This window comes from Euphorbia lathyris, chromosome 7 (assembly GCF_963576675.1).
Source record: "Euphorbia lathyris chromosome 7, ddEupLath1.1, whole genome shotgun sequence".
Lineage (NCBI taxonomy): Eukaryota > Viridiplantae > Streptophyta > Magnoliopsida > Malpighiales > Euphorbiaceae > Euphorbia > Euphorbia lathyris.
Window position 1 is genome coordinate 53,964,787 of NC_088916.1, and position 72,089 is coordinate 54,036,875.

The window sequence follows — 72,089 nt, forward strand, 5'->3', positions numbered from 1 at the left end:
TCCTGCATGTGGACCAAATCCAGATCTTATTGTCTCAACCACGCCCCGCGTAGACTGGGATGCGCCTCGCGTGGTTGAGTTTCTGAGATTTTATTGCTTGAATTAGGTCTTTTACGCCACGCGTAGCTGAAGTACGCCTCGCGTAAATAAGTCCTTGAGTCTTTTAGGTTGAAGAACTTCCTTACACGCCCCGCGTGTAAGGTGGGACGCCCCGTGTAGGAGCAGTTGACTCTGGGAGACCATGCAGTCTGACTTTCAGGATTAGGCTTATCATTTCTGACATATGTCACACGCTTCGCGTGGTGGTTGATACGCCCCGCGTATCGGTGAGTAGATCCCACGTGGTGCCTGTGGATTGAACAATTATTTCTGACCAAGTGTTCCACGCCCCGCGTGAAGGGTGATACGCCCCGCGTATGTTGGTGGATTTTCGCTCCTTGCTCGTACCTGAAATACAATTCTCGAGAGCTGAGTTAGCTTGACGTTTTATTTTCTAAATTAATCAAAAATAAGGAAAATTAACCGAAAGTACGAAATTTATTTTTATTTCGTTATTTTATTAAAACATTCTATTTTTGCAATTAAACTTATTTATTTCATCTAAAATTAAACCGTAAATCATGCTAAAAGATAGGGACGAAACGCCCCTATCACGAAACAAACGGGGACAAAATTCATCCCGACCCTACGGGTATCCCCGTTTACCCATTTAAAGTTTTAAAAGATATATGAAAAAAGAAATAAATGAAAATAATAGAGAAAATAAGAGAATATGATGAACAAATAGATATAGAGTGAAATAGAGGTAAAACATTTGGATTTGATTAATCATAGGTTCAAGTTTTTCTATGCGTATTTTTTTATTTTCTATGATTAATAATATGTTATCGGGGATTAAATAGGTAATCCGCCGGGAATCCCCATGGGGCACAATACGGGGCGGGGATACCCTTTCCCATCCCCGCTAATGGGGCACATATTAGTCCCCGTCCCCGCCCCATAATAAAACGGGGCGGGACCATGTCGGGGACGGGTAAATTCCGCCCTATTTACATCCCTAGTTAAACCTATATTGGTGTTATTTTATATGTGGTACCTAAAGTGATACTTCTCCAAAAGCCATAGGCCTATTTTTGGTACCTTATCCCTACATATAATTAGACCTCGGCATGGGCCGGGCCTATCGGGCTTGTAATAAAACCTGATAAGCCCAAGCCCAGTCCAAGCCCATACTAATTAGAGTCGGGCTCGGGCTCGGGCGGGCTCGGGCCTAAAAAAGGAATCCCAAGCCCGCCCGCCCAAGCCCATATCTATATTAAAAAAAATTCAATTAAAATAAAATACTCACTTTTTTTTAATAAAAAATAATAAACATAATAGTTAATAAGTCTTAGAAAATTATAATAAACTAATAGTTAAATTCAAAATAAAATTACAACATAACAATAAAAAATAGATAGAGTTAGAAAGTATATATATGAGGCATTTAAATAAATATTAAATTTATAAATGTATATATAGATAACAGGCCGGGTCGAGCCCGACGGGTATTTATATAGTCCAAACCCGCCCATTTTCTAGATGGGCTTATTCGGGCTTGGATTTGCTAGTTAAATTTTGATTATCTAATTATTGTAATAAAATATTATTGTAATAAACATATGAAGTATAATATAATTATCAAATTAAAACAAAATAAAAAAGTTGATATAAAAAAAAATATTTTCAAACTTATTTGAATAAGTCCTATTAATTTTTCACTATAAAGGGGTAAGAAATACCACTTTTATAGAGTTGAAAGGGGTAAATAGGATCATAAGGGGTGAAAAATACCACTTTTATGGAGTTAATGGGGTAAATAGAACGTTCGATGAGTTTAGGAGAGGTAAAATGACCAATTTGGACAAGTTAAGAGGGTTGGAGGAGCATCAGGCCTTAAAATTATTAATTATTGTTATATTTATCAATAGTGAGAGGATAGAGACTCATTAATAATAAATTATTAATAAAAAATAAAATAAGGAGGCATTAAGAGTGGAGAGAGACTCTCTATTAATATAGAGGATGAAGATGCTCTTAGTGATTTGAGGAGCCACTAAGAGATTGTTGGAGCTGATTTTTATTTCTCCTTTCTCAAATTTTAACTTAAGAGCTAAACTAAGAGGTTGTTAGAGATGCTCTGAAATTGCAGAGACAACAACTCTTCATAGTGGTATCATGTGGATTATTTCTCTCAATCTTCATAATGTATGGCTTGAGGTTGATGCTAAGTTTGTGGTTGATAGCATCCACTCTTCTAAGTGTGATATATCCCAGTTTGGAATCATAATCTATGAGTGTAAGGTTTTTTTTTAACTTCAATAAATTTTCAATAATTTTAACTTCAAAAAGTTCTTGGAGTATACGCAACATTTCACTCATATAGTCAGAAAGATTAAAAAATCAGTTGAAATTTTTGGATAATAATCCACTACTTTGACAAACCAAAAAATTTCAAATACGGACATCCACACTTTAGCAAAATCATTTACAACACTTTTATTTATAAAAAAAAACCATCCGCATCAACATCCAAACAATTAGACCTAAGGATTATAATTATTGTCGTTACATCTTTTGATATTTTTTATTTTTATTAAAATGTTACTTTTGGCCCTTAACTCCCTTGGTCCTAGGATTATTGTTGTAACCGTAGCATTTTTAGATTTAGTTTATGTATTTTTTGTAAGGGTTAAGATGCAAAAAAAAAAAAAAAAAAAAAAACCCAAACGTTGACAGACAAAAGTAATATTACCACAATGTTTAAAATAGTGCAATTTGATTATTAATGTTGACAAGTTGGGTCAAGTTCAGACATTATTAAAAAACACAGATATTTTCTTCTTCTATTCTACATCAATTACATATTAGTTGGTTGTAATTTTTCTAATTTTTTTGTAATTTTATAATAAAATTAGAGATTAATATTTTTAAATTAGATAAAATACTTGGATTCTTTGTCCAACTTGTATAAAACACAGTATAATTTTTTAATTTATTTCACGTGCATACATATGTTTATGATCTGTTATTAATAAGTGATAAAATGATGTACATATATGTGGTGGGGACAATATAATTCATGATTGAGAAGACACAATTTGATAAATTATTTCTCAAAGTGATCCAACTTCTTAATGTTAAGCTGTAAAATTGCTCTTAATTACTGTTATCGTAATTCTAGATAAATGCTTCTATGTTGATCTTCCGCTCATTTGAGATCACAATGTCAGAAAAGGGGCGGCCTGCTGTTAATAGTAAAGAATGATAGAAATGTAATTATTAAATTGAAAGATAGTTTGCGTTTGATCAATAATAGAAAATGAGTCACTATGTCATACCCAATAAGTTAGACCAATAAGTCGTGCATTGAATGGAGGGAGGGGCCACTCACCCCTTTTTTTGTATTTTAGTTCATTTGGAAACTTACACTTGTAATTCTTGAAAATCCAAATCAAATTTCATAGATAACACCTCAGCAAATTAAAAATAAATGTAACTAGGATGGAAATACTTGTTGTGCTAAATCTTCCAATGGTGGTTGAGATTATGACCGTACTAAACTAACCCAAAAAATCATTTTTCAAATTGAAACCAAAGGAAAAATATAAATTAACTAAACTCAAATGGGATACGATATCATTTTTCATTTAAAAAACATATAACAACCGATTATATATTGATATTAGGGGCATATAAGCTCATCAATGATACTGAAGAAATTCAACCCAGTAAGAGGAGAATAGGAACATGTGGCACCTCTATAACTAAACTGGACAATACGACTTCGTAATATAGACCTCAACTCGAGAAGTCTCTCAAAAGACCCAGTTTACATCTGTTACAACAATCACGCTCAATCTCGTGAATCTTGAGCCTAGTGGGTTTGAAGAACGTCATGTTTCGATATCTTGGCACATGTTCACCTATCAACAGGTGACATGTACCACACCTCGCTCCTCAACTCATAATCGTCTTCTACAGTCCGGTCACAATATAAATAGAATAAACTCAACTCATAGTACACTACTTCATTCATTCATTAAGCTTACATAACAACTTTGATTTACTGTTATGTTCATTCCCGAGTCATACTTCAAACTAACTTAGGCATTAGAGCGGGTGAGCCGGATAACGGTCCCTCTTTGACTTTATTTCTGTCCAATTGCATGTCTCCAAGATGACTTTTATGATTTAACCACATCATATGTATATATATATATATATAACCATATATTAAACGAATTTCTAAATACAAAGCTTGAACAATAAAATCTAGAGATCTAGAAGACCACACCATAAGTCCTAACCTACAATAAGAAGCTCTAGCAAGATTATGAGCGACTTTATTTGCAAAATGATTAACAAAACTGATATAAACATCATTAAAAGAACCTAACAATTTCCTAAAATCATCTAACACTAGACCATTAGGAGATCATTAGTCACTACGACTTCAGCATCTGTCTCAATAATGCACCCATCAACTCTTTTGTTCTTTAACCAACTAAGCGCTTCTCGGATCCCTAGAACTTCTCCAACACGAGACACATACTTTCCTTTCACAAGCTTATTAACTCAGAAAAGATCCAGTAGAACACGAACTGATCGTGGATTGCCCAACACGCGACAGTTCCAAATAAGGATACTCATGATGATAAGTGGGAATGTCCGACAGAGCCCACCTTTGACCTGTGTTTTAGCACACTTCCATTTTTTTTAATTTCCGAAACTGCTATTCCTTTAATGATTCCCTCATTCTTCTATGATTTGGGGTCCAATATAACCACATCCTCATTTAAAAAAAGTATTAATTGTCTTACCATTTTCAATATTCCCCCACTTATTACGTCAACTATCATTTGAGTAACCCCCCGATCTTCTATTTGATTCAAGATGACAACTCCACTAATTACGTCACTCAACAATGATGAACCAGGAATCATCATTGCCTGAAACCCACCGCCACTCCTAGCATCGATGTTACTCACCATCCACCTTGCATCCTTAAGTGCTTGCTTTCGACCAACATATGTTACCATTCTCTGATTTGTCTTTTTAACTTCATTCTACTCACCATCAACCTTCTAACATCCATTGAAACTCCAACGTGAATGAACTTTCTCCAAATCCCCTGGAAATTATTAGGGCCAGAGACAATACACTTCCCCATATGATTACCAATAGCCTTAGCTACTTTCCAGACATGAATCCACTAGGCAGAATGAACACATATACCCAGATATCAATATGGAATAATGGTACTTTAACCAGTCAATTATTCGTAGATAATCTTTGATTAATTGGGATTTTATTATGAAAACTGCAAGGACCGTTCTCCATAACTCTCCTTATATCAAACTCATGAAAAAACTAGAAAAGGAACAATTTTGGGTTAATTAATCTGATATAAACTCCTTTACCTGGTCTCCATAGAGAAGCCATGAGATCATGCATAACCTGAAAATCCACTAACTTATCTATTAAAAATCTTCCAAATAAACATCAACGAAAATCCAAATGATCAACATTCAAATATGTCCTCCACAATAACACCACCACCATCCTCCTCCTTGAGGCTCAAATTCACGTAGGACAGTTCCAATTTGCTCGATGAAGCCATTAGTGAAAATCAACGAGAAAAAATCGATCCATGTGTCTTGAGAGTTACTCACATTGACCTAGTTTGATCTGAAGGCTTTCTTTGTGACACACTTTCTTGCTTCTCTCAATGAGGCTACGTGTACAACCCTTTACATTTTTCTGACATCATATGTCCCCCTTCGGCTTTCGAAGTTCTTTATAGCTTCGATCACTTGTGGGGCTAAAGAATAGAAAGTTTTGAGGAATGTCCAACAATAGCCGAAGTAGAAATTAGGTCTTACAACTAGTGCAACAACATGTTTCTACATTATATCAAATTCTTTTTTCTTGGTAAGTGAGACGTCTAAACGCACTCCCTGAAAAACTAACATCACTATAAAATGCACAATCCTCTATGAAAGCGTCCCTTCCCACCATTTATTATTTCCATATCAAAGGCACCACATGCCTAACGTCACCCTACTGAGGAGTATATAGGTAAAAAAACTGTCCAAGTTTCTAAGAAGTGCTGTTTGGGGGGGGGGGGGAGATCTCCATTGAATGCGTTGTTTCACCATCCTAACGAGTAGATCCCATAAAAGGAGCCCAAGGTGAAACATTTTCTTCTTTCTATGGTCTATGTTTTTTCACATTTCTTCGCAATTTCCTTTTTTCTCCCAAACTTCAGATTCAGTAAGTTAAACTCTCCCTTATTTTCCTTTTATTGTATGGAAGTGTTGAGAAGAAATAATTTTTGGAACCCATAAATTCTCGTTATCATAGATCAAACCTCCTCTAGAGAATATGAGATAATGACCCCAAAGAAGCAAATCCAGATCTCCACTAGAGCTCCAAAGGAAAACATAAAAAGGTGGCTCCTCCCCAAAAAACCCAGACTTTTATCGTGAAAAGATCAAACCCCAAGGCATGAGATCAAGGCTCATCTTTGTCGACGACACAACTGGTGGAACTAGCTCAAGGGTATAACCTTGTAGCAGTAGGTTCCCCCGAGTGTGATGAAACTAGTTTTTTTTTCATATCGCCCTTACCCATATCTATTTGGTGGTATCTGACCGCTACATCTAATAAAGAGTAAATGGAATAGCCCACTATTGAATCAATCAACATATTTATGTAAGGCAACATTTATGAATCCACTAGACAAGTTTTGTTGAGGTTTGTGAAGTCAAAATGTAACCCCCACTTATCATTGGCCTTTTTTACTAACACCACATTTTCCAACCATGAGGCATAATGTAGTGCTTGGATGTGGCTGCACCTTATCAATTTATCAACTACTACTTTGTTGGCTTTCTTCTGCCTTACTAGTTCTGCATCTGGGTATACATCAAATGAGTGGGTCATAACTTCTGGCGAGACTTTGATACATACTTTGGACACCACACAAAGGCTTTGTCATTTCTTTTTAATATTTCCACCGTGTCCATTTTCACTACTACCGAAAGTACTACTACAAATTTAACCGACTTTCGTTCAACCAACCATACTGATTTTATCTCTCCTATATGTTATGCATGTTCTCTCTCTTCCTCTAGAATTTTAGAGTCCATATGTTTAATTTGAAGTGAGGCCATTTATGTTTCCTTGGAAATCACCTGATTTCCCTGGGAAGTTTTGTTTCCTTCCTCTCTAGGGATCCACCATGCCAGCTGATAAATTGATAAGCTTCGACTGATTCTAACAATAAAGATTGTCCTGTGATGGTGTTATATGGTAGGACCATATCTACAATAAGGAATTATGCTTTGATTTTCAACTTTGAGTGATCGTCCCTCACATTCACCTTAAGTTTAATATTGTCGAGTAGAGGGACTATATGGCCACTAATTTCTACCAGCAGAGCGAAAGTGGGAACCGGCCCATCACATTTAACAAAGTCCTTAACCTGTTGCATGAGTTCTAGGAGGTTTTGGGTTGTCATGTTGTTAGCTCTTGGGACAAAGCCTCACTTCGACAATTTACTTCCATAGCATACATAAGTACATCAACACTAAGGTGCCAGATCTAAATTGTAGTTTTCTAAAAGCTCTCTACCCACTTCTGAAGGGTTTTGCCTGGTTCTTGAACCAAATAGTTGAGGTCTTGTATCTTGTTTCTCTCAGGTATTGAAGTGATAAAGTGTTGAAATAATTTATTTCCCATTTGGTTAAAGCTTCAGATTGATCTGATTGGCAATTGCTCATACTAGTAAGTTGCTACCTCTTTTAAGGTCATAGGGAAGAGGTGACATATGATGCCATCAGTGGTTATTATAATTTCTAATGCCCTCCTGCAGTTCTTTACATGGATGGTTAGGTCTTCGACCCCATTGTATTTTTTCAGAGAAGGATAATTGAATTCCCGAGGAATTAGTTTGCCCAAAATACATGCATAAAGTGGAGAGCTAGTGTATGTTAGCTATGACATTTAAGCATGAATTCCTGCGTCTACCATTTCGCTCCTACGCTCCTTTTGGATGACATCATACATGGAATCTTTATCCACGTGCCTTTTGTAGTCTTGACTGTCCAAAGATGTCCTTCGATACGTTGCCCATCGATCTTTAGGAGATCTTGGTAAAATAGTATTTCTCGAGACTTGGATCCAGTATAGTTTTTCTGTGTTTTTGTCTTACCTTATAAAGGTTCATATTCGTTAGAGTACTTCCATGATTTGCATTTATGTGTGGGAGATTTTGGTCTACCCAAATGTTCATTAGGTGTGTGACAATTTGGTGAAAATTCGGCTTCTTTTATGAATCTCCATCGATATGGTGGATATTTGATCTAATTGTGCTCCATGTAGGATTCTTTCCAACTGCTTTCGTTATGGGGTGAGGAAAGTGACTGGGAGCTATTGCTTCACTGTTTGCGAGGGTTTCACTTCTTTTCCATAGGTTTCGTTTTTAAGCCGTCCAGCCTAGATTCTGGCGATATGTCTCTTTCATGAGGGTAGCCACAGATAGTGTGATGTCTCGTAGAATATGTGATAGAATCTTGAAGTTTCACGATCTTGATGGCATGTTCTACTATATCTAAATTCTCTTGCAATTATGCCATTGTAGATGCATTTATGTTTGTAGCCTCTTAAAAAGTTCCAATGTTGTAGAGGAATTGCTTGGTGTTTCTGTTCATAAATTCTCTGCTCACAGGATCAACTAAGCTCAAACATTCCTCGATACATCTGTCAATGTCAAGGGTGATCTGGAGGATTCCAAAGGGATTTCCATCGACATCTACGGGGATTCTGGGCTCATTGATTTGATGTGAGGATGACAAATTCATCTTGTTCTCTATATGAGCCATGGATGCGTTTTGTTTATTCTATCTTCACTATACCAATTTGATATGAGTAAATATGTGAGTAGTGCTCTGATATTAGTTGAGACTGCTTTAGTGCTTGAGATAAGACATAAAAGAGATTAAGGTGATGGTGACCGCAATCCACTTCGATGCTTAAGTTAGTAGAGTTTAGGAAGACAAGGACTAAACAATTGAGTATAATTGTATAAAAAAAATTGTATGTACCTTAATTGTATGACATCACGTTCTATTTATAGTTGGCAGATGTAATTATGATAGTCTGTTTAGAATGTATGCCTTAACATTTTTAAGGACATGTGTCAACCTCTGAATAGTGGATGTTCGATGTATTGAAGACAATTCGTATTGTGCCAAAACTGTCTTTCCTCGATTATAAACGTAGAAACATTGGCCTATTCCAGAGTGATTTCAAAACTTCCCTCATTGATCCACGTGTCTTAGCAATACTCATCCTTTGTATATCACTTATTAAATTCTTTTTTTGTATGATTTGTATTTGTCACATTCTTTTTCCATTTGTTCATTTTCCAGTTTAGCATTAGGAGAAACGGTTTATCTCGATAACTCATGCCCAGTGCAACGCAAATTATTTACAGCCGGTCCCAAGCTCAGACAAAGGAGGAGGGTTGCGGTAGGTTTATGGCGGCCAGCGTAAAACTTAGCCACATCTTATGACATGAACCATAATATGAATATCGTGGGGGCGTTCCCTACTTAGCGATGCGCTGCACTTCTTAGACCTGGGTGTAGTGAAAAATATGCAAGGGTTGCTAGGTCGTCGCCCCGAAGCGGCGCGCCACCCCAAGACCCGGGGGTGGTGTCAAATATGTAAGGGTTGTGGGTAAATAAGCTAGTCCATGGTAATGGTAGGGGTAATAGGTTACGCTTTGAAACATGGAACATAGGCTCTTTGATAGGAAAATTAGCTGAAATTGTAGATGTTATGAAGAGGAGGAGAATAAATATAATGTGCCTACAAGAAACCAAGTGGGTTGGAGCCAAGGCTAGAGAGATAGCTCCTTAGGGTTATAAACTGTGGTACTCAAGAAAAGATAAGGGTAGAAATGGAGTAGGTATTCTTATTGATAGGGAGTATATTGATGATGTAGTAGCGGTGTCTAGGAAGAGCGATAGGATTATGAGTGTTAAGCTTGTGATAGAAGATGAGGTTGTGAATGTCATAAGTGCATATGCACCACAAATAGGATTAGATGTCTCTATAAGACAAGCTTTTTGGGAGGACTTGGAGGAAGTGGTGCAACAGGTTCCTAGCGATGAAAAGATGGTACTAGGTGGTGATCTCAATGGACACGTAGGTTCTAGGCGAAATGGGTTTGAGAGTGTTCATGGAGGGTATGGTTTTGGAGATAAAAATGAAGCAGGGAATGATATCTTGGAATTCGCATCAGCCTATGACTTGAGTATCATGAACACATGGTTTATAAAAAGAACATCCCACTTAGTGACGTATCGGAGTGGCGGTAATGCGAGCCAAATTGACTTCTTCCTAGTAAGGAGTGCTTGGAGAAAGAGTTATATTGATTGTAAGGTGATCCCTGGTGAGAGTACTACAACCCAACATAGAGTAGTGGTGCTTGATTTTCGAAGTAGGAGATGTATGAGAAAAAGAACACCATAAGTGGAGACTAAGATTAAGTGGTGGAAACTGCAAGGGGAGAATCAACAAAAATTTGTGGATGAGATGACCAAAAAAGATATTTGGACTTGTAATATGGATTTAGATTTAGATATAGATTCGATATGGACTAAGATGGAGCATAGTATAAGGGAAGTAGCGAAGGAAGTTTTAGGGGAATCTAAAGGTAGCATGCCATCGGGTAAGGACACATCTTGGTGGACAGAAGAAGTACGACAAGCAGTAAAGAGTAAGTGAGAATCCTATAAAATATTAGGGAAGTGCAGGAGTGATGAGAACTACGAAAAGTACAAAGAGGCTAAAAGGGAAGTAAAGAAGGTCATACGAGATGCTAGAGCAGTGAATTGGGATCTGTACACAAGATTGGATACGAAGGAAGGGGAAAGAGGCATATATAGAATTGCTTGGATGAGAGATAGGAAGACGCGAGATCTCAGAAAAGTTAAATGTGCGAAGGATGTGGACCAAAAAGTCCTAGTTGGAGATAAGGATATCAAGGAACGATGGATGTCCTATTTTAATAAATTATTTAATGGAGATCGCGGACAAGAGGTTGGAGATATAAGTATCCCTCACGATATGATAAATTGTGAATGCATACGGAGAATTCAAAAGGGTGGAGTCAAAATGGCATTAAATAAGATGAGATTGAAGAAAGCAGTAGGACCTGATGGCACCCCTATTGAGATTTGGAGATGTTTGGGAGAGAGAGGAATCGAATGGTTGACGACGTTCTTCAACAAAATTTGGAGAAACAATAAGATGCCATCCGAATGGAGGAAAAGTATCCTAATCCCGTTGTATAAGAACAAAGGCGATGTCCAAGATTATGCCAACTATCGAGGAATCAAATTAATGAGCCACATTATGAAACTGTGGGAGCGAGTGATCGAACAAAGGCTAAGGAGGACGGTGAAGATCTCGGAAAACCAGTTTGGCTTTATGCCGGGAAGATCAACTATGGAAGCCATCCACCTAATGAGACAATTAATGGAGCACTATCGAAATAAGAAGAAAGACTTGCATATGGTTTTCATTGACTTGGAGAAGACATATGATAAGGTACCAAGGAAAGTACTTTGGTGGGCCCTAATAAGGAAAGGTATTTTGCGGAAATATGTTGACATCATAAAGGACATGTATGAGGGAGCATGCATGAGTGTACGCACCAGTGTTGGGAAGACTGAAGAGTTTCCTATTACGATTGGAGTGCATCAATGTTCTGCACTAAGCCCATTTCTTTTTGCCATTGTTATGGATGAACTAACGAGTTCACTTCAAGATGGTATACCATGGTGCATGTTGTTTGCAGATGACATTGTGTTGGTTGATGAGACGAAAGAAGGCGTGGAGAGGAAGTTGGAACTATGGAGACAAACTTTAGAATCTAGAGGCTTTAAGTTGAGCCGAAGTAAGACATAATATTTGGAGTGTAAGTTTAGCGGCGATATGAATAGGGAGGCATGGACAATCACCCTAGATGGGAGGGTTGTTCAGGCATCGGATTGCTTTCGATATTTAGGATCTATTATCCAAACGGATGGAGAAGTAGATGGAGATGTTGCTCATAGGATTAAATCTGGTTGGGCGAAGTGAAGAGTGCTACGGGTTTCCTTTGTGACCCCGACATGCCAAATAGATTGAAGGAAAAATTCTACCGCACGGCAATCAAACCAGCACTGTTATATGGTACGGAGTGTTGGGCAGTGAAACACTGTCACACTCATAAGATGTCGGTGGCGGAGATGCGTATGTTGAGATGGATGTGTGGTCATACGAGAAATGATCGGGTGAGTAATGAAATAATTAGGACAAAAGTAGGGGTTACATCTATTGAGAATAAAATGAGGGAAAACCGACTAAGGTGGTTTGGCCATGTAAGACGAAGAGCGCTTGATGCGCCGGTTAGGAGGACTGAAGAGTGGCAAATGGATGTAGTGGTGAGGGGTAAGGGAATACCTAAGCAAACTTGGAGGAGGGTGATCGAGAGTGATATGAGTGTATTGGGGATTGAGGAAAATATGGCAGTGGATAGGAAAGAGTGGAGGGAGAGAATTTGTCTCGCTGACACGACTTGATTTTCAAGTTTTTATATGATGGTTCATGTTAGCCGACCCCGAATCATTTCGGGACTAAAGCTTTGTTGTTGTTGTTGTAGTAGTAGAATCAATACAAATCCTTTATTTTAAAAAATTTAAACGATATAGATTAAAATTATCTTTTTTTTTTTTCTGCTCTATATTCCATTCCATTCCTAATTTGTTTTAGGGAATGTTTCTTTTCTTTTGTGGTTAATAATCAACAAAACTTCTTATCCAAAAAAAAAAAAAAAAAAATCAACAAAACCGAGCAATTGGGTTGTGACCAACCCGAATTTCAAACCTTGAATATATTATTACATACCAAAAAGAAAACAAACCTTGTTTGTTTGTTCTTTTGCTACGGAAAGATAACTAACTTTCAAAAGAAAACATCAGCTCTCCTCACCAAAAAAAGACTAAAAACAAAAATTAGCTCATACCACAAATCCACACCTACCTGGAAATTAGCATTCCTTAAACCCTAAATCATATCTCCCTCCATCTTATTATATATTACATTCAGTTCAGACCAAATCTTTCTATAGTGAAACTGAACTGTAAAAGCCATGGCCATAGATACTCCTCTTCTTCTTAATAACCATAGCAATAGCAATAATGGGGATGAAGAAGAAAAGTCAACTAGTTTTGTTACAGAATTCAAAGAAGAATCAAAGAGGCTATGGCATATTGCAGGCCCGGCTATTTTCACAGCCATTTGTCAATACTCATTGGGTGCACTTACTCAGACCTTTGCTGGTCTTGTAGGTGAGCTTGATCTCGCCGCTGTCTCCGTTGAGAACTCTGTCATTGCTGGTCTAGCCTTCGGTGTCATGGTCAGTTCAGTTCTTCTCTTCTTCCTCAACTAACTTTTCTTTTTTGGGTTTATAACACAGAGATTCATTACTAATTAAGATGCTTTATGTTTGGGTAAAAATAGTTGTTAACAATCCCAAATTGGGTAATTAGTGAGCCATTATATCTGCAATCAATTTTACCCTTTGAATGAAGTAAGGTCTATTTGTATAGAGCTGTCTATTTCAATGTTGGGTCATTTGGGGTCAATGGACACAAATTTATTAAGAAAATGTGGTAAATTGATGTTAAATTTGTCATTGAATCTGGAAATAATGCAATATACGAATGTTTATATTTGGGACGGAAGTTTCTGTCCTAAATTTATTTTTTTTTGTTATTTTCTCTTTGGAGTCGGGGTCGATGGACCCTCTATGACCCCTATTGTTCGGCCCTGTTCACGTTCTATATGGCTCTCTACCTTCACATGTGTTCAATTCTCCACTCAATCAAAATTTAACCGTTATTGATAGTCATCCACTAAATTTCATTATAAATTTTCATGGAAGTGTTGTAGTCTCGAGAGTGTAGATACACTTACCTAAACTTTTGTAACAAAATAAATTTTTTTTTTTTTTGTTATAAATAGGGATCAAAAGCAAACAGTTGTATCTTTATTAGTACCGACTAAGATACTTTATGTCTGGTTTGGTAAAAGGAGCATTGCTAGTAATAGTAATAAACCTGAATTTTGTTGTTTTGAGTTACGTTGAGAAATGATAAAGATAGTAAATTTATTTGTAGAGACGTCAAAATGTTATCCAGTCATAGTCGTATTATGTGAATCTATATATTCAACATAATTATATATGATACAAATGACACAAAAATGATAGTCATATCAAATGGGTCGTGTCAAGCGGATTGTCTCTGTAAATCGTATTGTCATGTTAGAAATTGACAAGCTTATTTATGTGCAGTTGGGAATGGGGAGTGCATTGGAAACATTATGTGGGCAAGCATATGGAGCAGGGCAGCTAAGAATGTTGGGCATATATATGCAAAGATCATGGGTCATTTTGTTGACAACTGCTTGCTTCTTGGTTCCTATATATGTTTGGTCTCCTCCTATTTTAGAGCTCATTGGAGAGACTACTGAGATTTCTGAGGCTGCAGGTTACTCCTCTTTTCCCTTGTTTTTCTTTTGTTTGTTAATTAGAAACAAAAAGATTCCTCCTCACTTTCTGCTGCTACTCTGTCAAAAACAGCCGCTAAATATTATCCTTAAAATGCTTACTTTTGAGTGGGGAATTCTGCAGGAAAATTTGCTCTATGGATGCTTCCACAGTTGTTCGCATATGCACTGAATTTTCCTATACAAAAATTCTTGCAATCACAGAGGAAAGTGTATGTAATGGCCTGGATATCAGCAGTAGTGCTGGTGTTGCATGCTTTTTTCAGCTGGTTGTTCATTCTCCATCTCGGTTGGGGCTTAACTGGAGCAGCTATCACTCTTAATACTTCATGGTGGCTCATTGTCATTGGTCAATTGTTGTACATTTTCATTACCAAATCAGATGGTGCTTGGACTGGCTTTTCATGGCTTGCTTTTGCTGATTTGTGGGGTTTTGTCAAGCTTTCTCTCGCTTCTGCTGTTATGTTGTGGTAATTTTTATCTACTTTTTCATCTCCTTCTGGATCTCAATGTCTGTATGTTAATGATGTTATTCGGAAAACTTGAATTGCAGCTTGGAATTTTGGTACTTAATGATTCTCGTTGTTATAACTGGTCGTTTGCCTAACCCTCTCATACCAGTTGATGCCATTTCTATCTGGTAAAGTTTCTTTCTTTTCTAGCTTTAAACTGTAAAAGTATAATGCAATACCATACCATGTAGGTATTGTCCAAAAGATCATTTCTTCAATTAATTTTGTTTGGAAATTTTGCAGCATGAATATTCAAGGATGGGATGCAATGATTGCACTCGGGTTCAATGCTGCGATAAGGTGAGGAATCTACTTATTCTTTATATTCCAGAAAAACAGAATGAAACAAGACATGATCATAAGTAACTAACATGTTTTTATGAAAACAGTGTGAGAGTATCAAATGAACTCGGAGCTGGTAATTCAAAGCTTGCAAAATTATCAGTGAAAGTGGTATCAATAACATCAATCGCAATAGGTGTTGTTTGTATGATCCTTGTTTTCTCAACACGAGAATATTTCCCATACCTCTTTACAACCAGTGATGCCGTGGCGGAAGAAACGACTAAACTAGCTATCTTGCTTGGTGTTACTGTACTTATGAACAGCCTTCAGCCTGTCTTATCTGGTAAGCACTAAAACATTCATTCGTCTTCAGCCTGTTCGTTATATCTCATCTGATCTGATCCGCTGCTGCTTGTGTTAAAGGCGTTGCTGTCGGAGCTGGATGGCAATCTATTGTTGCATACATCAATATTGCTTGTTACTATATTGTTGGATTACCGGCCGGTATTCTCTTGGGATTCACATTTAGTTTTGGCGCTGAGGTAAATAACTTGAATCAGAAAAGATTTTGATGATCATAAACAGTATAATATTGACTACAGAAGACTATAGGATATTTACTAGCTTATTCGGGACCAACAATTACATTTATCAACTCAAATTTCTTCTGTGCTTGCTGATGCATATCTTGAGTCTCCTCTTTCAGGGAATTTGGTCCGGAATGATCGGAGGAATTCTCTTACAGACCATAATCTTGATTATACTCACTTCAGTAACAAACTGGAAAAAGGAGGTCAGCATTTCTCATTCTAGTTAGTTCTTCCACAAAGTGGGTTCAATTTGCTAACAATGTATTGATTTACAGGCCGAAGAAGCTGAGAGCCGTGTTAGGAAATGGGGAGGAGCTGCCATAGATCATTGATCTAAATACAAGTTAATAAAGCTGACAAGGATTACACCAGCTTTTTTCAGACAGAGGAACATCAAGTAGAAGATATGGATTCCTTTTTCCTATACAGTTAGAATCAGAATCTTGATTGAAAAGATGCATTGATTTCAAGCTCAAGTGATGTTTTTTTACCAGAATGAGTGGCACATTGATATTGTTGTATTCAGGAATAGATTGATGATTTTTTTTTTAGGAGAAAACATTTGTATGCCATTTCTACAATGGTTTAGTTTGATAATTTTGTAATCTTATTTGAAATGTCTATGCCAAGGAAATCTGAGTAGTTTGTTCACAAATTAAGTGTTTCTGACTTTACTAATCAACCATGGAGACCAATTTAACGAGACTAATATGATGCAGATCAACTTGGAAATCGGACATGATTCAAATGTAGAATCTGTTCATCAGGGTGTCGGGTCTAATCGGGTTTTGCAACTGTGTGTAAAGTTCTGGTAATTTACTGAGATGACAGTAAGGCAAAAATTGCAGAAGAAAGGAAAAGAATTGTGCAGTAAACACTGCAAAATGCAAATGAAGTAAACTTCTCTCCTCAATATAGTTAATTAAACAGCAAGAGGAAAACACAAAACACATTTCCTCAACAATGACATCTCTTCATCCAATGTAATCATCAATTCTTAAAGCATAAACAAAGTTGCACCAAATGAGAATAACATAATTCTTGCAAAGAAAGACAACTTTATTCCGCGTCAAAAGTTATCACATCAATTTCCATTGAAAACTTTAAACTGTAAATTTTTTGACTAGAGATCAAGGTTGAAGAAAACAAATTACTCAGAAATATCCATCCTTGTGAACAAAGGACAGAGATCCAATATGTTCCACAGGCTAAGTCACCAAGATGCTTTCTTAACACCATTCAACATACCATTGGACGCCAATTCACGGAAAACAATACGAGACATACGGAAAAACGAATAAACACCACGAGAGCGACCAGTGAAAATACACCGATTCCGGAGTCTTGTAAAAGAACTGTTTCTAGGCAGCTGGGAAAGCTTCTGCTGAAATTTCTCACGTACTTCAATAGGTAGTTCTGGATCCCTAACAAGGGATTTGAAAAGATTCCGCTTCAATTCAAATTTTTCAGCAAGTAATCTGTGTTTGTGATCTTTTATGCACCGATTCTCTTCATACACAGACATCTTTCAATCGATCACACTACAAGAATAACACAAAAATCAGAAGAAACGATGAAAAGGGAAGATAAGGAAGGATTAGAAGGAAGAAAGACTAAGGAGTTAGCAGTTTGAAAAAACCGCTAGGGTTTTGGCAGTAACAAGCAAACGGAAATGGAACTATCAGTGGCAGGAAAAAGCAAAAGTAGAGATAACAGGACTAAGTTTTCATTCAGATAAATGGCAAGGGTAGTTTTGTTATGAAAAAGATTTATCTAGGCAATTCGTGTCATCATGTCATGTCAAATTTCGCATTACTGTCAAAAAGCAAGACACGAACACAACAAGTAAACTTATTCCTGTTTAAAACTCAAACACTCACACGACTACAAACAAGAAAGTACAACACGACAGGAGTTACACGCTAAAATAACTAAATGTGTTAACCTGACATGACCCAACCTGCTAACACGAACCCAACCTGTTAGACAGATACCTGTTAACACGACCCAACCTATTAAAATTGCCCAATATGCTAATATAACTTTAAAAATGAACAACATAAACTCATCAAAATTTGCATAGAACATATAAAACCATCAAATACTTTAAATAATCATCAACTAAAAACATTCATCAAATTAAAATATCCATCAAATCTGAAAATATGGATAAGCATGCATCAAACCAAAAAGAGAGAGAAGGTCCTTAAATTTTTAGCTGGTGTATTTCATAAATTAATTCATTCCTTTGCCCTTCTTTTAGAGACAAGTTCTGTCTCTCTGACTTTTCCCTTTGAGACCTAACTGAAGTGACTTGGGCACTTCGCATTCAAGCCAACCTAAATCATACTAAAAATCAGAAGCAATTTACATCTAAATTCAAGTTACTCATAGATAAAGGTCCACAAAATATTTGCTTTGTTTCCAACCATACAAGAAAATGAGATCATATTCATTCCAAGTATTCCAATTCATTCTCATTTCCAGAAAGAACTACATATGACCTTATTGCGTACCAACTTCCCATAAGTTTTTAAGAATTGGTTTTTGACTCAACTCTCTGCAATACTCTGCGAATTTTGGTTTACTAAACTGATAAAACTTGGCATTATAGCACAATAAACTTCCAACAGAAGATTTTATCAAGCCAGAGCAGTCAAATTAGTTCTTTTCTCATAATTTATATATCAGCAAATTAGTAAGACTCGAGCTTCACTGCTCATTATTTAAAAAAGGCATAAAGCTCATTTGGATCCCTGAACTATACAGCCAAAATCAATTAGCCCCTCATTCTCTTCAAATCAACAATTGAGTCCCTAAACTTTAAAAAACCCATCAATTAAACACAAACTAACAGATAAATTTTACTAATATCTTGTAGATCAACCACATTTCCTAATTCTGATGCATTTTCCAGAGCTGGGAACATGCCATTCAATGCTTTTGGTGACTGTTCATTCAACGGCAGCATTGAAACTCATGTGATGAAACAAAGGCTGAACTGTTCTTTGATTTCCCAAACCATCAAAATCAGCTACGAGAATTCCACTTCTTAAAGGCTTAAACACATTCCTGAAGTGGTCGAATTTTGTGGTTATTGAATTGCAGGTCATTGAGAAATTTCATGTCACTGAACCAAGGACATTTGAACCGGAATATGCATTCATATTGATGAGGACGACCAGTGCAAAAATCATGGATTCGAGATGAATTATAGATAAGGGTTGGAATTATGACAACCACATGTAAATTCATAAGTATTGAGTTTAATCTTTTGGACCAGTTACAGAACCGAAGAAGAATGAAAACAAATGTTAATAGAATTCCTGCATATACAACGATTGCCATTTTCTTCCACTAGACAAAAGAAGATGACTGTTTTTTTAAAAGAAAAGATGGCTATATTAATTGTGTTTAATTGATGGATTTTACAAAGTTTAAGGACCCAATTGCTGATTTAAGGAGAATAAGCGGTTAATTGATTTTGACTCTATAGTTTAGGGGCTCAAATGAGCTTTATGCCTTTAAAAAAGAAAGTAAATAGTCTGAAAAAAAAACTGTAAGCAACGCGAAGCATATACAAATTCTATTATGAAATTATGACACAGAAAAAAAGAGAGATAAGTTGCAAGTTTTCCAAATTCAATACAAGGGTTTCAAAAATCGAAGGGAATGTAATGTTAAATCCCACTTCAAACCTACTGGATTCAAATTGGGAGACATTCTGTACAAACATATCCTAGCAAAAGGAACAGAAACTTGATACTGTAACTGAAAATGGAGCGGAGAACTTGCCTTAAGGAGTCTGATACTCCGATCTACAAGACGCCTCTGGGTTTCCTTCAAATTGCGATTGCGATTGCGATTGCGATTCTCTGATGACTGCAGCAGAAAGAATGGTTTGTATATAGTTATTATATACATATGGACCTTTGTTATGAAGCCCACTGGCTTTTCCATCTCATTTAGGGAAGAAAACGGGTCAGGTTAAACTTTTATCGTCTCATTCCCCTACCTGATATAGTTTTTTAATCAATAAAAAAAAAATAGTTTAATGTTATCCCTCAAATAATAATATTTTTTAATATATAAAAGATTTACAACGGATAACAGGTACCAAATACTCTGAGAGTATTCATATACCCATCACGGTATATTACTACGTCTACCGTATATAAGTTTTTTTAAAGAGAAAATCACGTATAAGTTACTCACAAAAAAAAAACTAACAAACTATCTAAAATATTTATTGTATTACCAACACAGTTACAAATAACCTACTAAAATTCACGAAACTACTTTAATTTTTAGTTAAATTTGTTTAAAAGATTCAATTTGACAATCAAATAACAAAATTTGTTCAAATTTTCAATTAGTTTTGAATAAAATTGATCTTACTTGAAAATGTTAGAAATGAATTTTTACCATTTCGTATTTCTCCAAAAACCATTGAGATAAATTTGAACTCTAGTCCATTAATTACATTTTTTTTTTTTTTTGTTACAAATGAAATTAAACAAAACAGCAGCAAATCAGCACAAGAACACTACATGAACTCCCACCCCACCCCCCACCCCCCAAAAAAAAAAAAAAAAACTACAGAAAAATAAATCTTCAAACACATAGGCTGCCATTAGCAGGGTAAGGCTTTACCCCTCAAATCCATTACCAGCACATTTTGCATCTATGCGGGAGCAACCACAAGCTCTATGACTCCACCTGGAAAATCATGGGCTTTCTTAGCTAAAAAATCCGCACTTCGATTATCTTTCCGCAGGACATGAATTAGTCGGGCCTCTCTAAAACCGAATAGCAGCATTTGCGTTTGTCAAATTAAGGATCTTAAGGGATGGTGCAAGGGACAAATTTCTAAAATGAATTTTACTGCTTCCTTACTGTGAAACTCAATAATCAAATTTTTAATACACAGATCTTTGGACATCACGCCTCACCAGTAGGTGAGCCGTGTGGCTATCACGCCCCATCATAGTGGTGAGGCGTGATATCCCCACGCCCGCGTGTTGGGAGAAAAAAAAAATAACTCCATTTCCCACCCCAACACCTGAAAGGGCATTTTTGTCATTTCAGGAGGCAATGGGTGGAAAATTGAGGTTGGGTATAACAACACCCTTAATCAATGGTGGAAACTTGAGAGAGAGCAAACTTAATCGACATCTATGTTATCTAAATTTTAGATAATTTGAAATTCAAATTGAACCGAAACAAAACAAATCGAGATAAGCTAAACAAATGAAGATAAGCTAGAACTCCACCGATGTAGGGAGGAGCGACATATGTGAGGGAAGAGAGAAAGTGACTGAACCAATGAATAGATGTATACGGAACATCGCAAATCAAGAGGAAAGTGGTTATAACTTAGAGCGAAAGATAGATGCACGTACAGTGAAACCTCGATAAATGAATAATCTCACTTAATGAATTTTTTTTCCGGTCCCAATGATATGCATTTATCGAGATTTTACTGTACTTGGCTGTAGATGGTGTCTCTCCTAATAATTTATTGGGAACCACAGAGCAATCTTATCCTTTAACTTGAAATTGAAAAATAAATTCGTTTATTAATAGATACCATAAATAATACTATTGCTGTTTTTTATTCACATTACGTGATATATATGAATTCTAATTTAATTGATTATAAAAATACATTAATTTAGAGAATGACACATAAGAAACTCTTTTAATATGGTGCCACATCAGCATGTTAATGCTTTAATTGCTTGACATGTGGTGGTTTGTTTTCACACTTTACGTATATAATAGAAGATTTTATATTATCGAATATTTTTTTTGGATAAGTATAAAAGTAAAATTTGTGAATTTGTGTATATATTTAAGTAGTTTAATAATTTGCAAATGCTGTAACTCACACTGAAACGAAGGTTTTTACATTTTTAATGACCACGACATGGTTCTTTTATTGCAATGAGATCAGAGATTAGGATCATTATCTAAGATATGATAAGATTAAACCAAATTAAGAAAGTAGATAAATTTGAATAGCTTTAATGAAAAAAAATCTGTTTTGTTTGTTTCATTCTTTATCAATTATTTAGGCCCTTTGGGATGATTCTGTACTAAGAAATGGCATTTTTAGGATCCCTTTTATTTTTTCTATTCGAAAATTTGAAAACTATACTCGAAAAGAAAACTATAGAAAAGTCAAATGTTTTGTCAAATTTCAACTAATCTCACCGTTGAAATGAAATTATATTATAATTAGCGGAAAGAGAGAATATTAAAATGGCATAGATTTAGCTGTGGTTATACGCGTCTCCAAAACCCAGAGAATCTTGTTTTGGTTTGGGGTGTCGTTGTAGACGAATACAGGGTAATATATGCATATATCTTCCTTATAATCCCAATTCCTATTACTTAATTACCCATCAAATTGGGTTTTGATGATCTTTCCTTCATCGTCAAAACCCAATTTGGTATAAATCTCACACCTTTTCACCGTTTTTTGTCCAAATTTGACTTTGAATTTGCGTACAATTCAAGCACTCCTAACCTACATTCTTAGCGTCTTTCTCTTGTTATTTTCTCTCTTACACGTGAACTCTCCTCTTCTTTTCTCAATTTTACACAACTGCTTCTGCTTCTGCGTCTGTACAATAGATGATTGTAAATTGCTGCACAGGAAGATAGAGAAGGAGTTCAAAACTGTTTTATTCTTAGCAAGATTGAGCATTTCCTTCGATTTTTGTGTCTTCTGTGCTGATTGGGATCTCATCTGATCTGGGTTTGTTCTGCTTCGACTATATCTTTTCTAGGTGAGTCATTCCTCTTGCATTATATTCTTTATCTCTCTATTTGGAAACCAATACAAGATGTTCTATGTCGTGAATCTGATGGGCATGTTGAGCGGCAGCAGTGGCAGTTTCTATATCTGCATATTGACTTCAGATGATAAAAAGTTTTGATATTATGCAATATATTTGTAGCTGAAATGTTCTGGGCTCTTCAGTGCTGGTTGATGATTTTGCTTTCTATAGTGTGTTTATAATTTCTGATGATCCTTAAAAGAATGTAAATTTTTAATAGGATTGCAGAGTTAATTATCCTAGCCCTTGTTGAGATTTTATTGAATTGCAAGGATACTTAGGTAGCTACCAGCTAGGCAACCCATTTACATTGTTATTGTATAATCAGTTACTTGTGGATTTGCCTTCAACTACATTTTTCTTTGTATTTGATTACATAATCTTTAACATTGTCACCTATGTAAAGTTAGTTCCAGACTTAATTTCGAGTTCAAAGCAGGTCCCAGAGCTAAGATTATGATATTTTTGTGCAATCAGGGATAATTGTGTGAATGCTATCTTTCAGGTAAGAACTTCATCGACCATGAGCAAATGGCTTAGCAAATTTTTTAAAGGCTCCAGCCATAATTTATCAGAAGGTCATTACCGTGGGAACTATGAAGACAATTCTAATTATTATGCACCTTCTACTTCAGGCGTATGTACCAAGACCACTTCTTTGCCATCAATATTATATGTTTGTATTTCTTTGTAGTTGCATTAGATTGTTAAGTCGGGACATGCGAATAACCACCTTTATTACTTCAATTTCACTACTATCAAGAAAATAAAAATTTCTGTGGATTTTTTTTAAAATGCTAATCCTGATTCCATCTTTCTTTTCTTATTTTCGCTTGGGTCGTGGATATAGGTTTCATGGTCAGAGCAGGAGAATGAAGAGATTGACCGTGCTATAGCTTTATCCCTTCTAGAGGAAAATCATAGTGGAAGAACTGTTGTTAGTAAGTAATGTCTGTTAGATGCTGATCTTAGTTCTTATGTATTGTTGAAGAATTACTGCTATGGATTGTGCTTCAACTGTTGCATCCTTTTGTGCAAACTAGTCCTTCTAAAACATTTCCTTGACATTCGGAATACTTGTTTCTTCCAGAGAAATAATTGTGACGAGTGAGTGATATGTATGAGATGCGTTATTATTATTGCATTGTTCTGTGTTGCTGTCTGGAATTTTACTTAAACCATTCCAAATATATTCATCTAAAATCAACAAATGACATTCTTAAAGAAATTTCAGCAATTAACTGATGATAAGTGCCGTTACTCTCATGTTCTTACTTCCTATTGTATTGGTACTGGGTTGACTTATTGGCAGTCCCTTTCTCAATTGAAATAATATATTGAAAGGTTTAAACCGCAAAATTAAGTCATTGTGCTAAAATGATTAGCTTTCGTCCCAAGACGAGACATATTGTATGCCCTTTCCATGCATGACAACCATTTGGAGTTTCACATAGAAATGCTACTTCATAGTTTCTCTCTGTAAATTTTACTGCTCTTGTATAACTTGTTAATACAGCATTTCTAATGCTATAGGATTTGTAATCAAAATGCTGCAGCTTCAATTTAATTATTGGTGTCTATCTATATTGATATAAAACAAGCTATATGATTATAATTTTGTAATCAGAAGTCTTTTACAATGTAGGTATTATTGTTTGTTCAATTTTGCATCTGCTTTGAGTGTTGGAAAATGTGAAAGCTGGTCTTCCATCTGTCAGGAAGTTAGTTAGAGCATCTCCAATAGAGGGTGCCTAAAATAGCGCCAAAACTTAACACATAATCCCAAAATATAATATTTTATTGTCTCTTTCATCCACATCACTTTTGGCAACCTTTACTTAAAAAATGCTCCAGCAGAGGTTGCTTAAAAAGTTGCCATTATAATCCTACAAATTATTATTTTATTATAAATATTAAAAATAAAAGGCTCCAGATTTTATTATTTCTAGGAGAGGGACCACAGATTTTATATTAAAAGATAATAAACAAGGTTGCCAAGAGGTTGCCAAAAATTGGCAACTTTCCTTGGCACCCACAATCACTCCAATAGTGGGCACCCCTTAAAAGTTGCCAAACCTGATGCCACATCAGCTGACACTCTTTTGGGCACCCTCTATTGGAGATGCTCTTAAGACACACTTAAGGTTCATCAATAAGAAGAAAGATATTTGTACCTGCTATCATGTATGCATTTTGTTTATTATCGATGTCCTAGATTCATTTTTTACAGTAATGTGATTCTTTGATATGTCAACAATTGGTCTGTCTCTTCTACGTTCAACTGTAAAAACTTTTTGCAATTGTTAGAATGGCTAATAAACAATTGAGCCCTCTCTCTCCATTTTTTGAAATTCTTTTATACTCTGCAGCTCATTATCTAATGATTGCTACAATCTAAAAGTTTATGTTTCTCAATTACTGGATAGATAATGAGAGTCAACTGGAAGAAGATGAAGAACTCGCCAAAGCTCTACAAGAAAGCTTGAATGTTGAATCTCCTCCTCGATATGGAAATGGATATGGACATGGACATGGACATGGTCATGGACCTGGATATGGAAATGGATATGGGAATGGAAATGCAAGCGGAAACGCATATCAAGGAAATATTTATCAACCTATTCCAGTACACTTTCCAATGGGATATAGGTACCTTCATTGTATTTCTGAATAATTTTTTTAAGCAGTTCCATTATTTGTTTTGCTTTCTTCTTCATTCATCTACCGATAGATGCTTGTTAAATGCTGCTGAGAAACCATCAATTGTATCTATGTCATTCACCATTATTTTCCCCACCTCCTTCCATTAGGAAAGTGACGAAAAAACAGCTCACACCTACATTTTTATGGTTTGTTAGTTGTTACCTTCTTCATTCCAATTCCCTTCTTTGTCTATTTTAAGGTCCTTAATTTCAATTGAAGATTCTGAAAAGGTGGTTAATTTTTTAACTCATACTCTAGTTTCATTTCATATTTTGGTTATCAAATCACTAATTGAATAATCTTCTTGTAATGAATTAACTATTTTGTGCTGTATGATAACCTTCTTTTTTCTCGGGTGGTTCATATTTCCTTCCTGGTTTTTAAATACTACATTGGTTAATAAGTCTGTATGCATAAGTGAGGAGGATGACACAAGAATGCTGTCCTTTTATTTGGCAGGATTTGTTCTGGTTGCAATATTGAGATCGGTCATGGAAGATTTCTGAATTGTCTTAATGGATTTTGGCATCCAGAATGTTTCCGGTGCCATGCCTGCAACCTACCAATTTCTGATAATGAGGTGCAAACTAGAATCCTGGCGAGCTGCCAATACAACTTTTTCCTTTTTAATGACTACATTGTTGTTCCATCATTGACTATATAACTAAAAATTTTGTTTTGATGGAGTTGGTTTGAACTGTTACACATATTTTCTTCTGCAGTTCTCTATGACTGGGAATTACCCTTATCATAAATCTTGCTACAAGGAACGCTACCATCCAAAATGTGATGTTTGCAAGTATTTTGTAAGTATTCTCTCCCATATTAATTTCAATCTTGGATAGTTGTTTGCATCAGGCCAGGGTTGGAATTTTCTTTTCACAGTCAAATACTCAAACTTTGGTAAAATGAACATCTCAATATATTATTTTATATAAGAGATCTAAAGTGTATTTATATGTATTTATATTTTAGATCAGATAACAGCAAACTACCGTATTCTTACTAGATACTTGCACATTTCAACATTTTGTTTCCTTTACGTTTTCTCTTCCCTGTCTAGACAAATTCATTTATTGCCAATAGCAAAAGATTATTTCTAGTTACTTGGATGAGGTTTTGCGTAAATTGGAATGCAACAAGCTCAACAACTCTTAGGGTTTTCTTTAGTTTTCGCTGTGTCGTGTCCAATCATGCCACTCATTTTCAAGTCTTTGACTTGTTATTGATTATATATATATTTCTTCTGACAGATTCCAACAAATACTGCTGGTCTTATTGAATATAGAGCTCATCCTTTTTGGATACAGAAATATTGCCCCTCTCACGAACATGATGGCACTCCTCGGTGCTGCAGCTGTGAGCGAATGGAGGTTTGTAGAATACAGTTTAGTTGAAAGTTGAAACTTTATGGGTAAAGCTCTGACGATATCATTCCGTAACAAAATATAAATTTCAAAACATGCAGCCTCGGGAGACTGGATATATTCCACTTAATGATGGTCGGAAGCTGTGCCTAGAGTGCCTTGACTCTGCAGTAATGGATACAAATGAATGTGAACCCCTTCATCTTGATATACGAGAATTTTATGAACGTTTGAATATGAGAGTGGAGCAGCATGTCCCGCTTCTCTTGGTTGAAAGACAAGCATTGAATGAAGCTAGAGAGGGGGAGAAGAATGTAAGGGAAAATGTGCTGATTTACATTTCATGTTTCTAGAGACAAGAAATATTTTACTTGTTGATTATTGGCTTGTTGGACATGAAGTCAAACCTTTGGCTCTTTCGAAAATATCCATCTGAGTTCCATAAAATGCCGTAACCTTATATTACTTGAAACAAATTGGAGAAAATGTCAAGTGTATTATAAATCTTTTTTGAAACTAAAATTGGAGTTTAAATAATTATGGGTTTCCAGTTTTGTCTACTTTGTATGAAATCAAACAGTTGTATGACAATCTTCGGACCAGGAGGTACTGGCAGAAGTATGACATTGACACATTTGTTTTAGAAAATTATGAAAGAGAAAATATGCTTATATCAAAGCTACAAACGTTATTTTACTTATTTAAGTAGAATTCTTTATACCATCAGGTCTTTTTTTTCGCTATATATATATATTGCTGGATTTTGAAGATTATTTCTTGGGCAGGGCCATTACCACATGCCAGAAACCAGGGGACTTTGTCTTTCTGAAGAACAAACAATCAGTCGGGTAAGAAATGCTTCTTTCAACACCTTTGTTGGGCATTTTTAATTGGAATGGATTGTGGTGCACTTAGGTGTTTATTGGTGGGAAATTTGTATCATAACGGCTTTGAATGATCAGATATTAAGACGGCCAAGGTTTGGGGCAGGAAGCCGATCCTCAGGACTGGTCACAGAGCCTTACAAATTGACACGCCGTTGTGAAGTGACAGCAATCCTCATATTGTTTGGCCTCCCAAGGTATATCTTATGTTTAGATATTTTTGCTATTCAACTTCTACCGAAGGTATAGTAAACAATATAAATTTGTTGTTCTATGAAATATGAGTTGCAAGTAAATAAAAGCACTGGTTATAACAAGAACTATGACAGGAAACGAGCATGTGGAGTAGCAATGAAACAAGAATATACTGTCTTGGTAAAAAAAATTGAAAGAAGTCCATCTGATAAACCCATGTAAACGTTAAAATCATGCAAAATACTATATAACAGAGCAGAATTGAGTCAGAAAATGCTGAGTTATTATTAAGGGAACATACAGATCTTTGGGAGTTCCGATGAATGAAACGAACTTTATACCATGAGATTTACGTAACAACTTAAGGGACATGTTATTGCAGTGTCCCTTGAAATATTAATTAGGTGCGATAGAGTATAAAAATATCACCCAGATACCTTTTCCTTTGATTTATTTTAATTGCATTGCATCTATTGCAGCTAACAAGTGATTCTGTTAGTTATTTGCATATGGCTGCTAGTATGAAAAGGACCCTGAACTTATCCATATTAACTTTTTGCGACAAATAGGCTTTAGAACTATTCAACTAAATACGAGTTGCACTGTGTCAAGAAAAAGCGGGGTCTATATTGGACATGTGCAGGTTTTAAGATTACTCCTCGTATCTTGCACGACCCCTATTAATTTTGGATATGTAACTATTAGTTGGGTGTTTCTTGATATATCTTCTCATGCAGGTTGCTTACTGGATCAATTCTGGCTCATGAGATGATGCATGCATGGATGCGACTTAGAGGTACCTATATTTATATTTATTTTAGTTCATATTCTTTTTAGCACTCACATAAATTGTGGTAATATATGATAGCAATTTCTTCAGACAAAAGGATACCCCAATTGTTGACTGTATTTTGGTGATCCTGAGCTTCATTTTATTCTTTGAATTGTTTAAGGTTTCCAACATCTGAGTCAAGACGTTGAGGAGGGTATCTGCCAGGTGCTTGCGCACATGTGGTTGGAGACTCAGCTCAATCTCAATCTTGCGTCTTCCTCTGCTTCCAGATCTTCAAAACGGGGCACAGGATCTCCATTTGAGAGAAAGCTTGGAGACTTTTTCAAGCATCAAATTGAATCTGACACTTCTCCAGTATATGGAGATGGATTCAGAATGGGCCAGCGAGCCGTGCAAAAGTATGGCCTTGAAAAGACACTTGAACATATTCGAATGACAGGGAGGTTTCCACATTGAAGATGTCGGAATACAACTTTTTCTTTTTTTAATTTACACAGTTACGAAGCTTTCGTCTTCTTCTCCCATATGACCCAAGCACACTGCACATAGATTGATTCACTAGAGAGGCAGTTTTCAGGAGTGCCCATATTTTTTAGGTCTCAGGGCTATGATGCCATTGAACTGAATATAGCAATGTTTCATATCATTTTAATGAGAAATATTCATTCTTTTCATTCTGTCTCGTGTCAATCTTAATTCTGGTATAAGGATCTTGCTAATCCTTCACCGAATATTTGATAATTTTTTGGAAGTACGAGTCAAAATCATTTATCAGAAATTTGTTTGCTCAACAAAAGAATGGAGATCTGCAGATTTATTGCTCAGTAGAATAAAAACTACAACATTTTAGATGAACATTCACATTTAAAACATTGGTCCTGAAATATGTACTAAGAACTACTACATTGAAATTAATTCATCTCTCAAAATTTGTTTCTCCAATTGATGAATGCCACAGAGGTGCTGCTACATCAGCAGATTTAACGTCCAGTGAGTCTGATTTCTCTGAAGCTGCTTGAATTTTCAACAGCAGAGACACTACTTCTTCCATGGCCAGTCTCCTTGCTGGTTCTCTTGTCAAGCAGGCCATACTTACTCTAGCAAGTCGTAGAGCCAGGGTTTTTTCATGGCTTCGACAGAGAGCAGGATCAATGAAGAAAAGCAGGTCTGTTTCTGCATTTTCTTTCTGCGCAATTGAAATGATCGCTGCAGAAAGTAGTACTTCACTTCCATCCTGTATAAAGACAGCATCCTTCCCTGTGATCAACTCCAGAAGCACCACTCCGAAAGCATAGACATCCATTTTCGGAGACACTTTCCCTGTCTGCAAATATTCCGGCGCCATGTAACCTCTAGTCCCCTCAACATGCATTGTCGTGGCAATGTTTGTTGTTCCCCTTGCTGTTGCTCTTGCAAGAGCGAAATTTGCAACCTTCGCTCTTAGATTTCTGTCTAATAAAATGTTGCTGCTGTCTATGTCCTTGTGCACACATGGAGGGTCAGTGAAGCTGTGAAGATAGTAAAGTCCATTGGCAACATCAAGAGCAATCTGAATCTTCTTTTTCCAACTTCCGGTTTCTTCACGCCTCGATAGCCATTCTCGTAGACTACCATTTTTCATGTACTCGAAAATGAGATAGAAACAACCAAGATTCTCACACACACCGTGAAGCTTGATCAAATTGAAGTGGTTGAACCTCTTCAAAATGTTCACTTCTTTCGACACATCTCTACTCGTCTTCTTTACAGCTAGAATATCTCCATTAAACTCACCCCAGTAAACAGAACCCTTGATTCTGTGTTTAGAACTGAAATCTTCAGTGGCTTTCTTTACCTCCTTAATTCCGAAAACTTTCAGGGTATACTCAACGCTTGCAATCTCAACACGAAGATCTCCAGGAAATCCTTGTTTAACTTCAGCACCGCTTTCAGGCACCCTCTTTCTACTCTCTCTGTGAAACAGAAACAGAATAGCTAGAACGATCGCCAGTAGAAACAAACAAGCTACTGCAATCCCAACCCTTTCATATAGTTTTCGCTTCGATCTCTTACTTTCAGGACTATAAGGCAAGGAAGGCAGCATGCTTGGCGGCTCATTGTGAACTACAGTATTCAAACTGGTAGGCTTAGTAGCAAGAGGTATCAGAATCGTTGTTTCCGTGTAAATCACAGAGTTTTCTCCCAAACCATTTGCATCTAGTATAATCTCTAAGCTTACATTGAATCTATCAGCTATATCAGATATCGAATCACCGGAATTAACAGGATAAGTAAGTAGAAAATTCGTTCCATTCCTAATCTGGTTAAGTGTAGGACAAGCACAACGAAGTGGTACCTGCAGTTCCTGATCAAGACTCAAATTGAATTCGCTGTGTGTATTCGCTCTCTTGATATCAGCACAAGTCGAAAGTCCCTTGTACATTCGAGTAGCTATGACATAATACGTTCTGTAATCATTGCTGACACGATATGTAGAATTGGCCTGATAATACTGGCCTAAACAAGAACAATTTACAGGAACTATCACCTCTTTGTTTAGAGGAAACTCGGACTGCGGCGTAACTTGGTTGAGCTTTGCAAGCTCTTCTTTGTTTGTAGAAGTGATGGATGAAATAGTAGGAACCGAGTTATAAAAAGGTTGAGATTTGAAGATTAGAAAAGCTTCACAGCTTGTGGTGTGGCCATTACAAGTGTAAAGAAGTGCAGAAGAAGGTCCAGTGTCTTCACTGGTGTTGCAGTCAAAAGCAGAACTTGCTGAGTAGTTTTGCTGAGCAGAAGCTAGTGAAGTGAAGAAAAGAATTAAGAGTAAGCTAAGAAACAAGTGGTCCATGGAATTTGGAAAAGAAGTAATTTTTGGGGTGAGAAAGAAGAAGGGTGGTTACAGGGATAAGCAGTTTAAGGAATATAAAAAGTTGGATTAGTTGAACAGAGTTTGATTTGACTTGTTGGAGCATTAATTCATCAGGAGGAGTACAAAAGGAAGCTCCAAAACGCGCAATTTGTGGCCTAATATCTGTATTAGTTTAAGAGAAGAAAAAGGAAGATTGACTAGATCAAGTCTTTTGTGTTGTTATGTTTTCAGACATAGATTCTTTGTCAACAAATGAGAGTATTTGCAGTTACTTAATTCAGATTATGCTGGCCCGTGATATACGTATGCTGCTGTTGCACAACAAGACCCAATAATCCCTCTCTGTACAAGCCCAAATTCTATTACTTCATAATTTATTACTCAGCTATATTTTCCGAGCGTGGGTGAAAAGAAGATTTCTTTTCGTTTTTATTTTTCACACTTTTCCCTTTTTCAAAATTTTTCCGTATTTCTTTTATTTTTCACGTTTTTCGCTCTTCTTTTTCATCTTCATATTTTTTCTATTTTTACTGTTTTTCACATTTTTCTCATTTTTTTTCATATTTTCTTTTTTTTCCCGCTTATTATAATATATAATTTTTAATATAAAATATATTTATAAATCAATATAACATTATATATTTAAGTTCGTGAAAGTATTTTCCTATAACATAAATAAATACCGTAAAGTATTTTCCAGTGTCATCCAAATATCCGAAAATATTTTATTTTCAATAAAAAGTTCTGTTTCTTAATATTTTTCAAAATAATATTTTCTTATAAATAAATGGGACTTATATTTATAATTCTAAATAAGTAATTAATATTTTAAATGCTCATTTCTAAATGAAATAATATTAAAATAACTTTTTTAGTCTCTAGCCTTGGGAAAATAAAATACAGATGCTGCAAAACTAGAGTAAATTACAAAACTAGATCAAATGGGAGGTCCATTTACATATTTAACCCATTTACTCAACCTACTACATATCTAGACTGATTGTGTGTGACTTTTTCATAATATCCCTAACCTTTCCCCTTCCTACAAAGCGAACGCCGCTCCCCCCCCCCCCCCCCTTCTCCTTGGTTACGCAAAAAGTTGATCCTCCATTAATGATTTGAAGACTTTTGATCTTCCTATCTTCCTTTAAATTGCACGAAATCTGCACCATTTCGCCAAATCACAATGAATTTCTCTTTTTCCTCTCTTCATCTCTTGATTCTGCAACTTCCTAATCCTAGAAAATGAAGCCATGATTCTTCATCTTCCTGTTCCTGCTCGTTACTTGGTTTCTTTCTTCTTGTTACCATCAAAGAAATGGTTATTCTACGTTATTTCCATCGTTTTTCCCAGTTTATCATATTATTATTATCGCTTTTAAGAGTGAAAGGCGCGAAAAATGTAAGTATCTGCTATTTTTTCTGCGTTTTTTCATGAATACACTTTGCGTAGTCGATGATTTTGTGAAGATCTGCGAAGAGAAAGAGCCTAAAACGTGACGATCTACTTCGTGAATCGATTAGTTCGCAAAGTCTGCGAGTATAAAAGTTCATGATTTGACTCACAGACTTCGCGAAAGCATCGTTATGCGACGTAGATCGTCACGTTTCAGGTTTCGCATACCTCGCGAAAACATCGATTAGCGAAGTAAAATCACCTCTTTCCCTGCACATTTACATTCGCATGCTTCGCTAATCCTCATTTCGCGAAGCCAAAATCGTCTTTTTCCCTGCCTAACACGATTAATTTTTTCTGAAGGCGGTTGATTACATAACATCCCTTTCTAGAAGGCGGCGTCCTCGGATGCAGGGGAGATAACTTTCCTTCCTGTAAAGGGAGAAATTTCCCTCAAGATTGGCACATTCACTCCTAAAATGGTTGATTAGGAGAGATTGTACCAATCTTGGTGTGCACCATGGGACACGTCCATCTCAAAAGGTTTGGACTTCCTGTAGAGAGAGAAATTACTCATCCGCTTCAGAATTGGTACCGGATTAGTTAGGTTCACTTTGTTAGGAGTTTATTGTGGCAATCTTGTTGTAAATTTTGATAATGTTATGATTTTAATGTTGTTATTGTGGCAATCTTGTTGTAAATTTTGATAATGTTATGATTTTAATGTTAGAATCCGTTGTTGTTTGACATTTTTTGTTATATACCACTTCGCGAATTAGCTTCAAAACACATCCAGGCTTCGAATATGCGAATTAAATTCATCAAGTAAACCAAACATTAGCTTCGCAGGCTTCGCATATGCTAATTAAATTCATCAAGTAAACCAAACATTAGCTTCACAAGCTTCGCATATGCTAATTAAATTCATCAAGTAAACCCAAACATTAGCTTCGCAAGCTTCGCATAATATCGAATCTGCGAAGTCAGACGGGAGAGGGCGAGACGCGCGTAAATATTGAGGGTATTATGGGAAAGTCATACAAAATCAGTCTAGATATGTAGTAGGTTGAGTAAATGAGTTAAATATGTAAATAGGCCTCCCATTTGACTCATTTTTATAATTAACCCGCAAAACTAAAACAAACAGATAAAATTAATAAAAGTGATAATAAGTTTTCAAACAGAATTGAATGAGGAGAAAGTATTTTCTCATTGATTTTAATTACCGAAAGCATGATGCATAATATCTATTTGGAAAATTTATACACAAAATTTATAACGTAAACAGAAACCAAGTTTACATCTAGAAGAATATATATAATGGGCCATGTAATGGAACATCCTGTTGTAACAGACCCAATAAATAGCGGTGAGTTTGTGCCATGCATCAGGATGTTGAAATGTCTACGGATGGAAGATAGGGCACCCGACAAAGAGTAAGAGAATCCGTCGTAGGCTTACTGGTTGTACATAGTAAGAGAGTTACATGCGTCATGATCCTTAGGTTCTAGTCTTATTTTTGTCCGATTAGAGTTATAAAAGTTGGATAAGACCAAGCTCTTTTAGGTAGAGTTATGATGAAGTTCAACTACATGTTTCTGTCGTAGCTCGTCGAGCAGCTACTAGATTACGCTTTTCTACGATTTTGACTTAAGTTTCCTTCATTGACTCTGATCTAGAACTACTCATCGAGTAAGTGATGTAGCTCGTCGAGTTGTATAAAGTAGCTCACCGAGTTACATGTTGATTTTTGTCTTTTTACTTCGTTTAATGCCCAAAACTACCTGAAATACTTAAAACTCTAATCAAGACCATAATAAGGCAGAAGTCACCAATAATCAGGGAAAATACATAGAAAACTAGAAAAAGGAGATAAAACTATGTTATAAAACCCTATCTAAAATGATGATAATATATATAAATTGGAGCTTAATGTGTGCCCAATCATGGATTAACTAACCAAATCTTCATTGTTTGACTAATGGAGGAAAATTTGGTAGTTAATTGATGATTGGATATAGATTTAATATGATTTCATAAGATTTGACAGATTTTAAGGAGATTAAGACAATCAAGGAATGTCTGACTGAGATTTAAAAAGATTCTTGCCGAACTTCAATATCTGCCTCCTAGCTCATCGAGCTGGCCCATTTTGTCGCCCAACTCCGATTTCTGCCTCCCAGCTCGACGAGCTGAAATTTGCATCTTGCCGACCTAGCGTGATTTCTGCGAATTTTACTTGTGTAATCATAGTTGTGCCATTTAGGTTTAATTTTCTATTTAAAGACTTTAGATTATTCATTTCTGATGCATCTAAAGATAAATTTTAGCCTTTACCCTTTCCTTTGAAAGTAACCATCACTTTCTCCATATTTATCTTCCATCTCAAGCTTTCAATACTCCGTCAATTTCAACAAGCAATCAAAGTTTCTCCTCCGATTCAAACGACTATTGCTCAAATTGGCAAAGTGCCAATGACGATTTCCTATCATTTGTCCTTAGTTAATTTGTAAGATCTTTTCAGATTTGAATTGGTTGTAAACATTACTATTCTTGTCCATCTTTAATTTTGAATTTGATTTTAATTTCATCTCTCTCTATATGATTTTGATATTTGTATATGTTAGGTTTGGTGGTTGAGTTTTTCATAAATCTTCATATTAACCTGAGTCATATTATGAGAGTCTTAACGGTATTCATACCAGAATTCGTAGGTATTGACAACACCATGGTAAACGGATCCTACTTCCCGAACCATTTGAGTTAGTTACAACCCAGTTATGGAATCACGTTTTAAGAACAATCATAGGATAAATTGGTTCAACCCCTAATTTATTTATGCATGAATGTTAAATTGTTAATTAGGTTTTGATTATTGATTCAACTTTCTTATTATTGTGTCATCTCCATTTTCACTCATAAAGAGTAATAGTTGGTTTGGATCACTCGTTAGAAATACGAGCAGAATTAACTAGTAGACTTTAGAAATAATATAGCAATGAAAAAACCCAACCTTTCACCACTTAAATTTTCGTCCCATCATGTACGCTAATGGTTTATCCAATATGGTGAATTCACAGTTGCCTCTAAAGGTCTCACTGTTATCCCTAAAATGGCACTCCAATACCACCTAGCCATATGTCGAAGTTGAATGACTCGTGAGATCTATCAATATGACTTGCACTAAATCCATTCTTACTAGATCTACACGTAAACTTTTGAGGGAACTAATCACATTCACAAAGCTTCCCATATCAATTGAGGTCGGTTTGACTTGGTGTCCCTCTAGTACCATTATAACTTATAAGTACTAAAATGTCAACGTGGGGATATGGTACTGAGTTAGTTGAAAAAAAGTTTGATTCAAGGTGTCGTACATCACATGAACGAGAGATTCAGAGCTTGAATGACGAGCTCTCTTGTGGGGAGGTTCAGGACTTAATCCTCCTACTAACACATTGCCATTGTGATCAATCCATTGGGGTTTGGCCAAAACCTGTGTTTTCAACCTTTTTTTGGCACCGTTCGTGCACTCGACCCATAGCTTTCCCCCTCCATCTCTAGCGACCCTAGAAAGTGGTCGTTGTTCTTTAGAGTGTTTATCCCGCGATCTCTGATGTTTTACTTCTAAGCTAGGTATTTTTTTACTCTAGTGTTATCATTTTCTCGAGGAAAACACTTGGGTGTTCCATTGTTGCATCATATCTGGTTTTTTTAGGGATTGATGGATGGATTTTGTAACACCATCACCAACAATTATCGTCTCTAAAGTCGATAGATTCATGATAAAATCTTGGCTCCACGCTCACTACATCAAATGAAAAAGAGAGTATATTTTTTGAAATCTTGTCGATTTTCCTTCACCGGATTATGTCCCTATGAGGCGCCGTTGGGATCGGTCGGGGACACTCCGATGCCAAAGTCAGTAATATTCTTGAGAGAATAAACAGTAATCACAAAGTAGCGTTAGAATAATGTGTACCTCAATGCCTTGGGGCATGTTTATTTATACTAAAATTTAGTAACCAGCGAATTAATAACTAGTAAAGCCCTTCATTAATGTTCCCTTAATGCAAGATTGTTACATTATTTATGTATGGCTGTTAGCTCATTTATGGAGCTGTTTCTAGTTATTAATGATGTCAGTTTCTTTCTAGAAGTGTGTGCTGCCATCCTTGAGCTGACCAAGGCTGGATGGTAGATCTTTTATCTTTGGCGGATGGAACCTCATAAAGGCTTTGGCCTTTATGAGGCGTATTGATGCGCCTCATGGTTGAGACTCATTAAGGGATAAGTGTACCCCGTCGTTATCAAGTAATAATCTGGACAAGTCCAGGTATCGAATCCACAGGATTTACTCATGCAAGTATCGAGCTACTCGGTGTTTGGTGTTATCTAGGCTTTGGGGGGTTTTGATTTTGGTTTTGATTAAGTTAACCTACTCCTAATTAAGTTATTCTACTCCTAGTTAAGTTATTCTACTCCTAAATGATCTTTCACTAATGAAATTACCCGAAGGGACATGGAGTGATACAATAATAATGAAGATAGGTTGTTAAGTCAATTGATTAAAAACCTAATCCAAGTCATTTGTACTCGAGGCGATTAACCATACTTATCCTTCTGAAGTCCCTAGTTCGTGATTCCCTTGTAAGGCCGAAACTAGCTCTAAGGCTCAGCAATTTGGGCTTAATCAACTAAGAGGTCGTCAATCTCCTAGGCTCTGACTATGTCAGATTCAGCTCGTAATATGTGTCAACTTAATTTTTGGACTTATGAATTAGTTAACCCAATCGAATAAAGCGTAAGACAATGATTAAATAAATAAACCAATTGAACAAAACAAGAGCTATAATATCATTAAAGATGAAGAAACATTGTCACAGGGATACAATTAGCCTAGGATTCATAGACTATATCAAGGGTTAAACAAATTATAAAAAGGATGAGAAAATCCATTTCAGGGAACCTGTCTACCCTGCAGGCGTCTTCCTAGGACTTAAGGATGGACCTAGAACAATTCTCGGTGAGCGGAGCTTCGAAGGTTCTTCAATGGAGGTTGAAAGAGATGGAGGAGGTGGAGAGGATTCTTCAAAGGAGAAAGCTAGGGTTTTTTACAATAATGAAAGATGGAAAAACTAAAACTAAAAATTGATAGGTGAAAAACGAATTACAAAAACTCTCTCTAAAATAATTACAACTCCTAATTCCTAACAAATGGAACTATTTATAATGAAAAATTAAAACCTATTCCTAATGAAAACTAATTAATAAAACCTATTTCTAATAAAAGACTGATTAATAAAAAGCTTTCCTAATGAAAGACTAATTAATAAAAAGATATTCTAATGGAAAAATAACTCTCCAAATATTATCTAATCAAAACTAATTTATCTTTGAGGATAAAAAAATCTAATTATTTAAATACAAAAAGCCCAAAGATAATCCCTAAAAATCTGCTAAAATATTCTGCATGATTTTTATTTGAATTTGATACGCCGAGTGAGTCCTGATTCTGATCCTTAAAAATCTCCACCTTTATCTCTAAAAATTTGCACATAATCTCATAAAATCTTATTTAGATAACTCACCCAAAAGTAATTAATTATCCTACCAAAAATCATTTTTAATTAGCAAGTCAAATTTGATTTATTTTTGGTAGGTTAATTTCTTAATTTTGGGTACAGATAAAGCTCAAAATAACATATAGAGATTAATTTATTAAAAGTAACAAAATATTTGACAAAAGTTGGGAATATTTAATAAAAAGCTAAAAAGTAATTTTAAAACCTAAAATTGTCAAAACAATAATATATTGTTATTAAAGTAAATAAAAAGAAAATACAAAATAGTCCCTAAAACCGTACTAAAAGATAGGGGTTTTTTACCCTATCACGTATCTGTATGTTGTGGTCTCCTCAGGGCGCATAACCTCCTTTATACGCCATCTATCTGGCGGACCTCGGCGGACGATGAGGCTTAAATGCTCTTTTAGTCCTCTGATTACGAGGCTCCTCGGGAATTTGCCCCAAGATAATATTTTTGATGTTATCATTTTTCGATAGGATAGATATCAAATTCACTTTGCCTTCCAATTGATTTCTTGCAAAACAGGAGAGATACTCATTAGACATTTGGATATGTCTCATATCAGCTTACATTCAGATGTCAACTTTCAGACGCTGGATCTTCAAGTGACCGCTCATCAATCCTCATTTGAATTCTCTCGAAGCTTCCCGCGGAAGCCCAAAAGGTAGTTTTTACATTTTATTAAGGGATAAGGTACCAAAATAGGCCTAAGGTTTTTGGGGAAGTACCAATTTAGGCTCAACGTTCAAAATAGTACCAATATAGGCTTAACGTTTACAACATAATATCAATTTAGACTTAACGTTTACAATATAGCATCAATTTAGGCATCACGTACAAAATAGCACCAATATAGGCTTAATGTACAAAATAATACGAATTTAAGCTTAACGTTTACAAAATATATCCAATTTAAGCTAAACGTCACAATTAAATTAACCATATTATATTCTTTTCTTATTAACTTTATATGTTATCTTTTTATTTAGTTCTATATTCTTGTTTATTATAATACAATTTAATTAGTTTTCTTGCCCATTAAAAGTTTATATTTGTTTTTTATCAACCATTCTATGACTCCGAAATTTCATGGCTCATGTAATATATGCAAACTAAAAGTAATTGAATATCCACGATATTTTGAACACTAGTTAAAATAATATTGATACATGTTAGTGTTTGAAATATTGTGGATATTCAATTACTTTTAGTTTGCATATATCACATGAGCAATGAAATTTAGTAGTCATGGAATCATTTATGAAAAATAAATATAAGATTTTAATGGACAAGAATACTAATTAATTGTATTATAATAAACAAGAATATAAAACTAAATAAAAAGATAACATATAAAGTTAATTGGGAAAGAATATAATATGATTAATTTAATTATGACGTTTAGCTTAAATTGTATATATTTTATAAAACAATAAGTTTAAATTCGTATTATTTTGTAAACGTTAAGCCTATATTGGTACTATTTTGTACGTGAGGCCTAAATTGATGCTATATTATAAATGTTGTAAACGTTAAGCTTATATTGATGCTATTTTGAACGTTGAGCCTAAATTGGTATTTTCTCAAAAACCTTAAACCTATTTTGTACCTTATCCCTTTTATTAATAAATATTAAAAAAATATTTGTTAAAATAATATTAAATAAGAAACAATTCCTCCAAATAATAATAATAAAATAATAAAAAAAGTAGCGGCAAAATTGACATTCGGAGGAAGTCTCAATGATCTCTTTCCAATTCTCGTTCAATGTTCATCTATTCTCCTTCTCGCCGCCTATCTCACTTCATACAACGCAGATCATTCCAATGGAAGCCCCGCCACGAATACAAGCTTACCCAAGACGATCTCCTCGATCGTATCTCCCGCCTTCTTGTCCTTGGTCGCTACGACGCCCTCAACTCCCTTACTTTCGATTTTACCGATCATCTTCTCAACTCCATTCTTCTTCGACACAAACTCAACCCTAATGCCTGCTTACATTTCTTCAAATTGTCCTTCAAACAGCCTAAATTTAGACCAAACTTGACCTCCTACTGTAAGCTCGTCCACATTTTGTCTCGTGCTCGAATATATGATGATACCCGATTCTATTTGAACGAAATGGTCAGTCTTTCTAACAATGACTACTCTTCGTTTCCTGTTTGGAATGAACTTATTCGGGTTTACAAAGACTTTCCATTTTCTCCTACGGTTTTTGATATGATACTTAAAATATATTCCGTCAAGGGAATGATAACACATGCACTCCATGTGTTTGATAATATGGGAAGTCATGGTTGCTTACCGAGTCTTAGGAGTTGTAATAGCTTGTTAAGTATTCTGGTTAAAAGAGGCCAAAGCGACAATGCGCTGCTTGTTTATGATCAAATGAATAGGTTAGGGATCGTGCCTGATGTTTTTACTTGTTCAATTATGGTTAACGCATATTGTAAGGAGAGGAGGCTGGATAGAGCTATGGAGTTTGTCGAAAAGATGGAGAATTCAGGTTTTGAGCTTAATGTGGTGACTTACAATTGCTTGATTGATGGGTGTGTTAATCTGGGAAATATGGAGCAGGCAAAAGATGTTTTGAGATTGATGGGTGAAAAGAAAATTTTGAGAAATAAGGTTACTTTTACACTGCTAATTAAAGGTTATTGTAGACAACATAAGATGGAGGAAGCAGAAAAGGTGCTCAGAGAGATGGAGAAAGAAGAAAGTGTTGTCTTGGATGAATATGCATATGGTGTGCTGATTGATGGGTATTCTCGTGTTGGTAAAATGAATGATGCTATTAGGATTCGAGATGAGATGTTGAACATAGGATTGAAGATGAATTTACTCATTTGTAACTCGTTGATTAATGGGTATTGTAAAAATGGCCGAGTATGTGAGGCAGAGAAATTGTTTTCATGTATGGGCAACTGGCGCTTAATTCCAGATTCTTATAGTTATTGTACACTCATGGATGGTTACTGTAGAGAGAGTCTAACTAGCAAGGCTTTCAGCTTTTGCAATAAGATGCTTGAGAATGGAATTGCGCTGAATATTGTGACTTATAATACTCTTCTCAAGGGTTTATGTCGTGAGGGTGCGTTTGAGGATGCTTTGCAGCTTTGGCAACTGATGATAGAGAGAGGTCTGTCCCCTAATGAGATCAGCTATTGCACGTTGCTTGATGGACTTTTCAACATGGGAGATTATTCAAGGGCTTTGGCTCTGTGGAATGATATCTTAGCAAGGGGTTATGCCAGAAGTACTTATGCTTTTAATACAATGATTAATGGTTTGTGTAAGATGGGGAAAATGGTGGAAGCAGAGGAGACGTTTATCAGAATGAAGGAACTGGGATGTAAACCTGACAGCATAACATATAGAACTCTGAGTGATGGGTACTGTAAACTTGGAAATGTGGAAGCGGCTTTTAGAATGAAGGAGAAGATGGCAAAGGAAGCAATTCATCCTTGCATTGAGTTTTATAATTCTCTTATAACAGGACTTTTTAAGTCGAAGAAAACTAATGAATTGATGGGCATCCTTTCTGAAATGCATTTGAATGGTATATCTCCTAACATTATCACTTATGGAGCCCTTATTGCTGGCTGGTGTGATGAAGAGAGGCTGGATAAAGCTTTTAATGCATATTTTGATATGATTGAAAAGGGGATTGCTCCAAACATAATTATATGCAGCAAAATTGTCAGCACCCTCTATCGACTTGGTAGAATTGATGAAGCAAATATGCTATTGCAGAAGATGGTGAGTTTTGATGTTTTTGTAGATCACATACATTTTGACGCACTCCCCGAAGCAGGTGATAGATATTTAGACAGTCAGAAAATTGCAGCGTCTCTTGATGAAAGTGCTAAAAGTTTTTCTTTAGCCAACACTGTGGTCTACAATATAGCTATTGCGGGGCTTTGCAAATCTGGTAAGACTGACGATGCAAGAAGGTTATTCTCAGGTTTGGTAATTAGAGGCTTTAAGCCAGATAATTTCACATACTGCACCCTCATTCATGGATACTCTGCTGCTGGTCATGTGAATGATGCTTTCAACTTACGGGATGAGATGATGAAAAAGGGTGTTATTCCGAACATAACAACATATAATGCTCTGATAAATGGTCTGTGCAAATCAGGAAATCTAAATCGAGCACTGAGGCTTTTTAATAAACTTCACTTGAAGGGGTTAACGCTAAATGCTATTACTTACAATATACTGATTGATGGATACTGTAAATGTGGTAGCACTGCACAAGCCTTGGATTTGAGAAATAAGATGTTGAAAGAAAGGATTTCTCCTTCCATTATCACCTATTCTTCATTGATTCATGGTTTTTGTAAACAAGGAGATATTGAAAAATCTTTTGGACTTTTAGATGAAATGATGGAGCTTTTTGCAGATCAAAATCTAGAGCCACTTTTCAAGTTAGTTGGGGGATATATTAAAAGTGGTGACATGGAGAAAATCTCCAAGCTGCATAATATGATGCATGTGACCTTGACTTCTGCTGGTGCTGTTTCTGATAAACAGAAAGAGTTAGCTGTGCTTTCAAATGCTAAAGAAATGCTGGATGTATGTGTGGTTTTTGAAGCTGTGTGCTGATGATAGAGAGTGAGCATAAATTTTATGGTGAACTTTTCTCTCTTTATTGGAAGCATAGTGATTCAGCAATCTCTGCAAACCCAGGTAATGTGGACATTATTTTCATAGACGTGTGTCTCTTGTTTGCATAATTATGCTGATCAGTGGCAAATTTAGTATCCATGGTGCTGAACATAATTGACTATTAGCTTTTTGTTCAACAAAGTTCTGTTTATAGGTAATGTGGACGTTATTTTCATAGACGTGTATCTCTTGGTTGCATAATTATGCTGATCAGTGGAAAATTTAGTATCCACGTTGCTGAACCTAATTGAGTATTAGCTTTTTGTTCAACAAAGTCCTCTTCATAGGTAATGTGGACGTTATTTTTATAGATGTGTATCTCTTGTTTGCATAATTGTGCTGATCAGTGGCAAATTTAGTATCCACGGTGCTGAACATAATTGACTATTAGCTTTTTGTTCAACAAAGTCCTCTTTATAGGCTACAATGGTCTAATTAGGACTCACTGCTGAAAATTCGTTTGCAGGGCACCATCAAAACCCAATTTCATCTGGGATTTCATGATCTCAGGATGGACAGGTGGAGTTCCCTCGGATGGCTTACTGCCAAATTGATATGTTTAACAGAAAGAACGGAAGCAATGCTACAGTTGAAATTGGAGTTTGGTTGGTGCAGCGAATTATTTTGAGTAAGAATGCAGTTCCTGTAATTATTTTTTTCATTCTGCAGCTGCAATTTCATTCTTGTTTACATTTATTGCATAACTGCTGCTTTTTAGCCTGTGTTTGGGTTGATTGAAATTCTTTCTTCCAGGATAAGGGGATTTGTAGTATGTATGGTGAAATAATTCAAGTGTCCTATGGCCAATCATGGCACTGCAGAAATTGTTGAATCCATGTCCAATTGGCAATTACATGCAAAAGGCTGAGAGATGGAATTTTTTGTTTGAAACACATGACTAGTTCCCCACGCCTTCTTTTAAGACAATTGGGAAAATTGGACCAATTGCTACAAGTTTGTATGAAGGTCAGTAGAAAAATCGGAACAACATACTTCAAAATTTACATTTACTGTTGGGGGGTGGGGGGTGGGGGTAAGTTTGGTTTCATACTAGAAATTAGAATCATTAATTATTTGGCCATGTTTACAAATTTGTTATACATAGTTTTTTGTGATTACCTGCGGCATTACGCACTAATTTCAACTCTTATTTCAGGTGATTGTTTGATGCTACCAAACGAACCCACTTACATTATATCATCGTATGCTGTATCAAAATTGTGATGGTATATGGGCTCTGACCAACTGCTGCGGGATCGTGCCTTGAGATCTAAGATATTGTTTCACTGGTATCTACACGATACCCAGGATAGTAGCCGCAGTTCCATGCATGGACTCTACTGTACATTGTAATCTTGGCAATGAGGTAACTGTTATCTGCATATGCACTTGCCAGGTAACCCTTCGGAGATTTTTCGATATTTTTATACAGTCGTTTTTCTGTATGAATAACCAAAGAGAAACTACAAGGTATTAACTGTTTAGACGATCTAACTCTTGATTCTTGTACACTACATATGTAAAGTTTTGAAACTTGATTTGTACGATTTTCCAGGCCATTTTCCCCCCAAAGTTAATAGATTTGATTTTGTTCCCAGGTGAATTGTACATGAGTATGCTTTCTTTTGAATTGATTAGCTAACCGCTAACTTTTTTGTGCACTTAAGAATTTCTTTCTGGTTTTGAAATATGTATAGTTTAGACTTGTATATTCAAGGCCATCAGACCGCCCAATCGGTTCATGCTTAACCTGACCTGTTTGAGCAGTTTTTACCGGTTTTTAAAAATGAAAAAACCAAATCACCTCCGGCATGAAAATATGACCGGTTCCAGTTGAACCGGGCTGACCTAGTTGGTCCGGATCTAACAACTATGATAAATAATATAAAGAAATCAATTTAAACGTGTTGCAATAAGTAAAGAGATGGAGTTAAAGACATCAAACATAAAGTGGTAAGCAAAAATCATGCTTCGAATCAAACTTCTCATATCATAAGGTGCCGTTTGGTTCGCGGAATAGAATGGAATGGAATAGAATGGTTATTCCAAAGGAATAGAATAACAAAGAATGGAATAGAAATTCTTAGGAATTACTATTTCTATGTTTGGTTGGTGGAATAAGGTAGAATGGAATAGATAATTTTTTTATTAAAAAGACAATATTATCCTCAAATGTAATTTCTTATTTATTTTAAAATTTTAATTTTTTACTATAAATTGTTCAAATATTTAATATATATTATTTTAAAAAATATATAAAAAATAGAAAAATGGGAAACACGAAAGACGAAAAAAACATTAAAAACGAAAACACAATAAGAACATGAAAACTGAAAAATTGTAAAAATACGAAAAAAGAGAGGTAAAAAAACAAAATGTAAAAGCGCAAAAAAAAACATTAAAAACACAAAAACAAAAGAAAAAAATGAGATAAAAGTGGAAAAGGGTGAAAACGCGAAAACATATAAACGTGTTAACACAAAAAAAAACACACACACACGCAAAATATGAAAAAACACAAAAAAATGTGCAAACCGTAAAAACCACAAAAACATGAAAAAAGTGGAAAACACGAAAATGTGAAAAAAAAATGAAAAACGTGAAAAAATCGAAAAACACGAAAACATGAAAAAGTGTTAAAAACATGAAAAATGCGTTTGTAACGTTTTTTATGTTTTTCCGTGTTTCCCAAGTTTTCTTGTTTTTTCCGTTTGTTCACGTTTTCGTATTTTTCACATTTTGGCATGTTATTGTGTTTTATTTTGCATTTTTTCGATTTTTCACGTTTTAGCTTTTCGGTTTTTTCCCTTTTTGTTTTTTTTCGCGTTTTTGTATTTTTCGTATTTTGTTACTTTTTCGTGTTATTCACGTTTTTCCATGTTTTTCGTATTTTTTCATATTTTTTTCTTTTTAATGTTTTCGTGTTTTGTTTGCGTTTTTCGCATTTTCATGTTTTTCACATATTGTCACGTTTTTGTGTTTTAGCATTTTTTGTATTTTTTCGTATTTTCGTGTTTTTATTTTTCACGTTTTTTAATATTTCGTGTTTTGTCACTTTTTCGCGCTATTCCTATTTTATTTTTTGCATATTCCCGTGTTTGTAACATTTTCACATTTTTCGTGTTTCATATTTTTCGTATTTTTACATTTTTTAACGTTTTCGTCATTTTTCCATTTTTCACGTTTTATATGATATAAATTATGGATTGACCAAAATTTATAAGATTTGGGAAAGTGATTAGAGAGAAGATTGATGATTTAATGGAGGATAATTTTGTAAATTACAAAAATATAATATTAGGAATAGGCTATTCCTAACCTAAATTGAAGAATAGCTATTCCATGAAATCAAGGAATAGGGATTCCATGGAATATGGATTCCATGGAATACCTATTCCATAAAAAAAATCATCCAAAGGTGGGAATAGCTATTCTTTAGGAATAGGCTATTGTATTCCCCCTCTATTCCGCGAACCAAACGAGCCCTAAGTGTAATGTATTTAACTGTTGTTGTTGAAGCACCAGTATCCCTGATTTGTTTACTAGTTTTGATTGTATTATTCACAGTTGTTTTGGATGATGCATGTTTATCTTTGTTATCATATTGCTCATACCATAACTTGGGCACCTCAGTTAAATGCTAATCTTTCTTATTGGCCTCTAAATCCTCCTTTTGTTGGCTTTGCAACAAAATATATCATAATTCTTTACTTGTAAATACACAATAATTATTTTTAGGGTAATTAATTTATTAATCCCTATATTTTGACAAAACACACTGTTTAGTCCCTATATTTTCAAAAACACACGGTAAAGTCCTTAACGTTTTTCTCGGTGAATTGTTTAGTCCCTAACGTTTTTCTCGATGAACTGTTTAGTCTCTGCCGTTAGACTCTCATGAAGATTCAGTTAGTCAATTTGGATTTGCGTTCTTCTTTTCCTTTATTTTCCTTTCCTTTAAACTCTAATGCATCTGAAATCAACTTTGAGTGTTTTTCTTCTTGATTTTCTTCTTAATCGTTCAAATTCGTAAGCATTAGGTCTGTTCTTTTCTTGTTCTCCATAAAAATAGTTTCTTTTTCTAAATTGGATTTCCTCTTCTGAAGTTTGAAGGTAAATAGTGAAGGGTAATTTAGTCATTTCCGAAGTCATAAACGGTAAAAAAATCTAACAAACAGACGGAAAGACTAAACAGTTCACTGAGAAAAAGATTAGGGACCTTACCATGTGTTTTTGAAAATACAGGGACTAAACAGTGTGTTTTGTCAAAATATAGGGACTAATAAATTAATTACCCTTATTTTTAATTATTTTTTCTTAAAATTAATTTGTTAAATTCTAAATTCACTTATCGCATGTTTGAATTCATATGTAGTAATAGTGATGTTTTGATTATGCTATATTGATTAAGGGTAAATTACACCCATGGCCACTGAACTTTACCCATTTAACATTATGGTCACTGAACTTTACACTTTTTAACACCGGTGGCCACTCGACGCCTCAAAACGATCGTTGACGGCCTAAAAATAAAATATCCAAAGCGTTAATGATATTCCAAGGAACTTTAATTATTGAAAATTTTCGTGTTGATGTCATTTAGGTGTTGTTTTGTTAGGAGAAATAGTGAATTTTTAGAGAGAGAAAGCTCCAAAAAATGTGATTTTGGAAAATAAAAAATGTGGTTTCATGGTAAATATCGTTTTGAACAATTTTAATTCTTGAATATTTTCATTTTGAGGTCGTTAATGGTCACTTTAAGGAGTTAGTTAAAATTGAGTGGTCACCAGTGTTAAAAAAAATGTAAAGTTCAGTGGTCATAATGTTAAAATGGGTAAAGTTGAGTGGCCAGGATGTAATGTACCCTATTGATTAATGAATTTCCATTAGTAAGGTTAGAGATGTAATTTGGGTGTGAATATTACGATATTCAACCCTTCTTTTTTATTATTTGAAAATTGCTCCATTGGATTAAAACAAACCGTAAAGTATCATGAGTCACATTAGAAAGAGAAAAAATAAATAATAAACTGAGAATAGAATATTCAGATTCAGTCGTTAAGAATATAGAAAATCAAAGTGTTATAAAAAAAAATACATTTACATCATTGTCGCGTATAAAAATGAATAAAGTGATAGTAAGAATATTAAGAAATTAACATCTATCTCGCGTAGCCTAGTTGAAATAGTTGCTCTGGCACTCTCACCATTGTCATACAATTTACAATGACATTGCATCATCCTCACCAAAATTCTGGAGATAACTTGCCCCGATCTTTTTCATTTTTTAAAAATAGATTTACTTCTAATATAGAAAATGGTAGAACTTTTACCTCTTGAACGGCTATTTGGTTATTATTTTACTGTCACATCGATATTACGACGAAATGATAATGAGAGAGAAAATAATAATTGAAAGAATAATGGAGATTGAATATATTCTCATTTTAATTAGAAATGACTATATATATATAGAGAGAGGAGATGGTAGATTCTAAAAAGATTATAGAAATAGTTTAGAGTCTTAATATAACTATACAAACTAGAGAGAATGATAGAGGCGGTGCTTATCCTAAACTCTCCAAGTGATAATGTTTATATTATCATGAACAATCCCGTCAAATCAATGTCGAGGTGCAAGCTTCAGACGATCACGGAGAAGCTGAAAATGATCACTTGAAAGAGGATTGGTTAACATATCAGTAACTTGATCCTCGGTTGGAATAAAGTGAATATTGAGAAAAACACTTTGGACCTATTTGCGTACAAAATGATAATCAAGTTCTATATGTTTCGTACGCATATGAAAAACAGGATTTGAAGTTAAATATATGGTTGCAACATTGTGAGACAATAGATGAACTAGTTTGGACAAAGGAAAACCAATCTCATTGAGAAGAGAATGAAGGCATAGAAGCTTTGCAATGGGATTGTTTTTTTCCCAAAATCACTCATTGTTCCTCCTCATCTTCTAAATATAATCGGGAATAGGCCTCCATTAATCCCTTCCCTTTGTACACTCAAAATCAGGTCGAAACCCTAGCTTGTAAAGTAACTATCACAGAAAATATAATTAGGTTAAAAACTTCTCAAGAAAGAAGACGACAAACGCTCCAATAATAGAGACTAAGAGCTGGAAGTTATTTATACAGATAAGATGTTTAAGAAGAGAAAAAGATATACAAACAAAAGAAGACAAAAAGTAAAGATAGAATCTTTAAGAAGCAAAGAAAAAAGGCAATGAAGTAAGAATTTTAAACATCAAAATACTAAGTTAGCTCTTACAGGTTTCATTTCACTTTCTTATTCTCCATTATAAACATTATAAAAATGACGGTTTCATTTGCAATTTCTTTGTCAAATTTCATTCACAGCTAGTACAAAATTACCCGTTTTTCTTAATAATTTATTGTGCATACTCTTTTAATTTGTTGGGTTTAATTTACCGGAATTTAATTTCTACTCTATCTTAAAAAAAAACATAAAATGAATTAGTTGTATTATCTATTAAGGAACATTAAATATAAAAATTTAGTCAATGAATCGGTATCTTAAAGGATAGAACAATTTTTACCAATCGTTGGTTGGCGCAGTGGTGGCATGGGGCTGCGCTTGGTAGGGCGGTCTCAGGATCGATCCCCCACAATGGCGATTGGGAGGGGTTTAAATACCGTAATCCTTGGACCCGCCCCGAATCCGGATTAGTCGGCCAATGTGGTTCGGAGTACCGGATGGTTTAACCCAAAAAAAAAGATAGAACAATTTTTAAATAGACAAGTTAATAAAAAAAACTTTAATTTTTTATATTTTCAAAACTTGTATAATATTTTTCTGAAAGAACCATATATGTAGTTTAAAAATTTATTTATATACAAAGGGCCCAAAATTCATATATAGTCTAGTTGAGGCGTGTATCGGTTCGGTTTAAACCACATATCGAACCGAACCGATTGAATTCAGTTTTTTGGTTCGGTTTTTTTAACATTTCAATTCAGTATTGGTTTTATTTTAAGTGTATTTCAGTTCAATTCGGTTTGGTTTAAAAAAAATATACATATACACACATATATTTGATTTATAAGTTTAATTTTTATTATTATTGTTGAGTTAATAACCAATATATATATATATATATATATATATATATATATATATATATATATATATATTGAAAGTATTTCAATTTTTATTATTGTTGAGGTAAATTTAATAAGAAAATATAGTAGTTTTTATTTTTTATTTTTAACTTAATTCGATTGTTCGGTTTAAACTGAACCGAACCGCATATTTCGGTTTGGTTTTACCTATTATTCGATTGGTGTGAATTATTTTGACCTTTTTGGTTCGATTAGGTTTTATACCGATGCACACTCCGAATAAATAATGTAAGACCAAAGTTGAGAAACCATAGGCGTAATTTATCCATTTTTTTTTTTAGTTTTCTCTTTGAGCTTTTTAGGTTACAAAATGTAACTAAACATTAATTTGGGGTTCTAATAAATAATGATAATAATACGATACCGGGAAAAAGTCTAAATTTGTTAATGTTTTTAATCATATCTCTGCTTTTTTTTTTTTTAATATTTATAACTTCATTAGATTAAGGGCCTGTTTGGTTCAGCTGTTAGCTAATAGCTGTTGCGGTTGCTGTTAGTTGTTTGCAGTTGCAGTAAGCTGTTAGTTGTTGATGTTAGCTGTTTGTTATTAGTTGTTTAATTACTAGTGTTTGGTAAAATTATATTGAACTGTTGCTGTTCGGATTTAAAATGTCTAAAATGGACATGTTTTAAACTAATCAACGATGAAATTATAAAAGGAAAAATGTGAAAAAATGCACATAACGTTTACAACTAGGAATAATTTTACTCTTAATGTCTAAAATAGTGCAATTTTACCCATAACGCTGGCAGCTAAGAACAATTTTACCCCTAACATTGGTAAATTGGGTCGATTTCAGATATTATTAGAAAATATAGATATTTTATTTCTTATTATATACAAATTGCACATACCAGTGGTTCTAAAAAAGAGATTTCAATTTTTTTTAATAACAAAATTGAAAATTAATATTTATAAATTCAATTAAATATTGGAGTTTTTTTGTCCAACTCGCACAAAAGACAATATTTTTTTATTATCTTAAAAAAAATTCACGTCTAATCATATGTTTGAGATATGTTACTAACGATGATCAAATCGTGCACATGTGAAGTGTAGATGACAATATTCATGACCAAAAAGACAATTTGATAAATTATTTCTCAAATTGACCCAACTTGTCAATGTTATGGGTAAAATTGCTTTTGACTGCCAAAATTAGAGGTATAATTGAACCATTTTGGAAGTTAAGGGTAAAATTGCTCCTAGCTATAAATGTTGGGGGTATTTTTACACTTTATCCTATTATAAAATAAAAAAATGTGTTACACAAATTAATAAAAATAATCTATATAAAAAATAAAAAATTTATTGAATGCAATAAAACCTTGTTTTTCCGGTAATTATATTGTAGAAATATAAATAATGTTAAAAAATAAATATATTTTGGTGGAAATAAGAAGGATAATTCTGTCAATAACAACTAACTACAAACAGCTGTTTATGAAAAGCTCCAAATAGGAGCTTTTCGTGAAACGCTCCAAAACGCTGCAGTTTCCAGAGAAAATGTTAAATGCTGCGGTTAGATAAATCTAACCAAACGCTATATTTTCTGCAGTTTGGAGTGAAATGCTAAACGCTCCTCCGAAAAGCTGAAACAAACACCCTCTAAAACACAACAGGTACAACAAGAAAACAACAGTAAGAAATCAATTCTTACGAGATCTACAAAGAGAATAAAACGGCTACAAAAAGCAAAAAAGGTCATAAAGGCATAAAACACACACAAAACATCAATAAAACATATATTTATCGTAAATCGAAATTTGCAGAAAAGCAGATGCAATCCAATCTTCAGCATTTAGGAAATTCCGAACATTCGGATCTGAGTCCTTTCTTTTGATGCAACCACGTAGATTTATTGATCCACGTACAAGATAAACCGTTTCCGCATTTGCTAAATTCGAAAATAATATAAATGAAAGAATAACAAAGAGCATATACAATTCAAACGGATGAAGAGATCCGATAAAATATATAGAAACTGACTAAAAAGAAAAAAAAAACAATAAAGTAAAACACATGAAATCTAATCCAGTAGGGTAGGAAGAAGAAAGACAAACTTTATTCATTCTTCCTACTCAAAGTAGATCTTCAAAAGAGGACAATTTGAAACTCAACAGATGATGAAATTTGGACAGAAAATGAGAAAAGAAAAGTAATTATATCTCTTTTTGATAGAAAAATTTGAGTAGATCAATTAGACCGTGATTTAAATAGTACATCAAACTTCTCAAATAAATTTACCAGAAAACTGAATAATTTTTGTATTTTTTGGCAACTTGTTTGTAAATATGTTAATAATATAGTAAATAATTTTCAAAAAAATAACATAGTAAATGTTTTATGTAGAAAGATTTTTTTTTAATTGTGTTAATAACACAGTAAATATTATAAACATATTTGATATTTGAAAAGTCAAATATAAAAGTTTTTTTTTTTTTGATAAAATGCCACATATCATTCCATTAACTTAATAATACAAATACAACACGGAAGAAAGAGGAATAAAACCTTCATATCATACAGGCAAAGACCCACAAAGGGAAGAAAAGACTTCAAAGAGCAAAACATAGACTACAAAGAGCAATAAAAGACTACAAAGAGCACTAAAAACTAGAAAAGATACAAATACAACAAACTTAGAAGTCATATCCTTCTCGTAAGTCGAATCCCGTTGAAAAACCGTTGTAATCCATACTTCATCCTTTAAGCTCTTCCAGACGTTTGGATCTGAGTCCTTTTTGTTTGTGCATCCACACAGATCTATAGATCTACGGACAAGATAAACATTTTCCGCTCTTGCTAAGACTGAAAAAAGAATAAAAGAAAGAAATATAGCTCACAAATGTAGATCTGACGGAAAAAGAAGTTCAAGTATGTATATAAACTTCAAACTAACAAGAAAATGTAAATCTAAAGCTAAAAACGAAAACTAAAATATAAATGGGAGGAGAAAGAAGGAAGACAAGTTTCATTCTTCCTCCTCTAAGAGTAAACCTAATTAAAAGGCAAGACCGGAATCGTTAAATGGTAGTGATAATGGTGAAAAACTAGAAAAAAATAAGGATATTTTGAAAAGAAAAGCAAAGAGAAGAGAATGGTGTAGAAGTTAGAGAGAAGCAAGAGCTTCTCTTACTAGAATAAAGATATGTTAAATATAAAAGTTAAATAATAGATCAAATAACAATGAATCAGTCTATTTGTGGTGAAGCTCTTAGCCTAGTGGTTGAGAGCTTACTTATGCCTTGGAAGGTCATGGGTTTGAATCACATCCGAAGCATTTTTCTTTCTTCTTTAATGTATTTGCGTTGTACGTAATTTTTTTTTTTTAAAAAAAACAATGAATCAGTCTATTTAAATTTTTTATCAGATAAGATAAAATTGATATTATTTAAAAAGATTAAAAGTAGAATTTTATCATTTTTTATGATAGAAGTAAATTTGTCCTTCCCGAATAATTTGGGGGTATTTGCTTAATTTTACCAACTTCGTATATTCTTATATTCTCAAATAACACGTACTAAAAGTTTTTTTCTTTTTTATGTTTTTTATTACTAAAAGTAATTGAAAATAAAAATAAAAAATAAAATATAGAATATAAAAAGAAGAGAGGGGGAGATGCCCCAGCGATCATGCTCATGCTGTCCAGCACTTCAGTTCCCTAACTCAGAAAACGCGTTCTTATACAATATGACGTCATGGTGGAATTTTTCTTTGTAATTAATTTATTCCTTGGAATTTTTTTTGTATTTTTTTTTTAAATTTATGCACAATGCGCTTACATTAAAGAAGAAGGAAAAATTCCCACCAGACCCGGATGTGATTCGAACTCATGACCTCCCAAGGCATAAGTAAGCTCTCAACCACTAAGCTAAGAGTTTCACCACAATTAATACAAAATATTATAGCAAGAAAACGAAGGAGAAATAAAATTCTACATAGATATAGACTACAATTAATACAAAATTTATAAAAGAAAAAAAAACTATAAAAAGTCATAAAAGTCATAAAAAAAACACAATCAAAATAAAAAGACTATAAATTATATATTTTGGTAAATTCAAATCCGTTGAAAAATAATTGCAATCCACTCTTCATCATTTAATTTTTTCTAGACAATCTGATCTGACTTATTTATATTGCAACCACGCATTGCCATCTATTTTATTTTTAGTAAATTTATACACATGACTTTTAACTTTGTATTTACTTTCTGGACCTTAAAACTAGACATTATGATCCGTGAACTTTGAATTTTACTGACATAATGATGTCTTTTACTATTGATCAAACCAAAAAGAGTGATGATGGTCTTAAAATGGAAAAATACAAAAATTAAAATTGTTTAGAATTATGATTCATAATTTTTAGAACTTCTTCTTTTTTTAATTAAATAACAATTAAATAACTTTAAAATTAAAAAATTCAAGAATTAAAGTTTTTTGAAATATTATTTTCATCAGTTCTACAATAAAGAGTTATCTGCCATTGGAGTAACCATTTTGATCTGACGCATTATGTTAATAAAGTGTTTAGTTTCGAAGTTCATAGGCTATAATGAAAGCATGAGTAAAGTTCAAGGGCCATAAATGTAATTTACTCTTTATTTTTTATTTTTCTTTTGATGGAATTTCCTTATCTGTTTTTGGATAAACACATGGACTTTAACTTCTTTTCCTTTCTTGAGAAAAAACTTTAATTTCTTTTCACCAATTTAAGTACGAATACAACAAATAGTAAATAATAAAATATTTTAAGAATAAGGATTAATTTTGAAAAAATTATATATTGAAGTTGGCCTATTTTATTACTTCGCCACTTGGTGCTCAACCATTTATCTACCTCAATTCTATGGATGATATACATTTCGCCTTATTTAATCTATGTGGCACTGACATGACACATGTATATAACATCAATATAATAAGACGTGTAAAGGAGAAAAAATCTTCTTTCCTTCGGTCGTAACATTCTGTCTTCAACATTTTGACTCTTCTACCAATACAGTATTTTCCATAGATCCCAACGAGGAGGAAACGCCAGAATAACTTTTTAGTATAGTTGAGACACTGATAGGTGACCCATCTCATTAATGATAACGTTTGAGGAAATTCCTTCGTTTAAGATATGGAATATAAAAGATAGGATACAGATTTGTGTTCTTTGAACCAGAGCTAGGTGCATGGAAACTGAACGTATGGTATAATTTGTCCTCCTTGCTTAGGTCCTGCAAGAAAAACTTTGGCCGGATCCTCAGTGAGGGATACTCCGACACTCAAGTCAATTCTAATCTAGCGAGAAAGTAAGAAAGAGAGCATGCACTTAGATAATTATAATTTTGATTATCGTAATGTGAAGGTATCTTAATTAAGGAAGTTGGGCTCTTTTATATAGAAGAGAGACTCTAATCTAAATATGAGAAAATTGACTATGTGTCTGATAACCAGAGGATACCGAAAAATTCGACATTCTTTACTAGGTGGTGCTATCTATCGTGTTGTTTGAAACTCTTAATTAGGAGAGAATTTTTTATTTCGACAAGCTAAAGAATGAAGCTTCTGGAAGCATGAATAGGACATTCAATAACGTGAGGGGAAGATCCAATTCTACTAAAGACCGAATCTTTAACATTCACTTTTATATATATGGTAAATTATAAAATCGGTCCAATTGAAAGATCAATTTACATATTTAGACCCATTAGACTACTTCTAAACTAGACACTTTCAATTTTATCTTCCCAAAATACCCTTAGTATATACTCACTCCATTCCATTATATAAGTCATTCTAGAGTGTTTTACACTAATTAAGAAATGCAATTAATGTAGAGTCAAATTAATGAATTTACATTGTTTAACTAAAAAAATTCTCTCTCATGTGATGGTTGGGGAATAAGCCTTGGAATGTTAAAAAAACAAAACTGTAATAGTTGGACCGAAAAACTGAACTAAAAATTCTTGAAAAACTAAAACGATATATTTAGGAAAAAAAACTTATTTGCTAAAATGACTTATAAAGTGGAACGGAGTGAGTATATTATAACTTAACTTTTTTTTTGTGCGAAACATAATTTGTGCGGGGCGAATTTGGTGCGATTTTGATGCGTTTCTTATGCGATTTCTGTTGCGATTTTTGATGTAGATTGAAATTGATATAGTCTTAAACCGACAAAGAACACAAACTTCTCTAGCTAAACTAGAAGGTTGAGTAAACCCAATGATGAACTTCATGCTCCAATGGAGGCTCAAAATGTTAATAATAAAAAAGTTGTGTTTCATTACAAAAAAAGGGAGTATTTATACCTTCTCCAAACTTAGGGGGAAAGACTAAAGGCCCTTACTAGGGTTACAAGGATAGCTATAACTATAGGGTAAAATAGGGGTAAGATAAGCTAACGACAGTTTAATAAATAACATGGGAATGGCAAAACAGTAAATAATGGGTGGCAGATCTTGCTCCTTGCAGGAAGAACTTGGGGAGGAAGTATCCCTCGGCCCAGGCACGCTCCACATGTTCTTCCTCACGCTTCGCGTGGGTGCGGTCCTAGACTTGGTGCATCTCGTTGGCTCGTTTCACGCGTCGCGTACTGAGGAACACGCTCCGTGTGTTGGATCTCTTGGACCTTAGTCGTTTTGATGGCTCGCTCTAAGCTCCGCGTTCTTGGAGACGCTCCGCATATGTGACATCCTGGGTTCTCCCTCGTGTTTGGGACTCCTCACGCTCCGCGTGTTTAGCTGGCTGCCTTCTTCCTCCTTGGCTGGGTCTCCATCGCCTTCACAAGTTTTGAAGGCACGCCCCACATGTCCAATGCCACGCTCTGCGTCCCTTGGCTCCGGATCCGCTACTAGGTGAGGGATGCCCTCATCATTCTCCCATTCTTTGAAAGAGTTGGACTCCATCTCGTGCCCCTTGGTCGGCAATGTTCCCTCCAGCTTCCACAAGCTCAAATCCTGCATATTAAAAGAAGGTGACATCTTTCTGAGCCAATTAGGAAGGGTTACTTGGTAACCATTGGCACTAATCTTCTTGGTCACTTTATAGGGCCCATACTTCCTCGGCCTCAACTTGCTACTTGGTGCATGCACAAGCCGTTCCTTTCCCAAATACACCATCACCTCATCCCCAACCTCAAACTGAACATCTTTCCGGTGCTCATCTACCTTGGCCTTGATTTTGTTATTTTTCTCCTAGATGTTATGCCGAACCTCTTGATGCATTCGATTATACTCACTTGCTAAGTTTTAGGCCGCCACACTCTTCTTCTCTCCCTTCGGAACCTCTCCCAAATCAAGCGAATGGTTAGGTGCCTTGGTGTATACAACTTCGAATGGAGCCTTCCCGGTAGTGGAGCTCACGGCGGAGTTGTAAGCAAACTTGGCTTGGGCTATCATATAATCCCACATCTTCAGCTTGTCCTGGCACTTGCTCCTCAATAGATTTCCCAATGTCCGGTTGACCACTTCAGTTTGCCCATCCGTTTGTGGGAGAGCCGTGGTGCTAAACTTCAAGGTGGCGCCAAGGATAGCCCAAAGAGTCCGCCAAAAATGACTAACAAACTTCGTGTCCCTATCCGACACGATACTCTTCGGGACTTCATGTAACCGTACCACTTCATGGAAGAATAGTTGCGCTTTAGCTATGGCGTCATTGGTCTTGCGACACGGGATGAAGTGTGCCATTTTAGAAAACTGGTCCACCACCACAAAGATAGAGTCCATACCACGTTGTGTCCTCGGTAGCCCCAACACGAAATCCATGGACAGATCTTCCCAAATGGTTTCCGGAATTGGGAGGTGCATACACAAGCTGGCATTAGTAGCGTGTCCCTTTGACGTTTGACAACTTTTACATCTCTCCACAATGTAAGCCACGTCCCTCCTCGACTTGGGCCAATAGTAGCAGGCACTCACCGCCTCAAACATTTTGTCTCTCCCAAAATGGCCTCCCAAAACTCCTCCATGTAATTCCCAGATCACTCTTTCTCGAATGGACGTGCCTAGAAGGCACAACTGGCTACCCCTCATGAGGAACCCGTCAACTAGCTGATACTCGCCTCCCTTGGAGTCTCTCCTACACTTCTCCCACACACTTCCAAAGTTAGGATCATCATAGTACTCCCCCTTGATATGCTCAAAGTCCACTAACTCTAAGGCTACAGTTTTGAGGAGTGCCACTCTCTGACTCAAGGCATCTGCCACCTTATTTTGTTGACCCGCTTTGTGGAGAAGCTTATTTGGGAACTTGTCCACAAAGGCGGACCATCTAGCGTGCATAGAGCTCTGAAGTTGTTTTTTGCTTCCCAAGTACTTAAGGGCTTAGTGGTCGGTGTACAACATGAACTCCTTCCCAATGAGATAGTGCTCCCACGTTTTGAGAGCCCGCACTACCGCATAAAATTCATTGTCATAGGTGGCCCACTTTTGTCGTGACTCATATAATTTCTCACTGAAGTATGCAATAGGTAACCTCTCTTGCATCAATACCCCTCAAACTCCTACTCCACTTGCATCACATTCAACCTCAAAGAGCTTGTCAAAATCTAGAATTGCTAAGACCGGGGCCGTACTTAACTTCTCCTTAATCAATGCAAAACTGCTCTCTTGCTCATCTTCCCACTTGAAGCCTCTTCCCTTCTTCAAACACTCGGTCATAGGAGCAACAATGGCGCTGAAAGAATCGCCTATAAAAGGTAGCCAACCCATGAAAGCTTCTAATGTCCCCAACAGTCTTTAGAGTCGACCACTCCCAGATAGCTCTCACTTTCTCTTCACAACCCGGATTCCATTCCAACTCACAACATACCTGAGGAAAACCAAACTCTCCATCACAAAATCACATTTCTTCGTGTCAGCAAATAGTTGGTTCTCCCGGAGCAATACCAATACGGCTCTCAAGTGCTCCACATGTTCCTCCAACGTCTTGCTATGGATGAGGATGTCATCAAAGTAGACCTCTAAAAACTTCCCAATCACCGGTCGTAGGACTTGGTTCATCAACCTCATAAAAGTGCTCGGTGCATTGGTCATCCCAAATGGCATCACTAGCCACTCATACAACCCGTCACGCGTCTTAAATGAAGGAAAATAGGCAAACGTATAGCAGCGGAAATATAAAAATTTTAACCTATTTCCATTAACCCAAGATCCGTTAATCGTTATTTCATATAAAGAGGGATAAAAGAAATACCTTTCAGAAGTTCTATCTACCGTTGCAAATGAAGTGCCCACAACTCTTACTTCGAGTTCCCGAGCACAAAACAAAAACAATGGAAGATCAAGTTAGAATCAACCGTTTATAACAACCAAAGTAGATTGTCTCTAATTAATCAACACAAGATCAAGGATAAAGAGAAAGAGATGAAAATCAATTGAACGGAAGGAAGCGGTAGATAATCTCGTCCTCGAACAGGGGGGGTCGAAATTCTCTCTCTTGGATTGCTTGGTGATTTCGAAAATCACTATGTAGGGGGTATTTATAATCTCTTGTATCTAATCCCTAGTTAGATAGAATTAGGTTATTGAATAAGAATTTAATTCGGAATAGAATTCTTAATTATTATCTATTAATATATCTAAATATAAAGATAATAATAATAATCTTATTGGATAATAATAGGAGTAATATAATCTAATTAAAACTCCTAATTTATTTATCCTTTAATTAATTTAATTCATAATCCTAATCTAATTAGAATTGATAAAATCAAATTAATTATTTATGTATCCACTATACATGAAATCGCCCCCTACAGTTACTGGGCCCTATTGGGCTTAGTCGGGCTTCCATCAATTAATTAACATCTGTTTCTCTTTTGGGTTGCAAGTCTTATGTGTGACCCATTAAGTTCTTATTGTTTCTAGCCGTATGCAACTATTAAATTAATTTTCAAAGAATTATATTTAATCTTTGCATAATGGAATAATGTACGAAGAATCTGATTAGCAAGTCCGTAATCATTCCCCCAGAGCTATAGGAAGACAGGTTGATTCTGTCGTTGACCTTTCCGTATTAGTTACAGTATAATTCGATCCTTTATCAACTACGTCCTTGAACTGAATCTTATGACTATGGATAATGTCAAGTCACATATAGCGAGACGTTCGTTTTACTTGTACAGGCCGAGTCAACTCCAATTAGATAGGTTAAGAGAAATCTGCATTTCAATCTTAAGCTATCACCTTGCAAGGATTTAGAGTCAAGTCTTCCACAAGCGATCCATGGACATATCTCCCATTTATCGGGAGTGATAAATGCTCAATCCAATGTATAACTATCCCGCAATTACTTCCTGTGATACCCAACGTCTTCTGTTCACACCCCAGAGTCATCTCTGTTAAAGATCGTGTTACAACAGGATCAAAGCGTCACATTCCGTAATCCAGAATTACTAATTAACATTCCTTTGAGTCTGAGGATTACTTATACCTATTAATACTAATGAGATGAACATGTGACAAGGATGAATCTACCCATCCTATTATCTCAAGTTGGGTCCCCAATCCTAATGAACTTCTTTTCATTGGATCCATGTAACTGTCCAGATATCTGTATATATGAAGCTTGTGAGATCAGCTTTCTTTCGGGACAGAAGACATTGTTACATGCAAGTCTCAACAGTGATATGTCAATCCTGAACATATTACTTGACTTGGGGTGGTTTTAAGTTTATTAGTTTATTATAAAGTCTCGTCTCACTTCATGCTTGTATGAACACTTTATAATCACTTTAAACAAACTTACGGATTTCCTTTTATTAGACTTTATTTAGTTCTTAAAAGGGATTGCCTTTATATAGTTATAAAACATATACCTCATTAAAACAAATGATATAAAGAACACTTCATTTACATTAAGTTTGTATCCTAGAACAATTGTCTATAGGACACTAAACCCCAAATTAAACGCCGTCTTCCACTCATCTCCCGCCTTAATCCGGATTTGGTGGTATCCACTCCTCAAATAAATCTTCGAAAAGACCTTGGATCCACTCAATTGCTCTAACATATCATCAAGTCGGGGAATCGAGAACTTATACCATATAATGATCTTGTTGATGGCTCAGCTATCCACACACATCCTCCACGACCCATCCTTCTTAGGGGTCAACAATGCCGAAACAGCACACATATTCATGCTCTCTCTCATATATCCCATCCTCACTAGCTCCTTTACCTTCTCCTTCATAACCTCACTCTCTTTTGGGCTCATTTGGTAATAAGGAAGACTAGGCAAGCTAGCTCCCGACACAAGATCAATATGGTCTTAAATGTCCCTTAGGGGTGGTAGTCCATGTGGTAGATCTTCCCGAAAGACGTCTCAAAATTCATTGAGTAATCTTCCCACATCTTTCAGAACTTCTCCTCCTTCACTTCCTTCCTCACCCGATGGCGTACTAGCTTTCACCATCACTACGTAGACTATTTGACTTTCTTTACACTCGTTGATAAACGACTTGTGAATAGGGCAAACAATCAAAATAGATTTCTCCCTCGCCTTTGTGTCCCTCACAATTGGCATGAGCACATACCGAACTCCATCCTTCACAAACTGATAGGTGTTCCTCCTCCTGGGATGAGTACCATCTCGATCAAATTGCCAAAGGTGCCCCAATAGTAGGTGGCAAGCATCCATTTCCACAATGTCACAATAAACTTCGTCCCGGTACTCCCCAATCTCGAGAGGTACCTTACATCTTTGGGTGACTTTCATCTCCCCCAACTTCTTGATCCACCCCACACTATACGGACTAGGGTGTGCCTCAATACTCAATCCGAACCTCTTGGTCGCGGTGTCACTAATGATGTTCTCTTGGCTACCACTATCTATTATAACATTTCACTTCATCCCTTATACAAGGCATCAGGTCCGGAATAGTTGGTGCTTTTGGTCCGCTTCCACTTTGCTTGAGACCAAAAGTCTCCTCACTACATGTATGCCGTGGCACCCATCTTAGTCTCTATCCTCCTCCTCATCAATTGGCTCTCATTCATCCTCATAATCACCTTCATCATCATACCGCTCTACCATGTTAGCACTCCTCCTCTTGAGGCATTCATTGGAGCGATGAACCGGCTCGTTGCATAGGGTTATTGCCCCTAGGAGGTTGTGCCACCTTAAAAGGCCTTACATCCCCACTAGGTGCTTTACCTGCACTAGGAGCCTTGGGATCGCTCGAGCTAGCAACTCCTTTATCTTTATCAACTCCTTTGGGAGCCCCTCTTCCCCTATACACGTTCTTAATCCCGGCTCTCCTATATCCATCACGTCCCCTCAAACTCAATTGAGACTTGACCTTCAATACAAGGTTCCGAGCATCTTGGACCCGAATCACCATTTGCGTTCCTATCTGATTTTGAATGTTGTATCTTAGCCCTTCAAGATACCTTGAAGTCTTTTAGCTTTCAGTTTCCGACAAGTTAGCCCTTACCGAAAGCCGCAAGAACTCCGAGGTGTACTCATGCACGCTCTTTGACCCTTGTGAATAATTCCGGTAGGAGCTGTAAATGTATTGCTCATAGTCGGGTGGTAGAAACTGCTCCCTCAACATCGACTTCATTCTAAGCCAAGGTCTAATCGGCTCCCTTCCTCCTCTTCTTCTCCCTTCCTTCACATTATCCCACCAAACCGAGGCCCCACCCTTCAACTAATAGGCCACTAACCACACTTTCCGATCTTCCGGTATGCCCGCATAGTCGAAGAACCGTTCTACCTCAAGCAACCAATCAAGGAACCCCTCTATATCAAGCTCTCCTCCAAATGAAGGTAAGTCGAATTTCAATTTGAAGGCATCATCCCTCTCGAAGTTTCCTCCATACCCCATTCTTCCATTCGGTTCATCTCTATATCTGCCCCTCTTATTATCTCGACCCCCATACGGGTCATTCATACCAAAATTTCCCTTTCCGTGACCACCTACATCATCATTATGCAAAATATCCAAATTCCCAACACGCACATGCATGGGACCAATAACATCATTCACATTTATAGCATGCCTAGGTCTATCATCCACAACATTATCATCAACTCGAGTCCCCATATTTCTAGCAATCCTAGGCATCTCAAAGTCATCAAACAAATCGCCATCAGTATCACTATCAGCGTTTCTAATGATCACGACGTTAGGATGCCTTACCTCTTAAACCTGAGGGCCCATTGGTTGCGGTGCATAATCCCGTCTAGGTGGTGGTGTCAGTTATCGTTCGGGTTGGTGCCGAGGCGGCTCTACTTATCGCTAGTGTGGGTCTTCGGGAGGTTGGGTTTGGGTATTTCGGATCTCCAAGGCTAGTCAGTCAATAGCAAGAGACATCTCCCGCATGCTCGTCTCATGCTTCTCCTCGAGTCCTTGCAGCCTCTCGCACATTGCCTTCACACTTGACTTGATTGCCTCTACTCGTTGTTCATGGGATCCCGTGGCTTTATTTTAGATACGTGGTTGAACCATTTCCGAGAAGAAGTCTCCGGGAAGGAAAACGACTCGCTCTGATATGACCTGATGTAGATTGAAATCGATGTGGACGGTTTTAGTCTTAAACCGACAAAGAACACAAACTTCTCTAGCTAAACTAGAAGGTTGAGTAAACCCAAGGATGAACTCCTTGCTCCAATGGAGGCTCAAAATGTTAATAATATCAAAGTTGTGTTTTATTACAAAAGAGGGAGAATTTATACCTTCTCCAAACTTATGGGAAAAGACTAAAGGCCCTTACTAGGGTTACAAGGATAGCTATAACTCTAAGGGTAAAATAGGGTAAGATAAGCTAATGGTAGTTCAGTAAATGATAGGGGAATGGTAAAACAGTAAATAAAGGGTAGCAGATCTTGCTCCTTGCAAGAAGAACTTAGGGAGGAAGTATCCCTCGGCCCAGGCACGCTCCGCGTGTTCTTCCTCACGCTCCGCATGGGTGCGGTCCTGGACTTGGTGCATCTCGTTGGCTCGTTTCACGCGCCGCGTACTGGGGAACATGCTCCGTGTATTGGATCTCCTGGACCTTACTCGTTCCAATGGCTCACTCTATGCTCCGCGTTCTTGGAGACACACTCCGCGTATGTGACCTCCTGGGTTCTCCCTCGTGTTTAGGACTCTTCACGCTCAGCATCCCTTGGCTCCGGGTCTGCTGCTAGGTGAGGGATGCCCTCATCAGTTTTGGTGTCATTTCTTGATGTGATTCAATGGCAAATGTCGAAAAAAATGTAAGTGATAATCTCATTGTATGTTTAGGGTTTTGTTGCGATTTTACTAGTTGAGGGTTTTGTTGCGATTTAGAGTTAACTAGTTTAGGGTTTATTGTTTAGTAGTTTTATAATGATTTTAAATTTGATTAAGGTTATAGTTATGTTAGAAATATATTAAAAACTCATTGGAATTTTATTTGTGATGTTATTTAGTTTGGTCATAAACCAGGTCTGTGGTTCATTGCTTTTTCCCGATCCAACCCCAAAAGTAAGAGGATAAATCTAGTTATTACCATCTTTGTGAATTGCAATGTACAATTGGCCGGGATATATACCTTTCAAAAAAGCTCCGTCAACACAAATAGCAAGTCGAATATGTTCTTTAAACGCTTTAAATGAAGGACCCATAGCCAATAAGAAGTACTTAAAGTGATCATCATGATCAATTTCAATATTGGTCATTGTACTTAGATTATATTTTTTAATGTCTCGCAGTAGTCCGGTAACAACATATATGACTCTTTCGATGAACCCCTAACATCTTCTAAAGCCCAACATCTTGCTCTCCAATCTTGAATGTAAGACAATGTTGATTTTATACAATTTCTCAAAATCTTTAACATTGTCCTTTGGTCGATACACTCTATCCTTGAGATCAAACTTATCTGCAAGTAGTACTTCAACAACTCAATCCCCCGCTTGTGTGTGATGTGGTAATATTTGATCTCTGAAACATGTGTGTTTGTCCATATCATCCATTCTCCGAAGCATAAACATATTAGAATTTTGTATCGTAATACCTATAGCCGATCATTTACATGTCTCGTCATTTTTACATCTAACTTCAAACAATGACTTGTTAGACTTGTACACTCTCCATTCGAACCTATTCTTAACAACATATTTTCCAAGTGCATCTTGCAATTCTCGTTTGTTTGAGAATATATCATGCACCTTTAAACTGACCACCCTTTTTTATGCACTAGAATCAATAGGAATCATAGGTGCATCATGGACCTCTGGCATCCATCGAAATGGATCGGTCCTCTTTTTTCTTCTTTCTTTATCATTCATCTCATATATACTTAATGAGACATGATCAACTAGTGCATTTGTCAGGAACACCTTTATGAGGAGGTTGTTTCCGCTGGATAGGTTGTTCGTCGTCATCATCATCATCATCATTGGGGTTATAAGGACTCCAAATATCTTTTTCACAAACCGTTTCTTCGGGATCAAAAAATGGGTTTGAGCTTATATCATCTGAACCGGGGTTGGATGTGAGGTTGAAATCCGTGATCTTTTACTTAATGAGTGTCAACTTCAACGGTGGGATCACATCTTGTTTAAACAACATTCTCATTCTTCATAAGTCACAGTAGTTGTGCATCTATTGTTCGCGGTTCAAGAGTAACATATAATGAGATCACATTGCTCGGATTCATTCGACAATACTTTATGAAGCAATCAACATCACTGGAATCAACAATAAGAACTACTATTTCAAGAACTTTGTTTAGACCGTGCATTGTTTGCATGTCCATACGTAGGTTAAGTGGTGTTGAATCAACATGTGCATAAGTCTAGACTTTCTATTGTAAAATCTTAAAGTTGATTTTATTGAAAACCGAAACAACTTCGATTCAGCACCTCAAGTATGTCCTGACTTTTCCCTCTGTTATCCATTGGTTGTTCCACGTGATGATACACAAACATGGTCGGTTAACATAATGCTACTATTGAGAAACAAACACATTGTCAAAACAATATTAAAGAAAAACAATCAAAAGTGATTTACAATTCAAAGAACTGCGGAATATGGCACAAAACTAAGAAATAAATGTGTTTAGCAGTTCTTCGCAGTTAATGTAATTGTGAGGCAAATTCTCATGACTCTTATATCTAAATGCGGATCACAATTTACGATTCTGCGGGCAAAAGCATAAACTACGAACTTATCAGGTTAGATAAAAACTCCAAATTTTAGTCTTCAAAGTGTAAACTAACTTAAAATATACAGAACTAACTCATATAAAGGAATTTATGTATGTAAAATCAACAAAATACTTACATGAAGAGTTTAGATCTTGGAATGATTTATGAAATTGAAGTTAGATTGCTTAGGATGAGAGGTGAATCCACAGTTGTTTTTAGAATTGGTTAAGTGATAATATATATAGTAATGATATTGCAGGAAACTTTATTTTGGAAGTTTCTTGTTTAGAATATGTAAATTAACATTCCAATTAGATCAGTTTTGTAATTTACTTTATCTATATATATATTAGAATAAAATTTGAATATATAAAAAAGAAAGTCGAATTAGGATAAGAAATAGAATAGAATTGTAAATAAATTAGAATTTGTATAAGCATAAGCAAGGGAGCAAACAAGTAAAAAATGAAATGGAGGGAGTTTGGAGTTTGAAGTTTGAAAGGATTGGCGCCGGCGCGGTAAATAAGCAATAGGACCCACGTGCTGTGGACTTTCTTCTTCTTCTTTCATATGCTCATTTATTACGTGCCGTACAAAAGGCTTTTCCTCTTAAAAATTATACCACGTGTCAGACAATCCACATTTATTTTTTAATCTATGTCTACTCCCTTGCTACACCGACACTTGTTTTTCCTGTTTCTGTTTCTGTGAAAAAAAATAAACAATTATTTTCTTTTAATTCTTCAAATTGAAATTTCATACAGATGAATTAATTTTCTAAGAGCGGAAATTACTAAGAGCGGAAATTACGACCATTCATAATACAAGATAAAATACAAATTGAAAAATCTTCAATAAAAATTTTCATATAATCAAGAGAACGAGCTCAAGCCGCTAAATTGTGTGCAATCGTATTTGTTTGTCGCTTCTCGTACACAAATTACAGGACATCTCAAGCACATCACCAACAATAACTCCTAACCAATTTATCAATTTTTGTGGGATTGTAAGTAATTGAATTGCCGAAAGTGAATCAGATGCAATCAATATTATTCGATATCTACAATCGCGAACTATTTTTAAAGAGAAAAGAATTGCCAATAGTTCTAGTGTAAAGCCGATAATGAAAAAATTCTAAATATAACTCCGTGATTTTTTCACGGAGTTGTATTTATAATTTTTCAAATCTTGATCTAAAATTAATTTACTTCAAGAAAAAAAACTCCGTGATTTTATTCATTTGCATTGATGCATATAGTTTTTTTGGATTAGTGGTTTATATTATTGGATAACATTTGTTCTTTAACAGGTGATATTTGACTCATTTTAGATGAAATTATCCGATTTATTAAATTTTTCGTATGACACAATTTTTAACACGTGACATATACACATGTTAATTGTTTTAAAAAAATCATATAGATTTAATATGTGGATAAAATAAGGAATTAATATTTTTTATTTATCCATATATAAGTCTGTATAAAAAAATTAAAACAATTGATATGTGTACATGACACATTTTAAAAATTGTTTCATGTAAGAAGAGTTAGCAAATCAGATAAATTTTCATCCAAAATGAAATACCATAGAGAAAAATCCTATAAAATAATACCATACGAGATAAATGGCAAAATTTTAGATATAACATGGGCTAAATAATTCTTAATGACTAGTTTTTTTTTTGGTAAAAAGATGGCTAAATTCTCGTTTTTAGTAAAACAAATGACTTTTAGGTTGATACTGTCAGTTTGACCCGCTTAAAACCTGAAAATAGAAAATTCTAAGAATTATATTACTTAGTACTGCACTTATTATGGAACCACATTTTAAATTTTTTTAAATCACAATTTTTGAAGCTTCATTCCTTTAAACATTCATTTGCTATTTCATAATCAAACAACGCCTTAATTATCTCAAAACTGAAAAGTTAAAAAATTAAAGTTGTTTGAAATATTATTAATTCTTAAAACTTTTTATTTTAAGATCATCAACAGTCAAACTGACAATAAAAGGGCGGCCCGGTCGCACTAAGCGTCCCTGCTGAGCGAGGGTCCGGGGAGGGGTCCCACCACAAGGGTGTACTGGGGGCAAGCCTTGGCCGCTCCTAGGACTCGAACCCGTAATCTCTTGGTCACACGACAACAATGTTTACCGTTGCGCCAAATATCAACTTAAAAATCATTGGTTTTGCTAACGGTGAAACCTTCAATCCTCTTTTTATATATATATATATAATATTCATCTGCCAATCAACTAAACCATAAAAATTATATTTAAAATTTACCCATAAAATTAAAATTTATAAGATCTATAGTCAATATATAAATAAAGCCAAATTCGATACCTATAGGTAAGGTATCCATATGGTCTTATTATCTTAGATTTGTCAAGATTATAACAGCTAAATATTACCTTATCAGTATCAAAAACCAAAAACCAAATTTCATACTTCTTGGATCCTAACTTGTCAAAATATATAAAACATGCATATATTTATTAATTGCATAAGTCTTTTTTTTATATATATATAAAATAGTATGTATCATTTCATTAGATACATATATATATATATGAAAAATAAAGAATAAAAACCTCACATTCATAGAGGCTAACGTCAATACAAGATTCATTAAAAGAAAAAAAAAACTATAAAGAGCAATAAAAACCAATAAAGGTATGATAACTTGCTGGATCCGCTTTGATATTCTTTGCCGGAGTTACCTGCAAAACAAAACCGGAGACAGGATCTCCGGGAAAACTCTCCGACGATCAAGTCAGTTTTTGTAAAAACGAGTCTACAATTTAGCAATAGCTCTGTGGGAAAAAATGTGAACGTACCTCCCCCCTTATTCTTAAGGACTTTTATAGGTGTTTTTTGGGTAACCGCCGAGGGCGGTTACTCCTTAGTGGGCCACGTTCTGAGGGCGGTTACCCCTTTTTAGGCCATGTCCCTTTCGTGGCTTTCATGGCAACGAACGTGGTTTTGAGTGGGAGTCTTGACGCTCCGTTTAGGAATTCGGGGCGGTTTACTCGCTGCGCCCGCTTCCTTCATTCGGGTCCCGTCCAATCTTAGCCCATGGGGCTTTAATATGGGCTGGACTTGCGAAATGAATATAACCCGTTTTGGACTTCGCGGGTTATCACATGCCTCCCCCTTGGTCTAGCAAGAGCCCTTTTAGGGTCTTTTTATAGGGGACGCTTCGTCTTTGTCCGATTATTTCAAAGTTTTGAATTTGTGCATTTCCCTTCTTTCGTTTTCTCCGGCGTCGACCTTTTAATTCCGTTACTTCTTTTCCGGCATTGACCTCTTAATCCCGTCACTTCACTGTGTTGTCTTTTTCATGTAAGTTTTTCTTTTCACATTTGTTCCTTGTTCGGCTTTTTGCTTCTGTTTTCCTTTTATCGATCATGTCAGACCTCGACTTCGCGCCGTTTGACGACGATTATGTCCGCGAGGTCTCGGACGAGGTCGAAGAGATGGTTGAGGAAGCTTCAACCAGCTCTCCTGGGTGTAATTCTCATCCCACCGACTTCCTTCATCTGGCGAATACAACCGACGAGGGTTTAGGTTTTGACCCCAAAAAGTTGATTCCGCCACATGTTCCAACCCCTCGTTTGTTACCAAAGAAGGACAGGTCGGGAAGTCTGGTTTGTCAAGAGACAATCGATGATTTGCGGGAGCATTATCCCTGGCTCCGAGGTCTCGAGACTATTATTCCTGGGGAGGATAGGGGACCGGGCGATTACCCAAAGGGGTACTTCACTATTTTCGTGGCCTAGATTATCTGCGGCTTCACTTATCCGCTGGCGGATGAGATTGCTTCCGTCCTAGGCGGTTACGGAATCGCGCCCGGGCAATTGCATCCTAACGGCTGGGCCGATTTGACTCTGGACAAATTCTTGGCGGATTGTTTGGAGGTTCCCTTTTCGCCCAAAATCTTCTCCAAGCTCCACCATTTCAAAAGCTCGGCGGGGTATTTCACTTTCATCCGCCAGAGCGGATACTATGGTTTTGACGAGAAGCTGAACAAGATCCGCGAGTGGGATCGATCTTACTTTTTTATCAAGTTTAATGAGGAAAACCTGAACTTCCTTCGTTGCTGGAGCCGACCCAACGTAAAGAGTTTGAACTTCGGGTATCCCAGCAAGGAAGAATCCGCCGTTATCAAGTTCTTGAAGAGCACTCCTCCTTTTGTATGGACATACGATCAGGCCTTTCATATGTTAAGGAGCCGAGTAGCGATTGCATACCGCGAGGGGGATCGCATTGTCTATATTCCTTATCGCGTTTTTGTGCAAGGTACTTTTTATTTCCAAGTTGATGGTTTCTTTTAACCCTTTGCAGGGGTGATCCTTTATCTCAAATCGCTGCAGATCGGGAGGCTAAAGCCCTGGCGAGAAGAAAGAAGCGGATGACGGAAACCGCTTCCGTTGTAGGGGCGGATCCTTCTAGAGGGACGATTCCTTCTATTGGGGCGGCTTCCCCGGTTAGGGCTTCCGCTTCACAAGGTCTTGCTTCTGCTTCCGAGGATCTTCCTTTAACCAGGAAGCGGAAGATAAGTGCGGATACAGAGTCTTCTCGTTCAAAAAAGAAGAACACTTCTGTGTCCCTTACTGTTGGCGGCGCACCTGTATCCGCCTCGTCTAAAGGAAAGAGCAGTACCCCCATTCACGAGGTATCTTGATCTACTCCCTCTCGTATTGCTACTTTTTCCTCATGAGCTATCTGCCATTCCCTTGATATTTTTCTTTATGCTTTTGCAGCCAATCCCCGATATTAGCGGATGGTGGACTAGGACTTTCGGCCTGGCCGTGAACTTCTCTTGCAAGGATATTGTATCTTCCATATGCAATGTCCTCGGGCGCCTTCCCTCTGCCTCCCGTGTGCGCGAGCAAGTACCGCTCCCTACTGCTGTGGAAGGGATCGAGAAGCGTTCTGTAGAGGTATATTATTGCTTTGTCCTTCGCTTTCAAATATCTTGTGTTCATTGTAACCGCATATTTCTATTCGCCCATTTTTATTTGTGAGACGTGTTATATGCAGATTATCAATTTCGCTGAGGGCATTCTCCGAAGGGATGCAGAGCGAGCCAAGGAGTTGGAAAGTCTTGGTACGGAATTGGCGACTCAGAAGTCGCTTTATGATGATGTCCAAGGGAAGGTGAAGTTCCTAGAGGGCACCTGTCAGAAGGCCGTGGGCGAGAAGGAGGAGGCCCTTAAATCCCTTCAGGCCAAGTCCGATGAACTGCAAAAAGCCCTCGACGACCTAGCTGCTTTCAAGGAGGCCCAAAAGAAGAGGGTTGAGGAGATTTTGGCTGAAGATGGCGCCCGCATCTACTGGTATGGGGAGCGGATTCATGCCGCTTATGAGCACGGGCATCAGGGTCTAGTACTTAACCACCCCAAAGTTCCCATCCCTGAAAAGGATTTAACTGGGGAGTGGGATAAGCTGGAAGCCGAGG

The 72,089-nt window shown here is 35.8% G+C and overlaps 4 protein-coding genes across 5 annotated transcripts; 3 read left to right on the forward strand and 1 right to left on the reverse strand.

The window, feature by feature from the left end:
- The first annotated feature begins 13,045 nt into the window (after positions 1-13,045).
- On the forward strand, positions 13,046-16,814 carry LOC136235599 (protein DETOXIFICATION 33). Its single transcript, XM_066025392.1, has 9 exons — positions 13,046-13,516; positions 14,456-14,651; positions 14,795-15,140; positions 15,224-15,310; positions 15,426-15,482; positions 15,572-15,810; positions 15,891-16,009; positions 16,174-16,260; positions 16,333-16,814. The coding sequence occupies exons 1-9, from the start codon at positions 13,250-13,252 to the stop codon at positions 16,387-16,389; spliced, it is 1,455 nt and encodes a 484-aa protein (XP_065881464.1). The 5' UTR covers positions 13,046-13,249; the 3' UTR covers positions 16,390-16,814.
- Positions 16,815-22,310: 5,496 nt separating this feature from the next.
- Positions 22,311-29,521, forward strand: LOC136235598 (protein DA1). Its single transcript, XM_066025391.1, has 12 exons — positions 22,311-22,851; positions 23,408-23,539; positions 23,753-23,843; positions 25,329-25,551; positions 26,065-26,185; positions 26,328-26,411; positions 26,859-26,978; positions 27,074-27,286; positions 27,758-27,820; positions 27,935-28,053; positions 28,789-28,847; positions 29,005-29,521. The coding sequence occupies exons 2-12, from the start codon at positions 23,426-23,428 to the stop codon at positions 29,298-29,300; spliced, it is 1,503 nt and encodes a 500-aa protein (XP_065881463.1). The 5' UTR covers positions 22,311-22,851; positions 23,408-23,425; the 3' UTR covers positions 29,301-29,521.
- A 207-nt stretch (positions 29,522-29,728) lies between these two features.
- On the reverse strand, positions 29,729-31,980 carry LOC136235597 (lysM domain receptor-like kinase 4). The gene has a single exon (XM_066025390.1). The coding sequence runs from the start codon at positions 31,672-31,674 to the stop codon at positions 29,761-29,763; it is 1,914 nt and encodes a 637-aa protein (XP_065881462.1). The 5' UTR covers positions 31,675-31,980; the 3' UTR covers positions 29,729-29,760.
- An 8,438-nt stretch (positions 31,981-40,418) lies between these two features.
- On the forward strand, positions 40,419-45,060 carry LOC136200811 (putative pentatricopeptide repeat-containing protein At1g19290). 2 transcript variants are annotated; one of them, XM_065991286.1, is made up of 4 exons: positions 40,419-43,372; positions 43,818-43,979; positions 44,173-44,317; positions 44,508-45,060. In XM_065991286.1, exon 1 carries the CDS (start codon positions 40,448-40,450, stop codon positions 43,286-43,288), a length of 2,841 nt encoding a protein of 946 aa, XP_065847358.1. In that variant the 5' UTR covers positions 40,419-40,447; the 3' UTR covers positions 43,289-43,372; positions 43,818-43,979; positions 44,173-44,317; positions 44,508-45,060. The 2 variants fall into 2 exon arrangements, with proteins under 2 accessions (XP_065847358.1, XP_065847357.1); XM_065991285.1 differs by having other exon boundaries at positions 44,105-44,317; positions 44,508-45,057.
- The last annotated feature ends 27,029 nt before the right edge of the window (positions 45,061-72,089 follow it).

What these genes read in the sequence shown, in the direction of transcription:
- LOC136235599 (XM_066025392.1), top strand. Translation starts at nt 13,250, where the DNA reads ATGGCCATAGATACTCCTCTTCTTCTTAATAACCATAGCAATAGCAAT. An exon ending in GCTTCTGCTGTTATGTTGTG is followed by an intron (nt 15,141 to 15,223) that starts GTAATTTTTATC and finishes CTTGAATTGCAG; the next exon opens with CTTGGAATTTTGGTACTTAA. An exon ending in CCTTCAGCCTGTCTTATCTG is followed by an intron (nt 15,811 to 15,890) that starts GTAAGCACTAAA and finishes CTTGTGTTAAAG; the next exon opens with GCGTTGCTGTCGGAGCTGGA.
- LOC136235598 (XM_066025391.1), top strand. Translation starts at nt 23,426, where the DNA reads ATGAGCAAATGGCTTAGCAAATTTTTTAAAGGCTCCAGCCATAATTTA. An exon ending in TACCAATTTCTGATAATGAG is followed by an intron (nt 26,186 to 26,327) that starts GTGCAAACTAGA and finishes TTTCTTCTGCAG; the next exon opens with TTCTCTATGACTGGGAATTA. An exon ending in GTGATGTTTGCAAGTATTTT is followed by an intron (nt 26,412 to 26,858) that starts GTAAGTATTCTC and finishes TTCTTCTGACAG; the next exon opens with ATTCCAACAAATACTGCTGG.
- LOC136235597 (XM_066025390.1), bottom strand. Translation starts at nt 31,674, where the DNA reads ATGGACCACTTGTTTCTTAGCTTACTCTTAATTCTTTTCTTCACTTCA.
- LOC136200811 (XM_065991286.1), top strand. Translation starts at nt 40,448, where the DNA reads ATGTTCATCTATTCTCCTTCTCGCCGCCTATCTCACTTCATACAACGC.